Source organism: Cavia porcellus, unplaced genomic scaffold, assembly GCF_034190915.1.
Source record: "Cavia porcellus strain 051 isolate PalLab524CR breed Dunkin Hartley unplaced genomic scaffold, mCavPor4.1 scaffold_81, whole genome shotgun sequence".
Classification (NCBI taxonomy): domain Eukaryota; kingdom Metazoa; phylum Chordata; class Mammalia; order Rodentia; family Caviidae; genus Cavia; species Cavia porcellus.
This window is the reverse complement of record NW_026947564.1, coordinates 1235158-1307246: the sequence shown is the minus strand read 5'-3', so window position 1 is coordinate 1307246 and position 72089 is coordinate 1235158.

Genomic DNA, 72089 nt, shown 5'->3' with positions numbered 1-72089 from the left:
GCCCTAACCCTAACCCTAAAGGTAAAACAAACCCAAACCATAACCCTAAACCTAAACATAACCCTAAAACTAACCATAATGTGAAGCCTAACCATAACCGTCTTCCTAACCAGTAACCCCTAACCCCAACACTAAACCTAACCTTAACCCTGAAACTAAGACTAACCTCTAACCCTAACTCTAACCATAACGATAACACTAACACTAACACTAACACTAACACTAACACTAACCCTAAACCTAATTTCGAACACTAACTCTAACCCTAAACCTCGACATAACCCTAACTCTTAACCTAGCCCTAACCCAAACCTAACCCTAACCCTAAAAGTGACCGTAAATCTAACCCTAAACCTAACCCTTACCCTAAACAGTACCCCTAAACCTAACACTAACCATAACCCTAACACTAAACCTCAACATAACACTAAACCTAATCATAACCTTAAGCCTAAAACTAATCTTAACCCAAAACCTAAATGTAACACAAAGGTAAACTATAATCCTCTTCCTAACACCTAACACCTAACCCTAACCCATACTCTAACACTAACACTAACCCTAGCTCTAACCATAAACCTAACCCTAAACCTAAGTTTTAAGCCTAACCCTAACCCTAACCCTAACCCTGATCCTAACCCTAACCCTAAACTTAACCCTACCTCTAACCCTAACCCTAACCCTAATATCTAACCCTAACCCTAATTATAACTCCAACTCTAACCCTAACCTTAACCCTAAACTTAACCCTATAATTACCTCTAACCCCAACCCTAACCCTAAACCTAATCCTAACCCTAAACCTAACCCTAAACAACCTTATCCCTAACACCTAATTCCAAACCTAACCCTAATCCTAACCATAAAACTAACCATATATCTAAAGCAAACGCTAACACTAACGCTAATCTTAAACCTAATTCTAACACTAATACTCTAACCCTAACGCTAACCTTAAAACTAACTTTAACCTTGACCGTAATACCTAACACTAATCCTAACCCTACCATAATCCTAAGCCTGATCCTAACCCTAAATGTAATTCTAACCCTAAATTCTAATGCTAAACCTATCCCTAACCCTAACCCTAACCCAAAACCTAACCCTAACCATCACCATAACCCTAACCCAAAAATCTAACCTTAATCCCTAAAGCTAACCCTAACATTAACCCTAAAACTAACCCTAACACTGACCATAATACTTAACCCTAACCCTAACCCTAAATTCTAATCATAAAACAAACCCTAACTGTAACTCTAAACTTAAACCTAACCCTAACCCTAATATCTAACCCTAAACCTAACCCTAACACTAACACTAACCCTAATCATAACCCTGAACTCTAACCCTAACTCTACCCCTGACCCAAAACCTAGCACTAATACTAACCCTAACCCTAACCCTAAACCTAACCCTAAACCTAACCCTAACACTAACCTGAACCCTGACCTATCCCTAATATCTAACCCTAACCCAAACCCTAACCTATCCCTAATATCTAACTCTAACCCTAACCCTAACCCTAAATTTAACCCTAAAAGTAACCCTAAACCCTAACACTAAACCTAACACTATCCCTAAATCTAACCCTAACCATAAACCTAACCCTAAAATAACCCTACCCTAAAATTATGTAACATCTACCCCCTAAACATAACGCTAAAACTAACCCTAAAACTAACACTAAACCTAACTCTAACCCTAAGCCTAAACCTAAACCTACTCATAACACTAACCCTAACAGTAACCCAAAGTCTAACATTAACCCCCTCCCTAACACCTAATCCCTAATCCTATCCTTAATTATAACCTTAACATTAACCTTAACCCTAACCCAAACCCTAACATTAATTCTAAACAAGACGCTAAACACTAACCATAACCTTAACCCTATCCCTAACCCTAAGCCTAACACAAAATTCAAATGATAACACTAACCCTATACCTAACCCTAAGTCTAACACTAACCTCTAAACCTAGCACTAACCCTAACCCACACAGTAACCCTAACCCTAAACCTAAACCTAAACCTAAACCTGACCCAAACCGTAACACTAACACTAACACTAACACTAACACTAACACTAATCTAAACACTATCCCTAAACCTAACACTAAGCTTAAACCGAACCCTAACACTAAACCTGACCCTAACCCTAACCCAAACCCTATCTCTAACACCTAAGCCCTAACCCTAACGCTATCTTAAAACTAACACTAAACCTAACCTTAACCCTAACACTAACCCTAACCTTAACCCTAAACCTAATCATAACTCTAAGCCTAACCATAACCAAAGCCTAACCATAACCCTCTTCCTAACAGTTAACCCCTAACCCTAACCTTAAACATAATGCTAAGTTTAACTCTAACACTAACCCTACCACTAACCTTAACACTAAACCTAAATATAACCCGAAACTCTAACCCTAAGCCAAACCATTACACTAAAACTAACCCTAAACTCTAACTGTAGCCCTAACCCTAACTCTAACCTTTAACTCTAACCCTAACCCTAACACTAACCCTAACCGTATCCCTATATCTAACGCTAACTTCTAACACTAACCCTAATCCTAACCCTAACAATAAAGCTAATACCTAACCCATAACCCTAACCCTAAACCTAATCGTAAACCTAACCCTAACCTAACCCAAAACCTATTGTGTAATTCTAACCCTAACCCTAACCCTAAACCTAACCCTAACCCTAAACCTAAGCCTAAGCCTAACACTAACCCTAATCAAAACCATAATCCTATCCTTAACACCTAACACCTAAACTTAACACTAACCCAAACCCTCACCATAAATTCTAATCCTAAACCTAACCCTAAAACTAACCCTAACCCTAAACCTAACCCTAACCCATAACTCTATCCCTAACACCGAACCCCTAAACCTAAACCTAACCCAAAACCTAACACTAAATCTAACGCAAACCCTAACCCTATATATAAACCTAACCCTAACCCTAACCCAATCCCTATCTCTAACACATAACCCCTAACCCTAACCCTAACTCTAAAACTACCACTAAACCTAACCCTAATGCTAAAACAAACCCTAACCTTAACCTTAAACCTAATCATAACCCTAACCCTAACTGTAACACAAAGCCTAACCATAATCTTCTCACTAACAGTTAACCCCTAACCATAACCTTAATCATAACACTAACCCTAATGCTAAACCTAGCTATAACCCTAAACTCTAATCCTAAGCCAAACACTTGCATTAAAAATAACCCTAAACTCTAACCGTAACCCTAACCCTAACAATAACCTTTAACTTTAACCCCAACCCTAACCCTAACCGTAACCCTAAACCTAACGCTAACCTCTAACATTAACCCTAACCCTATTATCTAATTCTAATTCTAACCCTAACCCTAAATCTAACCCTAATCCTTAACCTAACCCTAACCTTAACCCTAACCCTGAGCCTAACCCTAACCCTAAACAAAACCATAACCCTATCCTTAACACCTAACACCTAAACCTAACACTAACCTAAACACTAACCCTAAATTCTAATCCTAAACCTAATGCTAACCCTAACCCTAACCATAACCATAACCCTAAACATAACCATAACCCTATCCCTAATACCTAACCCCTAAACCTAAACCTAACCCTAACCCTAACACTAAATCTAATGCAAACACCAAACGTAACGCTAACCCTAACCCTAACCTAATTGTAATTCTAACCTTAACCATAAACCTAAGCCTCAGCATAACCCTAACCCTAACTCTAACCCTAACCCTAACGCTAAACCTGTCATGGTTTATGTTTGTGTCCCCCACGCCTCATGAGTTTGCATTGTTCATTTGTGATGGTTCATGGTATAGTGCCTGGATTGATGGTGTCAGTGCTCTATCCACATAGGGGTGGAGCCAGGATGTGATGTAATGGCAGGAAGAAGTTATGTCTTTCTCTTTGCAGGTTCAAGCTCACTGATGCCGGCTGCCATGAACTGCAGCCCAGTCATGCCTGCCTGTCTTGGAGCCAACTGAGTGTGGACTGAAACCTCCAAAAACTGTAAGAAATAAACCTTTCCTTTCCCAACTTTGGGCTTCAGGTATTTTCTCTCAGCGATGAATAAAAAGTAACTAAGACAAACCCTAACCCTAATCCTAACACTAACACTAACCTCCAAAACTAACCCTAACACTAACGGTAATCCTAACCCTAATCCTAACCACTAATCCCAATCCTAATGCTTACCATATCCCTAACCCTAACCCTAAACCTAAACCTAACACAGAACCTAACCATCACCTCTAAGCCTAACCTTAACCCTAACCCTGACCATAACCCTAACAGTAACCCTAAACTGAATGCTAACCTCTAATGATCACCCTGAACCTAACAATAACCCTAACCCTAACCCTAAAACTAACACTAAACTCTAATCGTACCACTAACCCTAATCATAACACTAACACAAACAATAACATCTAACCTTAACCTTAACCCTAAACCTAACCATAACCATAAACATAACCCGAACCCTAAACCTGACATTAATCACTTACCTTAACACTAACCCGACCCCTTAAACGAAACCTAACAATGACTGTAATACCTAAACCTAACCCCAGCCCTAACCCTAGCATAACCATAACCATAACATTAGCCATAAGCCCAACCCTAACACTAACCCTAACCCTAACCCATACATGTAACCCTAAAACTAACCCTGACCCAAACACTAACACTAACTCTAACCCTAAACCTATCCATAACCCTAACTCTTAATGTAACACAAAACATACCTTCTAACCATAGCCCTACCCTTAACCCTAAACCTCAAGCGGACCTTAAGTCTATCCGTATCACTAACCGTAACCCTAAACATAACCCTAAGCATAACCCTAACACATAACTCTATACCTAACATCTAACCCCTAAACCTAACCCTAACCAAACACCTAACACTAAATCTAACGCAAACCCTAACCCTAAAACTAAACCTAACCCTAACCCTAACCATAATCCAAAGCCCAACACTAAACCTAGCCCTAACTCTAACCCTAACCCTAACTCTAACATGGATCATAACCCTAACTCTAACCCTAACACTAACTTCTAAAACTAACCCAAACCCTAACTGTAACCCTACATGTAAAACTTACCACTAACCTAATACTAACCCTTGCCCTATCCCTAACGCTAACCCTAAACCTAACCCTAACACTGAACCTAACCTTTAACCATAACCATAACCATAATCATAACCATAACCTATAACCTAAGCCTAGCCCTAATACTAACTCTACACACTAAACCAAACGCTAACCTCTAATCATAACCCTAACCCTAACACTAAACCCAACACTAAAATCTAACCGTAACACTAACCCTAACACTAACACTAACCTCTAAGCCTAGCACTAATCTTAACCCTAACCCTAACCCTAACCCTAACACTAAACTTAACTTCTAACTCTAACACTAACCCTAACCCTAAACCTAAACATAACCATAACCCTAACACTAACCCTAAACACTAATCCTAAACCTAACACTATCCCTAACCCTAACCCTAACCATAACCATAACCATAACCATAACCCTATCCCTAACACCTAACCCCTAAACCTAACCTTAACCCTAATCCTAGATTCTAATCCAAACCCTAACCCTAACCCTAACCCTAACCCTCACCCTAATGTAACCCTAACATTAAAACTAACCACAAACATAACCCTATCCCTAACTCCTAACCGATAAACCTACACCTAACACTAAACCTAACCCTAAATCTACCGCAAACCCTAAATGTAACCCTAACCCTAACACTCACCTAATTGTAACCCTAAAATTAACCATAACGCCAAGCCTAACACTAACCCTAACTCCAACCCTAACCCTAACCATAAGAATAACCCTAACCCTAACCCTAACAATAATACTTACCGCTAAACCTAACACTAATATTAACCGTAATCCTAACCCTCAACGTAACCTCTAACCCTAATCCTAACCCTTACCCTATCCCTAACTCTAACCCTAACCCTAAACCTAACACTGAACATAAGCTTTAACCCTAAGCCTAACCCTAACACTAACCATCATCTCTAAGCCTAACCCTAAACCTAACCCTAACACTATCCCTAAACCGAATGCTAACCTCTAACCCTAAACCTAACACTAACCCTAAACCTAACCCTAAACTCTAACCATAACACTAACCCTAATCCAAACACTAAACTCTAACACCAACACTAACCCTAACCCTAACTCTAACTGTAACATTAAACCTATCTTCTATGCCTAACACTAACCCTAATCCTAACCCTAGGCCTAACACTGTCGCTAACACCTAATCCCTAACCCTAACCCTAACTTTAAAACTAACCTTAACCTAACCGAAACACTAACCCTAACACTAACCGTAATCATAATCATAAAACTGATCATAAACCTAAACATAACCATAACCCTCTCCCTAACACCTAACCCCTAACGCTAACCCTAAACCTAGCCCTAACCATAACCTTAAACTTAACACTAACACGAACCCTAACCTATCCCTAATATCTAGCCCTAACCCTAACCCAAACTGTAACCCGAACACTAAACTATTCTTAATATCTAACCCTAACCCTAACCCGAACACTAACACTACACCCTAACAGTAACCCTAACCCTGACCGTAAACCTAACCCTAACCCTAACCTTATCCCTAACATCTAAGCCCTAACCGTAACGCTAAACCTAACCCTAAAACTAACACTAAACCTAACGCTAACCCTAACCCTAACACTAAGCCTAACTCTAAACCTAATCATAACACTAAACCTAATGGTAACCCCAAGTCTAACATTAACACCCTCCCTAAGACCTAACCCTAACCTTAATTATAACCTTAACACTAACCCTAACCCTAACCCTAACCCTAACCCTAACCCTAACATTAATTCTAAACTGAACACTAAACTCTAACCATTAATTCTAAACCTAACAATAACCCTAACCCTAAATTTAACCCTAAACTCTAACCATAACACTAACCCTATCCCTAACCCTAAGCCTAACACTAAACTCTAACCCTAGCACTAACCCTAACACTAACCTCAACCCTGACAGTTACACTAACCCTAAACCTAAACCTAAACCTAACCCTAATGCTAACCTTAACCATAACACTAACACTAACCCTAACCCTAACACTATCCCTAACCCTAATACTAAGCCTAAACCAAACACTAACACTAACCCTAACCCTAACCCTGACCCTAACACTCACCCTAAACCTAAACCTAACCCTAACCCTAACCCAAACCCTAAACCTAACCCTAACCCGAAGCCTAACCTTAACCCTCTCCCTAACACCTAACCCTAACCCCAACCATAACACTAACCCTAACCCTAACCATAATCATAACCATAACCCTAACCCTACCCCTAACCCTAACTTCTAATCCTAACCCGAACCATAACCATAACCATAACCATAACCATAACCATAACCCTAAAACTATCATTAATCCCTTACTCTCACTTTAACCCTACCCCTTAAAAAAATCCTAAGCCTGAATGTAATGCCTGACCCTAACCCTAACCCGAACCCTAACCCTAACCCTAACTCTAAAACTAAATCTAAACCTAACCCTAACCTTAATCCTAAGCTTAAAACTAATCATAAACCTAAACCTAACGTAACCAGAAGCCTAACCATAACCCTCTCCCTAACACCTAAGCCCTAACGCTAACCCTAAACCTGGCCCTAACCCTAACCCTAATCCTACACTGAACTCTAACCTATCCCTAATATCTAACCCTAACCCTAACACTAACCCTAACACTAACCATAAACCATAACACTAAAACTAACACTATCCCTAAGCCTAACTCTAACCGTAAACCTAACCCTAAACTAACCCTAACCCTAACCCTATCCCTAACATGTAACGCCTAACTGTAATGCTAAACCTAACCCTAAAACTAACACTAAAACTAACGCTAATCGTAAACCTAACACTAAGCCTAACCCTAAACCTAATCATAACACTAACACTAACAGTAACCCAAAGTCTAACATAAACCCCCTCCCTAACACCTAACCCTAACCTTAATTATAAACTTAACACTAAACCTAAACCTAACCCCAACCCTAACATTAATTCTAAAACTAAACCTAACCATAACCCTAAATTCTAACCCTAAACCTAACCCTAACACTTACACTAACACTAACCCTAAACTCTAACCGTAACCCTAAAAATAACACTAACCTTTAACTCTAATACTAACCGTAATCCCAAACATAACTCTACCCCTAAACCTAAACATAATGCTAACTTATAACCATAACGCTAATATTAACCCTAACCCTAATGCTAACAATTAATGCCTAATCCTAACCCTAAACCTAACCCTAACCCTAACCCTTGCCGTAAACCTAACCCTAACACTAACCTTAAACTCAAATCCTAACCGTAACCCTAACCCTAACACTAACCCTAACCCTAACCATAACCCTAACACTAACCTGAACACTAACGCTAACCCTAACATCTAAACATAACCCTAACCTTAACCGTAACCCTAACCTTAAAACTAACCACTTAGCCTAATCCTAAACCTTACCCTATACCTAACCCTAACCCTAACACTAACCCTAACCCTGAACATAAGTTTTAACCCTATCTCTACAGCTAAAACTAAGCATAACCTCTAAGCCTAATACTAACACTAACCTAACCATAACTCTAACCCTAAACCAAATGCTAACCTCTAACCATAACACTAACAATAACCCTATTCCTAACCCTAACCCTAACCATAACCATAACCCTAATCAAAACCATAACCCTATCCTTAACACCTAACACCTAAACCTAACCTAACCCTAAATTCTAATCCTAAACCTAACCCTAACCCTAACCATAACCATAACCATAATGATAACCCTAACCATAACCCTATCCTTAATACCTAACCCCTAAACCTAACCCTAACCCTAACACTAAAACTAATGCAAACACCAAATGTAACAATAACCCTAAACCTATCCCTAACCTAATTGTAACAATAACCCTAACCATAACCCTAAGCCTAACCCTAAACCTAACCCTAACTCTAACCCTGACCCTAACACTAACCCTATCCCTAATCCTAACACTAACACTAACCTCGAAACCTAACCCTAACAGTAACCGTAATCCTAACCCTAAACCTAACCACTAACCCTAATCCTAACCCTTAACATATCCCTAAGCCTAACCCTAACACGAAACCTAACACAGAACCTAACCATCACCTCTAAGCCTAACCCTAACCCTATCCATAACAGTAACCCTAAACCGAATGCTAACCTCTAATGATCACCCTAAACCTACCAATAACCCTAAACCTAACCCTAACAATAAAATTAACACTAAAATCTTATTGTACCACTAACCGTAATACTAACACTAACACAAACAATAAACTCTAACTTTAACCGTAACCCTAACCCTAGCCCTAACCATAACCATAAACCAAACCCTATACCTAACATTAATCCCTTACCCTAACGCTAACCCGACCCCTTTAACGAACCTTGAAACTGACTGTAATACCTAAACCTAACCGCAGCCCTAACCCTAGCATAACCCTAACCCTAACACTGCCATAAGCCTAACCCTAACACTAACCCATACATATAACGCTAAACCTAACCGTGACACAAACACTAACCCTAAACTCTAACACAAACCCTAACCCTAAACCTATCACTAACCCTAATACTTAATGTACACTAAACATACATTCTAACCCTACCCCTACCCTAACAATAAACCTCAACCTAACCCTAACCCTAACCATATCACTAACCGTAACCCTAACACTAGCCCTAAACTTTAAGCCTAAACATAACCCTAACCCTAACCCTAATCCTAACCTAACACTAAATCTAATGCAAACCCTAACCCTAAACCTAATCCTAACCCTAAGCCTAACCATAACCCTAAGCCTAACCCTAACCCTAGCCCTAACTTTAACCCTAACCCTAACCCTAACACGAATAATAACCCTAACACTAACCATAACAATAACTTCTAAAACTAACCCCAACCCTAACCGTAACCCTACCTGTAAAACTTGCCACTAACCCTAATACTAACCCTTGCCCTATCGCTAACCCTAACCCTAAACATAACCCTAACACAGAACCTAAGCTTTAACCCTAACCCTAAACATAACCTCTAAACCTAAGCCTAACCCTAATACTAACTCTAACCCTAAACCAAATGCTGACCTCTAATCATGACCCTAACCCTAATCCTCACACTAACCCTAACATTGAACCTAACACTAAAATATAACCGTAAAACTAACCCTAACACTAACCCTAACCCTAACACTAACCTCTAAGCCTAGCACTAATCCTAACCCTAACCCTTACCCTAACACTAAACTTAACTTCTAACCCTAACACTAACCCTAATCCTAAATCTAAACCTAACCATAACCCTAACACTATCCCTAAACCCTGACCCTAAACCTAACACTATCCCTAACCCTAACCCTAACCATAAACATAACCATATCCCTAACACCTAACCCCTAAACCTAACCCTTATCTTAGATTCTAATCTTAACCCTAACCATAACCATAAACCTAACCATAACCATAACCCTATCCCTAACTCCTAAACGATAAACCTACCCCTAATCCTAAAACTAACCCTAAATCTAGTGCAAACCCTAAACGTAACCCTAACCCTAACACTAGCTCTCACCTAATTGTAAACCTAAACTTAAAAATAACCCCAAGCCTAACACTAAACCTAACCCTCACCCTAACTCTAACCCGAACCCTAATCATAAGACTAACCCTAACCCTAACACTAACACTAATATCTAAACCTAACCCTAATACTAACCATAATCCTAACCCTAAACCTAACCACTAACCATAATACTAACCCTTACCCTATCCCTAAATCTAACTCTAACACTAAACCTAACACTGAACTTAAGCTTTAACCCTAAGTCTAACCCTAACATATCCCTAAACCGAATGCTAACCTCTAACCATAAAGCTAAACCTAACCCTAACCCTAAACCTAACCCTAAACTCTAAGTGTAACACTAACCCTAACCAAAACCCTAACACAAACTTTAAACTCTAACACCAGCACTAACCCTAAACCTAACTCTAACTGTAACATAAACCTATCTTCAAAGCCTAACACTAACCCAAACCCTAACCCTAAACCTAACCATAACCCTAAGCCTAATGCTAAACCCTAACCCTAACCTTAACACTATCCCTAAAAGTAATTCTAACCCTAAACCTAACCCTAACCCTATCCCTACCTAAATCCTAACCCTAAACCTAACTGTAAAACTAACCCTAAATCTAACCCTAACCAAACCCTAAATCTAATCATAACACTAATCCTAACCCTAACCCAAAGCCTAACACTAGCCCTCTCCCTAACACCTAACCCTTATCCCTAACCCTAATAATAACGCTAACCCTAACCCTGCCCTAAACCTAATGCTAAACCTATCACTAACCTTAACCCTAAAACTAACCATAACCACAAACTCTAACCCTAAACCTAACACTAACCCTAACCCTTACACTAACACTAACCATAAACTCTAACTGTAACCCAAACCCTAACACTAAATTTAACTCTTACCATAACCCTAACCATAATCCAAACCATAACCATAACACTAAACCAAAAGCTAACCTCTAACCATAACCCTAACCCTAACACTACCCCTAACCCGAACCCTCACCCTAAACTCTAACCATAACCCTAACCCGAAGGCGAACCCTAACACTAATCCTAACCTCTAACCCTAATACTAAACCTAACCTTAAACCTAAACCTAAACCTAACTCTAAACCTAACTCTAACCCTAACACTAAGCCTAACCCTTATACTAACCCTAACACTAACCTCTAATCCAAACCCTAACCCTAACCGAAACCCTAAACCTAAACCTAATGACTAACTCTAATCCTAACCCTTACCCTATCCCTAACCCTAACTCTAAGCCTAACCCTAATCCTAAGCTTTAACCGTAACCCTAACCCGAACAATAAGCTCTAAACCGAAGCCTAAGCCTAACCCTAACCCCAAACTCTATCACAAAAACTAATGCTAACGCCTAACTCTAACCCTAACGTTAACCCTAACACTAAAACTAACCCTAACTCAAACCATAAAACTAACCGTAAGCTGAAGCCTAACCTTAACCCTCTCCCTAACACCTCACCCTTAACACCAACCCTAACACTAACCCTAACCCTAACCGCAACCATAACCATAACCCTAAGCCTAGCCCTAACTCTAACTTCTAATCCTAACTGAACCCTAACCCTAACCATAACCATAACCATAACCCTAAATCTAACATTAATCCTTTACCCTCACCTTAACCCTACCCCTTAAAAATACAATAAGGCTGACTGTAATACCTGACCCTAACCCTAACCCTAACACTAACCCTGTCACTAACAGCTAATCCCTAACGCTAACCCTAAACCTAACCCTAACTCTAAAACTAACCCTAAAACTAACCCTAACATTAACAGTAATCCTAAGCCTAAAACTAATCATAAACCTAAACCTAACCGTAACCAGAAGCCTAACCCTAAACCTCTCCCTAACACCTAAACCCTAACTCTAAGCCTAAAATTAGCCCTAAACCTAATCCTAGCCCTAACCTGAACTCTAACCTATCTCTAATATCTAACCCTAAACCTAACCCTAATCCTAACACTAATCCTAAACCCTAACACTAAACCTAAAACTATTCCTAACTCTAACCCAATCTGAAACCTAACCTTAACCTAACCCTATCCCTAACATCTAACCCCTAACTGTAACGCTAAACCTAACCCTAAACTAACACTAAACCTAACGCTAACACTAACCCTAACACTAAGCCTAACCCTAAACCTAATCATAACACTAACACTAACAGTAACACAAATTCTAACATAAACACGCTCACTAACACCTAACCCCTAACCCTAAACTTAATTATAACCTTAACACTAAACCTAAACCTAACCCCTACACTATCATTAATTCTAAACCTAAACCTAACCATAACCCTAAACTCTAACCCTAAACCTAACCCTAACCATAACACTAATATTTACACTAACACTAACCATAAACTCTAACCGTAACCCTAACCCTAACACTAATCTTTAATTCTAACACTAACCGTAACCCCAACGCTATCCCTAACCCTAAACCTAAACCTAATGCTAACATCTAACCATAACCCTAATATTAATCCTAACCCTAACGCTAACAACTAACACCTAACCCTAAACGTAAACCTAATCCTAAACCTAACCCTTACCATAAACCTAACCCTAACACTAACCCTAAATTCTAATCCTAACCGTAACCCTAAGCCTAACACTAACCCTAACCCTAACCATAATCCTAACACAAACCCTAACATTAACCCTAACACTAACATCTAAACCTAACCCTAATCTTAAAAATAACCACTAACCCCAATCCTAAACCTTACCCTATACCTAACCCTAAACCTAACACTAACCCTAACCCTGAACCTAAGTTTTAACCCTATCCCTAAACCTAACACTAAGCATAACCTCTAAGCCTAACACTAACACTAACCTAACTCTAACTCTAACCCTAAACCAAATGCTAACCTCTAACCATAACCCTAACAATAACCTTAACTCTAACCCTAACCCTAACCATAAACCTAAACCTAAACTCTAACCGTAACACTAATCCTAAACCTAACCCTAACACTAACCTCTAACACTAGCATTAACTCTAAACCTAACCCTAAACTTAATAGTAACCCTAACCCTAAACCTAAACTTACCCTAACAGTAACCCTAACACTAACACTGACACTAAACCATAACACTAACGCTAACATTATACCTAAACTTAATCCAAACTCTAAACTGAACCCTAACCCCAACACTAACCCTAACCCTATCGCTAACGCCTAACCCCTAAACCTAACCCTACCCCTAACTCTAAAACTAACACTAACCCTAACGCTAACCCTAACACTAACATTAACCCTAAACCTAATCATAACCCTAACCCTAACTGTAACCCAAAGCCTAACCATAATCCTCTTCCTAAAACCTAACCCCAACCCTAACCTTAATCATAACCCTAGCACTAAGTGTAAACCTAAACCTAACATTAATCCTAACCCTAAAACTAACCATAACCCTGAACTCTAAGAATAAACCTAACCCTAACCTTAACCCTAACACTTACACTAACACTAACCCTAAACTCTAACTGTAACCATAAACCTAACCCTAAACTTTAACTCTAACCCTAACCATAACCCTAACCATAACCGTAACCCTAACCCTAACCCTAACACTAACTCTAACCCTAAACCTAATGCTAACATGAAACCATAATCCTAACGATAACGACAACATCTAAACCCTAAACCTAATCCTAAACGTAACCCTAACCGTAAACCTAAACCTAACCCTAAATTCTAATCCCAACACTAAACGTAACCCTAACAGAAACCCTAATATAACCCTAACACTAACCCTAACATTAACCCTTACCCTAAATTCTAATCAAAACCCTAACCCTAACCCTAACCCTAAAACTAACCCTAAACCTAACCCTAACCGAAATCCTAAACATAACCATAACCATATCCTTAACACCCAACACCTAAACCAAACCCTCACCGTAACCCTAAATATAAACCAAACACTAAATGTAACCCTAACCCTAACGCTAACCTATTTGTAACCCTAACCATAACCATAACCCTAAGGCAAATGCTAACACTAACCCCTAACCATAACCCTCACCATTACCCCTAACCCTAAAACTAACCCTAAGCCCTAACCCTAACCCTAACACTAACCCTAACCCTAACCTCTGAAACTAAACCTAAACCTAAACCTAACCTTAACCCTAACCAAAACCCTAACCCTAAGCCTAACATTAACCCTAAGTTCTAATCCTAAGCCTAACCCTAATCCTAACCCTAAACATAAACCTAAACGTAACACTAAACTCTACCCTAAACCTAATGCTAACCCTCACAATAAACATAACCCTAAACTCTAACACTAACCCTACCTTAACCCTAACACTACCCTCTAATTTTAAACCTAACACTAACCCTAACCAGAGCTTTAACCCTAACCATAACCATAAAAATAACCATAACTCTAACACTAATCCAAACGCTAACCTCTAATCATAACCCTAACACTAACCCTAACACTAACCATAAAATTAACCCTAACACTAACCCTTACCTTAAACCCAAACCTAAGCTTTAAACCTAATCCTAAGCCAAACCTAACGCTAACCTCTAACCATAAGCCTAACTGTAACCCTAAACCTAACCCTAGACCTAAACCTAAACATAACAATAACCCTAAGTCTAAGCCTATCCTTAACATCTAACCCTAACCCTAACCCTAAACCTAACTCTAAACCTAAACAGAACCTAATCATAACCCTAACCCTAACCAAAACCCGAAGCCTAGCCATAACCCTAACCCTAAACCCTAACACTAAACCCACAACTATCCTTAATCTTAACAGTAATGGTAAACCTAACCCTAACCCAAACCCTAACCTTAACCATATCCCTAACACCTAACCCCTAACCCTTATGGTAAACCTAACGCTAAAACTAACACTAAACATAAACCTAACCCTAATTCTAAACCTAACACAAACCCTAAGCGTAAAGGTAACCATAACCCTAAAACTAACCACTAACCCTAATCGTAACCGTTACCCTATCCCTAACCCAAAACATAACACTAACCTAACACTGAACCTAAGCTTCAACCCTAATCCGAACAGTAACCCTAACCATAACTTCTAATCCTAACCCTAACCTTAACCGTAACACTAACCCCAACCCTAAACCAAATGCTAACCTCTAAACAAAAGCCTAACTCTAACTCTAACACTTACCCTAAACCTAGAGCTAAACCTAACCCTAACACGAACCCTAACACTAACATAAACCCTAACCCTAACCCTAATACTATCTGTAACCCTAACCCTGACCCTAAACCGAACCCTAAACTTAACCCTAACACTAACACTAAACCTAACCCTAACTCTAAAATTAACCCTAAACCTAACCCTAACCCTAACCCTAACCCTACACCTAACACAAAGCCTAACTCTAACCCTCTCCCTAAAACCTAACCACTAAACCTAACCTTAATCATAACCCAAAGACTAAGCATAACCCTAAACCTAACCCTTACCTTAAGCCTAAAACTAATCCTAAAACTATCCCCAACCCTAACACTAAACCTAACAGTATACCTAACTTCTAACCCTAACCCTAAACCTAACCCTAAACTTCAACATAACCCTAACCCTAATGATAACACAAACCCTAACCCTAAACCTAACTTAAACGCTAACCCTAAACATAACCATAACAATAACCGTAACCCTAACCCTAATGTGAACCCGAACCCAAAACACTATCCCTAACACCTAACCCCTAAACCTAACCCTAACTGGAACACTAACATTAAATCTAACGCAAACCCTAACCCTAAACCTAACACTAACCCTAACCCTAACCTAATTGTAACCCTAAACTTAACCCTAAACTAATTGTAACCATAACCATAACCATAAACATAAGCCTAACCCTAACACTAACCCTAACTCTAACCCTATCTTTAACCCTAACGCTAACTCTAACCCTAACCCTATAACTAACACTAACACTAACCTCTAAACCTAACCCAAACACTAACCGTAACCCTAATCATAAAACAAACCACTAACCCTAATTCTAAACCTTACCCTATCCCTATCCATAACCCTAACCCAAACGTAACCCTGAACCTAAGCTTTAACATTAACCCTAACCCTAACCCTAACACAGTCCTAACCATAACCTCTAAACCTAATGCTAACCCTAACCCTAACTCTAACCCTTAACCAAACGCTAACCTCTAACCATAACCCTAACCCTAACCCAAACCCTAACCCTGACATTAACCCAAACACTAACCCTAACCCTAATCCAAACCGAGTGCTAACCTATAATCATAAGCCTAAACCTAACCCTAACACTAACACTAAACTCTAACCGTAACCCTAACACTAGCCCTAATCCTATCCATAACATATAACCCTAACCCTAACCCTAACCCTAACCTATTCGTAACCCAAACCATAACCGTAACCCAAAACCTAACTGTAACTCTAACCCTAACCCTAAGGATAACACTAACCCTAAACACTAAACTTAAATCTAACAAATCCGTAATCCTAACCCTAATCGTAAACCTAACACTAACCCTACCATTAACCACTAACCCTTAACCCGTACGCTAAACCAAACCCTAAAACTAACACTAAAACTAACCCTAACCCCAACCCTGACCCTAAGCCTAACCCTAAACCTAATTGTAACCCTAAACCTAACGGTAACCCGAAGCCTAACCTTAACCCTCACCCTAACAACTAACCCCTAACCCTAACCCTAACCCTAACCCTAACCCTAACCATAAACATTACCAAAACACTAACCCTAACAGTAAAACCTAAACCTAAACCTAACCCTAACTCTAACCCTAACCCCAAACCTAACCCTAAACCTCAACTTAACCCTAACCCTAACGATAACATTAACACTAAACCTAACGCAAACCCTAATCCTAAAAGCTAACCCTAAACATAACCCTAACCCTAGACCTAACCTAACCATAACCATAACTCTAACCCTAACCCATTACCCTATCCATAACACCTCACTGCTATATTTAACCATAACTCTAACCCTAATACTAACAGTAAATCTAATGTAAACAATAGCCCTAACCCTAACACTAACCTAATGGTAACCCTAACCCTAACAATAACCCTAAGCATAAGCTTTGCAGTAACCCTAACTCTAACCTTAACACTAACCCTCACACTAACCCTAACTCTAACTCTAACACTAACCTCTAAACCTAACCCTAACCCTAACTGTAACCCTAAACCTAAACTTAACCACTAACCCTAATCCTAACCATTATCCTATCCCTAACCCTAACTCTAACACTAACACTAACCCTTAACCTAAGCTTTAACCCTAACCCTAAACATAACCTGTAAGCCTAAACCTAACTCTAACCCTAACCCTAACTCTAACCCTAAATAAACGCTAACCTCTAAGCATAACCCTAACACTAACCCTAACTCTAACACTAACCCTAACCCTAAAACTAAACATAACACTAAACCTAGCCTTAACCATAACTCTAACCATAACCATGACCCTATCCCTAACACCTAACCCCTAAACCTAAACCTAACCCTAACCCTAACTCTTACCATAAATCTAACACAAACACTAAACGTAATGCTAACACTAACCCGAACCCTAACCTAATTGTAACCCTTACCCTAACTTTAAGCCTAACCCTAACACTAACCTTAACCCTAACCCTAACTCTAAACTTAACCCTAACATTATCATTAAATCGAACCCTAATCCTAACACTAACACTAACCTCTAAACCTAACCCTAACAATAACAGTACTCCTAAACCTAAACATAACCACTAACACTAATCCTAACCCTTACCCGATCCCTAACCCTAACATTAACCCTAAACCTAATACTGAACCTAAGCTTTACCACTAAGGCTAAACCTAACCCTAAACATTACCTCTAAGCCTAACCCCAACCGTAACCCTAACCCTAAACCTAACTCTAACACTAAACCGAATGCTAAACACTAACCATAACCCTAACCCTAAAACTAACACTAACTCTAACCCTAACCCTAAAACTAACACTAAACTCTAACCGTAAGACTAACCCTAACAATAATACTAACCTCTAACTCTAACCCTAACCCTAACACTAACCTCAACCATACCACTTAAACAAACACTAACCCTGACTGTAATACGTAACCCTAACTTTAGGATAACCCTAACCCTAATGCTAAGCATAAGCCTAAACCTAACACTAACACTAACTCTAACCCATACCTGTAATACTAACCCTAAACCTCACCCTAACTAAAACACTAACCCAAAACTCTAACACTAACACTAACCCTAAACCCAAATCTATCCCTAAACATAAGCCTTAACCTAAGACAAAACATAACTTCTAACCCTAATCCTAAACCTAAACCTCAGCCTAAAGCTAAGCCTAACCATATCACAAACCGTAACCCTAACCCTAACCCTAAATTGTAAACTTAAACATAACCGTAACCCTAAACTTAATCCTAACCCTAACCATAACTGTAAGCCTAACCCTAACCCTAACCCTAACCCTAACTCTAACCCTAACCTAAACACTAACTCTAACCATAGACCTAGCACTAACACTAACTTCTAATTCTAACCCTAACAATAACCATAACCCTAAGCCAAACCCTAACCCTAAAAATAAAATCTAACCGTAACACTAACCCTAACACTAACCCTAACCCTAACACTAACCTCTAAGCCTAGCACTAATCCTAACCCTAACCGTAACCCTAACCCTAACCCTAACCATAACCATAACCATAACCCTAAGCCTAAAACTAACCCTAAACCTAACTGTACCCCTAACCCTAACACTAACCTTAACCCTAGCCCTAACACTAACAATAACCTCTAAATCTAACCCTAATCCTAACCATAACCCTAACCCTAAAATTAACCACTAAACCTAATCCTAACCCTTGCCCTATCCCTAACCCTAACCCTAACCCTGAACCTAAGCTTTAACCTTAACACTAACCATAACCATAATCATAACCTCTAAGCCTAACCCTAACCCTAACTCTAACCCTAAACCAAATGGTAAACTCTAACCATAAACCTAACCCTAACCCTAATCCTAACACTAAACCTAACCCTAAAATCTAAACGTAACACTAACCCTAACCCTAACACTAACACTAACCTCTAAACCTAATAATAACCCTGAACCTAACAGTAACCCTAACCCTAAACCTAACCATAACCCTAAACTCTAAACCTAAACCTACCCCTAAATCTAAACTTAAACCTTACCATAATACTAACCCTAACCATAATCTTAACCCTAACCCAAACCTAATCATAACCCTAACCCTAACCATTAACCTAACACTAAACATAAACTTAACCCTAAATTCTAATCCTAACCCTAACCATAAACCTAACCCTAAACATAAACTTAACCCTAAATTCTAATCCTAACCCTAACACTAAACCTAAACTTAATCCTAACCCTAACCCTAACCCTAACCATAACCATAACCTTAACCATATCCCTAACACCTAACCCCTAAACCTAAACCTAAACCTAACACCAATTTAAATCCTAACCCTAACCCTTACCCTAACCCTAAACCTAACTGTAGCCCTAACCCTAACCCTAACACCTAACCCCTAAGCCTAACCCTAACCCTAACCATAACACTAAATCTAATGCAAACCCTAAACCTAACCCTAACCCTCACCCTAAACCTAACCTAATTGTAACCCTAACCCTAACCATAGCCCTAAGCCTAAGCCTAAACCTAACCCTAACCCTAATTCTAACCCTAACCCTAACCCTAACACTAACACTAACCCTAACACTAACACTAACCTCTAAACCTAACCCTAATACTAACCGTAATCCTAACCCTAAACTTAACCACTAAACCTAATCCTAACACTTACCCTATCCCTAAACCTAAGCCTAAACCTAAACCTAACACTGAACCTAAGCTTTACCTCTAAGCCTAACCATAACCCTAACCCTAGCAATAAACCGAATGCTAACCTCTAAACATAACCCTAAACCTAAACCTTACCCTAACACTAACCCAAACACTAATCCTAACTCTAAACTCTAACCATAACACTAATGCTAACCCACACCATAACACTAACCCTAACCTCTAAACCTAGCACTAACCCAAACCTTAACCCCAAACTTAACACTAAACCTAACTTCTAAGCCTAACACTAACCCTAAACTTGAAAGAAACACTAATGCTAACCCTAAGCCTAATCCTAAACCCTAATCCTAACCCTAAAACTATGCCTAACACTAACCCAACACCTAACCCTAACCCTAACCCTAACCATATCCCTAACACCTAACCCCTAACCCTAACCCAAACTCTAAAAGTAACCCTAAATCTAACCCTAACACTAACCCTAAACCTAATCGGAACCCTAACCCTAACCCTGACACAAAGCTTAACACTAAACCTCTCACTAACACCTAAACCCTAAAGCTAACCCTAATCACAACGCTAAACCTAACACTAACCCTAAACCTAACCCTAACCCTAACACGAATCTTAACCCTAAACCTAACCTTAACCCCAAACTCTAACCCTAAAACAAACCCGAACCCTAACCCTAACCCATACCCTAACACTAAGCCTAATCTCCAACCGTAACCCTAACACTAACACTAATATTTAACTCTTGCCCTAACCCTAACCCTAACACTAAACTTAACGCTAACATCTAACCATAACCCAAACTGTAACCCTAAACCTAACCCTAACCCTCACCCTAAACTCTAACCATAACCCTAACCCTAAGGCGAACCCTAACACTAATCCTAACTTCTAACCCTAACTACAACCCTAACCCTAACCTAAACCTGACTCTAAACCTTACCCTAACACTAACTCTAACCCTGACACTAACCCTAACACTAAACTCTAAAGCCAACCCTAATTCTAACCGTAACCCTAACCCTAAACCTAAGGACTAACCCTAATCCTTACCCTTATCCTATCCCTAACCCTAATTCTAACCCTAAACCTAAACCTAAGTTTAACCCTAAGACTAACCTTAACCCTAAGCATCAGTTCTAAGCCAAAGCCTAACCCTAACCCTAACACCAAACTGTATGACTAAACCTAAAGCTAACCTCTAACCATAACCGTAACGCTAACCTCTAAGCCTATCCTTAACACTAACCCTAACCCTAAATGCTAACCGTAACACTAACCCTAACCCTAAACCTAACCCTAACATCTAACCCTAACCCTAACTCTAACCATAACCCTAAACCTAACCCTAACAATAAACCAACTGATAACCGTAACCCTAACCCTAAACCTAGATCAAGCCCTATCCCTATCCCTAATGCAAACACTAATGCTAAACTCTAACCATAAACCTAACACTATCCTTAACCCTAACCCGAACCTTAAACCTAACCCTAACCCTAGCCCTAAGCCTATCACTAACAACTAAACCCTAAACCTAACGCTAAACCTAACCCTTAAATTAACACTAAACCTAACCCTAACACTAACCCTAACCCTAAGCCTAACTCTAAAACCATTTGTAACTGTAAGACTAACCATAACCTGAAGCCTAACCTTAACCCTCTCCCTAACACCTAACCCCTAAAATTAACCTTAAACCTAACCATAACCCTAACCCTACCCTAAACCTAAATTCTAATCCTAACCTAACACTAACAATAACCATAACCATAAACCTAATCCTAAAACTAACATTAATACCTTACCCTCACCCTAACCCTACCCCTTAAAATAATCCTAAGCCTGACAGTAATACCTAACCCTAACACTAACCCTAACATTAACCATGTGGCTAACACCTAACACCTAAGCCTAAACCTAACCCTAACTCTGAAACTAAACCTTAACCTAAACCTAACCGTAACCCTAACTAAGCCTAAACCTAATCGTAAACATAAAACTAACCATAAACGGAAGCCTAACCCTGACCCTCTCCCTAACACCTAAACCCTAACGCTAACCCTAAACCTAGCCCTAAACCTAACCCTCACCCTAAACCTCACCATAACACTAACCCTAACCCTAACCTATACCTAATACCTACCCCTAACCCTAACCCTAACCCTAACCCTAACACTAACACTAACCTTAAACCCTAACACTAAACCTAACACTATCCATAACCTTAACCCTAACAGTAATTCTAACCCTAACACTAACCCTAACCCGAACCCTAACACATAACCCCTAACCATAACGCTAAACCTAACCCTAAAACTAACACTAACCCTAACCCTAAGCCTAACCATAAACCTAATCGTAACACTAACTCTAACCATAACCCGAAGTCTAACCTTAACCCTCTCCCTAATACCTACCCCATAACCCTAACCCTAACACTAACCCTAACCCTAAACATAATGTTATCCCTAACTCTACCCCTAACCCTAACTTCTAATTCTAACACTAACCCCAACCCTAACCCTAACGCTAACCCTAACCCTAACCCTAACCCTAACCCTGACACTACTCCTAACCCTAACTTCTAATCCTAACCCTAACCATTACCATAACCCTAACCCTGAATCTAACATTATTCCCTTACCCTCACCAAAACCCTACCACTTAAAATAACCCTAAGCCTGTTATACATAACCCTAACAATCACCCTAACACTAACCATGTCGCTAACACCTAACTCCTAAGCCTAACCCTAACCCTCATTCTAAAACTAACTCTAAACCTAATCCTAATCCTAACCCTAACTGTAACTCTAAGCCTGAACCTAATGGTAACCCTAAACCAAACTGTAACTGGAAGCCTAACCCTAACCCTCTCCTTAAAACCTAACCCTTAACGCTAACACTAAACCTATACCTAAACCTAACCATAAACCTAACCCTAAACCTAACTCTAACCTATCCCTCATACCTACCCCAACACTAACCCTAAGCCTAACCCTAGGCCTAACCATATCCCTAACACCTATCCCCTAACTGTAATGCTACAACTAACAATAATCCTAACCCTAACCCTAACCATAACCCTATGCCTAACCCTAAACCTAATTGTAACACTAACCCTAACCATAACCTGAAGTTTAACCTTAACCCTCTCCTAACACCTAACACCTAACCCTAATGCTAACACTAACCCTAACCCTAAATGTAACCATATCCTTAGCCCTACCCCTATCCCTAACATCTAATCCTAACTCTAAACCTAAACCTAACCCTAACCATAACCCAAAACCCAAACCTAACATTAAGCCCTTACCCTAACCCTTACCCTACCCCTTAAACTAATCCTAAGCCTGATGGTAATACCTAACATTAACCCAAAATCTAAACCTACCATAACGCTAACCACAACCCTAACATTAACCCAAAGCCTAACCCTCACCCGTAAACCTATCCCTAACCCTTACCTCTAAAACGAACCCTAACACTAAACCTATCCCTAAACCTAACGCTAAAACTAACACTAAACCTAACTTCTAACACAAACCCTAATCCTAACCCGAAACCTCAACCTAACCCTAATTCTAACCATAACACTAAACCTAAAACTAACCCTAAACCTAAACCTAATCCATAACCCTATCCCTAAAACCTAACCCCTATATCTAACCCTAACCTCTAACCCTAACACTAAATCTAATGCAAACCCTAACGCTAGCCCTAACCCTAACCCTAATCTTAATGCAAACCTAATTTAACCCTAACAGAAACCATAACCCTAAGAATAACCCTAACCATAACCCTAACTCTAACCCTAAGCCTGACATTCACACTCACACTCATGCTAACCCTAACGTTAACACTAACCTCTAAACCTAACCCTAACCCTAACCATAACCCTAACACTAAAACTAACCACTAATCCAAATCCTAACACTTATCCTATCCCTAACTGTAACCGTAACACTAACTCTAACACTGAACCTAAGCTTTAACCCTAACTCTAACTCTAACCTTAACGATAACCTCTAAGCCTAACACTAACCCTAACACTAACCAAAATTCTAACTCTAAACCAAACACTAACCTCTAACAATAACCCTAACACTAACCCTAACACTAAACTTAAACCTAACCCTAAACTCTAACTGTAACCCTAACCCTAACACTAACGCTAACCATGAACCTAAGCTTTAAACGTAACCCTAACCATAACCTCTAAGACTAACCCAAAACCTAAGCCTAGCCCTAACCCTAACTCTAACCCTAAACCAAACCCTAACACTAAATATAAACCTAACCCTAACACTAACCCTAAACCTAACTCTAAGCCTAACTTCTAACACTAACACTCACCCTAACCCTAACCCTAAACCTAACCCTAACCCTAAACATAATGTTATCCCTAACCCTAACCCTAACCTATCCCTAATACCTACCCCTACCCCTAACCCTAACAATAACACTAACACTAAACATAAACCCTAACCCTAAACCTAACACTATCCATAACCTTAACCCGAACCTAACACTATCCCTAACCCTAAACCTAACACTAAACTGAACCCTAAACCTAACCCTAACCCTAACCTCAACCCTAACCCTAACACAAACCCTAACCCTAACCATAACCATAACCATAACCATAACCCTATCCCTAACATCTAACCCCTAAACGTAACCCTAACCGTAAATCTAAGGCAAACGCTAAACCTAACCCTAACACTAACCATAACCCAGCCTAATTGTAACCTTAACACTAACCATAACCCTAAGTCAAAACATAAACCTTACCCTAACTCAAAAGGTAAGGCTAACCCTAACACTAACCGTAATCCTAATCCTAATACTAACACTAACCATAATCCTAAACCTTATCATATCCCTAACCCTAAATCGAACCCTAAACCTAACCCTGAACCTAAGCTTTAACCCTAGGCCTAAACCTAACCCTAACCATCACATCTAAGCCTAACCTTAAGCATAACCCTAATGCTCACCCTAAACCGAATTTAAACCTTTAACCATAATCCTAACCCTAAATTTAACCATAACTCTAAACTTAACATTAAACCTAATCCTAAACTCTCACCGTAACACTAACCATAACCCTAACCCTAACACTAATACTAACCTATACCCCTAACCCTAACCCTAACAATAAACCTAATCATAACCAAAACCCTAAAACTTACATTAATCCCTTACCCTAACCCCAACCTTACCCCTTAAACTAACCCTAACCTTGACTGTAATAACTAACCCTAACCCTAAGCCTGACCCTAGCATAACCCTAACCCTAACCCTAACTCTAACCCTAACCCTAACCCTTACCTCTAACCCTAAGCCCAACCCTAATGCTAAATCTATCCCTAACCCTAACCCTATATCTAACACTAAACATAACTTCTCACCCTACCACTACACTAAGCCTAAGCCTAAACCTCAACCTAAACCATAACACTAATCCTAAACCTAACACTAACACTAAACTATACCCCTAACCCTAACCCTAACAATAACACTAATCATAACCCTAACCCTAACCCTAAACCTTACATTAATCCCTTACCCTAAGCCAACCTTACCTCTTAAACTAACCCTAACCCTGACTGTAATAACTAACCCTAAACCTAAGCCTGACCCTAGCATAACCCTAACCCTAGCCCTAACAATAACCCTAACCATAACACTAACCCTTACCTCTAATCCTAAGCCTAACCCTAAAGCTAAATCTATCCCTAACCCTAACCCTATACCTAACACTAAGCCTAACATCTAACCCTAACACTAAACCTAACCCTAAGCCTAAACCTCAACCTAAACCTAACCTTGACCGTAACACTAATCCTAACCCTTACCCTAACCCTAACCCTAAAGGCTAACCCTAACCCTAACACTAACACTAACCCTAATCCTAATCGTAAACCTAACCCTAACCCTAAACCTAACCTATCCCTAACACCTAAGCCCTAACCCTAACGCTAAACCTAACCCTAAAACTAACACTCAACATAAACCTAACCCTAAACCTAACCCTAAGCCTAACCCTAAACCTAATTGTAACCCTAAACCTAACAGTAACCGAAGCCTAACCTTAACCTTCTCTCTAACATCTAACACATAACCCTAACACTAACACTAACCTAAACCTAAATCTAACCCTAACCCTAACACTAAACCTAACTATAACCCTAGCACTAACCCTAACACTAAACCAACTTCTAACCCTAACACTAAACGTAATCCTAAACCAAACCCTAACACTAACCCTAACCATAACACCAACCCTAAGCCCTAACACTAAACCTAACACTATACTTAAACTTAACCCTAAAAGTAAACCTAACCCTAAACCTAACCCTATCCCTAACACCTAACCCGAAACCTAATGCTAAACCTAACCCTAAAACTAACACTAAACCTAACCCTAACACTAAGCCAAAACCTAAGCCTAACCCTAAAGCTAATCATAACCCTAAACCTAACTGTAACCTGAAGTCTAACCTTAACCCTCTCCCTAACACCTAAATCCTAAACCTAACCCTAACTATCACCATAACCATAAAGCTACCCCTATCCTTAACTTCAAATCCTAACCTAACCCTAACAATAACCCTAACCATAAACCTAACACTAAACCTAACATAAATCCTTTTACCCTAATCCTAACCCTACCACTTTAACTAACCCTAAGCCTGATTGTAATACATAACACTAATCCTAAACCTAACACTAATTCTAATCCTAACCCTAACCCTAAACCTAACACTCACCTAATCGTAACTCTAACCCTAACCATAACACTAATCCCAATACTAACCCTTACACTATCCCTAGACATTAAACTAATCCTAAAACTAACACTGAAACTAAGCTTTACCCCTAAGCCTAATCCTAACTGGAATCATCACCTCTAAGCCTAACAATAACAATTAACCCTAACCCCAAACCTAATCATAACCGTAACCTTAAACTTAAACTTAAAACCAAACTCTAAATGTAACACTAACAGTAACCCTAACCCTAACACTAACCTCTAAACCTAACACTAACCCTAAAACTAGCCCTAACCCTAATTGTAACCCTAAACCTAACTGTAACCAGAAGCCTAACCTTAACCCTCTCCCTAACACCTAAATCCTAACCCTAACCCTAAAACTAAACCTAACCCTAACCCTAACCATAACCATAAACCTACCGCTATCCCTAACTTCAAATCCTAACATAACCCTAATAATAACCCTAACCATAACGCTAACCCTAAACCTAAAATTAATCCTTTTACCCTAACCAAAACCCTACCCCTTCAACTAACCCTAAGCCTGATTGTAATACCTAACACTAACCCTAAACCTAACACTAACCCTAACCCTAAACCTGTCGCTAACAATTAACCCCTAACACTAAACCTAACCCTAACTCTAAAACTAACCCTAAACCTAAACCTAACCCTAATCCTAACGGTGACTCTAAGCCTAAACCTAATCGTAACCCTAAACCTAACCATAAACGGAAGCCTAACACTGACTCTCTCCCTAACTGTTAACCCCTAACACTAACCCTAAACCTAACCCTTACCCTAACCCTAACTCTAATCCTAACACTATCCCTAACCTATCCCTAACATCTAATCCTAACCCTAACCCTAACACTAACACTAACCTTAACCCTAACCCTAAACATAACCCTAACCTAATCATAAATCTAACCCTAACCATAACACTAACCCTAATCTTAACCCGTACCTAACCCTAAACCTAACCCTCACCTAATCATAACTCTAACCCTAACAATAACACTAACCCTAATCTTAACCCTTACCCTATCCCTAACCCTAAACTTAATCCTAAAACTAACCCTGAACCTAAGCTTTACCCCTAAGCCTAACCCTAACAGCAATAATCACCTCTAAGCATAACCCGAAATATAACCCTAACCCCAAACTTAATCATAACCCTAACCCTAACCTTAAACCTAAACCTAAACTCTAAATGTAACACTAACACTAACCCTAACCCTAACACTAACCTCTAAACCTAACCCTAACCCTAACCATAAAACTAACCCTAAACTTAACATTAATCCCTTAGCCTAACCCTAAATCTACCCCTTAAACTAACCTTAACCCTGGCTGTAATACCTAACCCTAACCCTAGCATAACCCTAACCCTAACCCTAACCCTGACCTTAAACCGAATAGTAGCCCTAACCCTAACTGTAACCCAAAGCCTAACCCTAACCCTCTCCCTAACACCTAACCACTAAACCTAACCTTAATCATAACCCTAAGACTAAGCGTAACCCTAATCCTAACCCTAACCCTAAGCCTAACCCTAATCCTAAAACTATCCCTAACCCTAAGATTAAACCTAACAGTATACCTAACTTCTAACCGTAACCCTAACCCTAACCCTACTTCAACCTAACCCTAACCCTAATGATAACACAAACCCTAACCCTAAACCTAACCTTAAAAGCTAACCCTAAACATAACCCTAACAATAACCGTAAACCTAACCCTAACGTGAACCCGAAGCCAAAACCCTATCTCTGACACCTAACCCCTAAACCTAACCCTAACCTGAACATTAACATTAAATCTAATGCAAACCCTAACACTAAACCTAATCCTAACACTAACCCTAACCTAATTGTCACTCTAAACCTAACCCTAAACTAATTGTAACCGTAACCATAACCATAACCATAAGCCTAACCCTAACACTAACCCTAAATCTAACCCTAACTCTAACCCTATCATTAACCCTAACACTAACCCTAACCCTAACCCTAACCCTAACCCTAACACTAACACTAACACTAACCTCTAAACCTAACCCAAAAGCTAACCGTAACCCTAACTGAAAACAAACCACTAACCCTAATTCTAAACCTTACCCTATCCCTAATCCTAACCCTAAACCAACCCTAACCCTGAACCTAAGCTTTAACATTAAGCCTAACCCTAACCCTAACCCAGTGCTAACCATAACCTCTAAAACTAACGCTAACCCTAACTCTAACTCTAACACTTAACCAAACACTAAACTCTAACCATAACCCTAAACCTAACCCAAACCCTAACCCTAAATTAACCCGAACACTAACCCTACCCCTAAAACAAACCTAGCGCTAACCTCTAATCATAAGCCTAACCCTAACCCTAACACTAAACTCTAACCGTAACCCTAACACTAACCCTAAACCTATCCCTCACTTTTAACCCTAACCCCAAACCTAACCTAATTGTAAACCAAACTCTAACCATAACCCGAAACCTAACTGTTACTCAAACCCTAACCCTAATCATAACACTATCCCTAAAACCCAACCTTAAACCTAACACTATCCGTAATCCTAAACCTTATCGTAAACCTAACCCTAATGCTAATCCTACCACTAACACCTAAACCTTAACCCTTACACTAAACCAAACCCTAAAACTAACACTAAACCTTACCCTAACCCCAATCTTGACCCTAAGTCTAACCCTAAACCTTATTGTAACCCTAACCATAATCATAACCCGAAGCCTAAACTTAACCTTCTCCCTAACAACTCACCCCTAACCCTAACCCTAAACGTAACCATAACCCTAATCTACCACTAACCCTAACTTCAAATCCTAATGCTAAAACAAACCCTAACCCTAACCCTAACCCCAAACCTAACCCTAAACCTCAACTTAAACCTAACCCTAACCATAACACTAACACTAACCCTAACTCTAACCCTAATTCTAAAAGCTAACCCTAACCTTAAGCCTAACCCTAGACCTAACCCTAACCGTAATCATAACTCTAACCCTAACCCATAACCCTATCCCTAACACCTCATCGCTAGACCTAACCATAACTCTAACCCTAACCCTAACAGTAAATCTAACACAAACACTAGCCCTTACCCTAACACTAACCTAATTGTAAACCTAACCCTAACCATAACCCTAAGCATAAGGTTAGCCCTTATTCTAATCATAACCATAACCATATCCCTAACACCTAACCCCTAAACCTAAATCTAATGCAAACCCTAAACCTAACCCTAACCCTCACCCAAACCCTAACCTAATTGTAACCTTAACCATAACCATAACCCTAAGCTTAAACCTAACCCTAACTAAATTCTAACCCTAATCCTAACCCTAACACTAACCCTAAACCTAACACTAACACTAACCTCTAAACCTAACCCTAATACTAACCGTAATCCTAACCCTAAACTTAACCACTAAACGTAATCCTAACACTTACCTTATCCCTAAACCTAAGCCTAAACTTAAACCTAACACTGAACCTAAGCATTAACTCTAAGCCTAATCATGACCCTAACACTAACACTAAACCGAATGCTAACCTCTAAACATAACCCTAAACCTAAACCTTAACCCAATACTAACCCTAACAGTAATTCTAACTCTAAACTCTAATAATAACACTAACCCTAACCCAAACCGTAACACTAACACTAACCTCTAAACCTAGCACTAACCCAAACCCTAACCCCAAACTTAACAATAAACCTAACTTCTAAGCCTAATACTAACCCTAACCCTAAACTTAAAAGAAACCCTAACCCTAACTGTAACCATAATCCTAAAACCTAACCCTACCACTAACACTATGCCTAACACTAACCCAACCCCTAACCCTAACCCTAACCCTAACCCTATCCATAACACCTAACCCTTAACCCTAACCCTAACTCTAAAACTAACCCTAAATCTAACCCTCACCCTAACCCTAAACCTAATCGTAAATAACCCTAACCCTAACACAAAGCTTAACCCTAACCCTCTCCCTAACACCTAAACCCTAAAGCTAACCCTAATCACAACGCTAACCCTAAACCTAAACTCTAAACATAACCCTAACCCTAACACTAATATTTAACTCTTACCCTAACCCTAACCCTAAATGTAACCTTAAAACTAAACAACACTAACATCTAACCATAACCCAAATTGAAACCCTAAACCTAACCCTAATCCTCACCTGAAACTCTAACCGTAACCCTAACCCTAAGACGAACCATAACACTAATCATAACTTCTAACCCTAAATACAACCCTAACCCTAAACCTAAACCTAACTCTAAACCTAACCCTAACACTAACCCTAACCCTGACACTAATCCTAACACTAAACTCTAAACCCAATCCTAACCCTAACCGTTAACTAAACCCAACCCTAACCCTAACTCTATACGTAAGGACTAACCCTAATCCTAAACCTTATCCTATCCCTAACCCTAACTCTAACCCTAAAACTAAACCTAAATCTAAGCTTTAAAACTAAGTCTAACCTTAACCCTAACCATAAGTTCTAAGCCAAAGAAAAGACTAACCCTAACACCAAACTCTATGACTAAACCTAACGCTAACCTCTAAACATAACCCTAACCCTAACCCTAAACGCTAACCATAACACTAACCCTAACCCTAAACCTAACACTAACATCTAACCCTAACCCTAACACTAACCCTAAACCTAACCCTAAAACTAAACCAACCTCTAACCCTAACCCTAACCCTAACGCTAAACCTAAATCAAGCCCTAACCCTATCCCTAACCCTAAAACTAATGCTAAACTCTAACCATAAACCTAACACTATCCTTAACCCAAACCCGAACCTTAAACCTAAACCTAACCCTAACCCTAAGCCTATTCCTAACAACTAAACCCTAAACCTAACGCTAAACCTAACCCTTAAACTAACACTAAACCTAACCCTAACACTAAACCTAACCCTAAGCCTAACCCTAAAGCTATTTGTAACTGTAACCCTAACCATAACCCGAAGCCTAAACTTAACATTCACCCTAACACCTAACCCCTAAAACTAACCCTAAACATAACCATAACCATAAGCCTAACCCTACCCTAACCCTAAATACCAATCCTAACACTAACCCTAACCATAACCATAAACCTAACCCAAAAACTAACATTAATACCTTACCCTCACCCTAACCCTACCCCTTAAAATAAGCCTAAGCCTGACTGTAATACCTAGCCCTAACACTAACCCTAACATTAACCACGTGGCTAGCACCTACCACCTAAGCCTAACACTAACTCTAACTCTAAAACTAACTCTTAACCTAACCATAACCCTAACCATAACCCTAAGCCTAAACCTAATCATAAGCATAAACCTAACCGTAAATGGAAGCCTAACCCTGACCCTCTCCCTAACATCTAAACCCTAACGCTAACCCTAAACCTAGCCCTAACCCTAACCCTCACCCTAACCCTAACTCTAACCTATCCCTAATACCTACCTCTACACCTAACCCTAACACTAACACTAAAGCTAAACCCTAACCCTATACCTAACACAATCCATAACCCTAACCCTAACCGTAATTCTTACCCTAACACTAACCCTAAACATAACCCGAACCCTAACACCTAACCCCTAACCATAACAATACACCTAACCCTAAAACTACCACTAAACCTAACACTAACCTTAACCCTAAGCCTAACCATAAACCTAACCGTAACACTAACCCTAACCATAACCCGAAGTCTAATTTTAATACTTTCCCTAATACCTACCCCCTAACCCTTACCCTAACACTAACCCTAACCCTAAACAGAGGCTTATCCCTAACTCTACCCCTAACTCTAACTTCCAATTCTAAAATTAACCCTAACCCCAACCCTAACCCTAACGCTAAACCTAACCCTAACCCTAACCTGAAACCCTAACCCTAACCCTAACCGTGACACTACCCCTAACCCTAACTTGTAATCCTAACCCTAACTATTACCATAACCCTATCCCTGAACCTAATATTAATCCCTTACCCACACCCTTACCCTACCCCTTAAAATAACCCTAAGCCTGTTATAACTAACCCTAACACTCACACTAACACTAACCATGTCACTAACACCTAACCCCTAAGCCTAACCCTAACCCTCACTCTAAAACTAACCCTAAACATAAACGTAACCCTAACCCTAACCGTAATCCTAAGCCTAAACCTAACCATAACGCTAAACCAAACCGTAACCAGAAGCCTAACTCTAAACCTCTCCTTAAAACCTAACCCCTAACGCTAACGCTAAACCTATACCTAAAGCTAACCATAAATCTAACACTAACCCTAACACTAATCTATCCCTCATAGCTACCCCAAAACTAACCCTAAGACTAACCCTAAGCCTAACCCTATCCCTAACAACTAACACCTAACACCTAACCGTAATGCTACAACTAACACTAATCCTAACCCTAACCCTAACCATAACCCTAAGCCTAAACCTAAATCTAATTGTAACACTAACCATAACCATAACCCGAAGTCTAACCTTAACCCTCTCCCTAACACCTAACACCTAACCCTAATGCTAACCCTAACCCTAACCCTAAATGTAACCATATCCTTAGCCCTACCTCTAACCCTAACATCTATTCCTAAGCCTAAACCCAACCCTAACCATAACCCTAAATCTAAATCTACAATTAAGCCCTTACCCTAACCCTTACCCTACCCCTTAAACTAAACCTAAGCCTGATGGTAATACCTAACACTAACCCAAAATCTAACCCTACCATAACACTAACCATAACCCAACCCTAACCCTAAGCCTAACCCTCACCCGTAAACCTAACCCAACCCTTACCTCTAAAACGAACCCTAACACTAAACCTATCCCTAAACCTAATGCTAAAACTAACACTAAACCTAATTTCTAACACAAACCCTAATCCTAACCCGAAACCTCAACCTAACCCTAACTCTAACCATAACACTTAACCTACCACAAAACCTAACCCCAACACTAACCCTAACCCTAACGCTAACCTAAATTAACCCTAACAGAAACCATAACCCTACGCCTAACCCTAACCATAACCCTAATTCTAACCCTAAGCCTAACACACACACTCACGCTAACCCTAACCTTAACGCTAACATTAAACTCTAAATCTAACCCTAACCATAACCATAACCCTAACTCTAAAACTAACCACTACTCCTGATCCTAACCCTTACCCTATCCCTAACTATAACGCTAACACTAACTCTAACACTGAACCTAAGCTTTAACACTAACTATAACCCTAACCTTAACCATAACATAAGGCTTCTAAGCCTAACATAAACCCTAATGCTAACCAAAATTCTAACCCTAAACCAAACACTAACCTCTAACAATAACCCTAACCCTAACCCTAAACTCTAACCGTAAACCTAACCCTAACACTAACGCTAACCATGAACCTAAGCTTTAACCGTAACCCTAACCATAACCTCTAAGACTAAACCAAAACCTAAGCCTAGCCCTAACCCTAACTCAAAACTTAACCTTAACCCTAATCCTAATACTAACACTAACCTCTAAACCTAACGCTAGAACTAACCGTAAAACTAACTCTAAACCTAGCCACTAAACCTAATCCTAAACCTTATCATATCCCTAACCCTAAACCTAACCCTGAAAGTGTTTTAAACCTAAGCCTAACCCTAACCCTAACCATCACCTCTAAGCCTAACCCTAACCCTAACACTAATGCTAACCCTAAACCGAATGGTAACCTTTAACCAAAATCCTAACCCTAAATCTAACCATAACCCAATCCTTAACCTTAAACCTAACCCTAAAATCTATCCATAACACTAACCCTAACCCTAACACTAACACTAACACTAACACTAACCTATACCCCTAAACCTATACCTAACACTAATAACCCTAACACTAAACCTAAACCTAAGCGTAAGCCTCAAACTAAAACTAACCTTAACCATAATATTAATCCTAATCCTATATCTAACCCTAACCCTAAAGGCTAACCCTAAACCTAACGCCAACCCTAACCCTAATGCTAACCCTAATCCTAACACTAATCCTAAACCTAACCATAAACCTAACCCTAAACCTAACCCTAACTCTAAACCTATCCCTAACACATAAGCCCTAACCCTAAGGCTAAACCTAACCCTAAATCTAACACTCAACCTAAATCTAACCCTAAACTTAACCCTAAGCCTAACCCTAAACCTAACCATAACCGAAGCTTCTTAACCCTTAACCCTCTCCCTAACATCTAACACATAATCCTAACCCTAACACTAACCCTAAACCTAAACCTAACTCTAACCCTAACACTAAACCTAACCCTAACCCTAGCACTAACCCTAACACTAAACCAACTTCTAACCCTAACACTAACCGTAATCCTAAACCTAAACCAAACCCTAACACTAACCCTAACCATAACACTAAACCTAAACACTAACACTAAATCTAACCCTATACTTAACCCTAACCCTAACTGTAAACCTAAACCTAACCGTAACGCTAACCCTATCCCTAACACCTAACCCTAAACCTAATGCTAAACCTAACCATAAAACTAACACTAAACCGAACACTAACACTAAGCCAAAACCTATGCCTAACCCTAAAGCTAATCATAACCCTAAACCTAACTGTAACCCAAGGCCTAACAACCTACTCCCTAACACCTAAATCCTAACCCTAACCCTAACCATAACCATAAACCTAGCTTATCCCTAACTTCAAATCCTAACCTAACCCTAACCATAACCCTAACCCTAACCTAACATTAATCCTTTTGCCCTACCCCTAATCCTACCCCTTCAACTAACACTAAGCCTGATTGTAATACCTAACCCTATTCCTAAACCTAACACTAACCCTAACACTAAACCTGTCGCTAACAATTAACCCCTAATACTAACCCTAACCCTAACTCTAAAATCAACCCTAAACCTAAACCTAACCATAAACCTAACCGTGACTCTAAGCCTAAAATTAAACGTAACACTAAACCTAACCATAACTGGAAGCCTAACACTAACCCTCTCCCTAACAGTTATCCCCTAACATTAAGCCTAAACCCAGCCCTAAACCTAACCCTTACCCTAACCCTAACTCTAACCCTAACTCTAACCTATCTCTAAAATCTAACACTAACCCTAACCCTAAACCTAACCTTAACCTAATCATAACTCTAAACCTAACCATAACACTAACCTAATCCTAGCCTTACACTATCCCTAACCCTAAACCTAATCCTAAACCTAACCCTGAACCTAAGCTTTACCCGTAAGCCTAACCCTAACCGTAATCATCACCTCTAAGCATAACCGTAAAAATAAACCTAATCCCAAACCTAAACATAACACTAACCCTAACCGTAAACCTAAACCTAAACTCTAACTATAAAACTAACACTAACACTAACACTAACCTAAACAGAACTCGAAACCTAACACTAACCCTACGTGTATCGCTAACACCTAAACCTAATAATAACCTTAACACTAACTCTAAAACTAACCCTAAACCTAACCCTAACCCTAAACTTAACCATAACCCTAAACCTAATCATAACCTTAATCGTAACCGTAAACCTTAAGTCTAACCCTAGCCCTCTCCCTAACACCTAACCCCTAACCCTAATCCTAATCCTAACACTAACACTGCACTCTAAAGCTAACCCTGGGACTAACCATATTCCCAAACCGAAACCTAACCACTAACCCTAATCCTAAGTCTTACCCTATCCCTAAACCTAAACTTAACCCTAAACCTAACCCTGAACCTAAGCTCTAACCCTAAGCCTAACACTAACCCAATCCCTATCACATCTAAGCCTAACCCTAACCCTTGCCCTAACTCTAACTCTAAGCCTAAACCGAATGCTAACCTCTAATCATAACCCTAACCCTAACACTAACACTAATCCTAACCCTAAACCTATGTCTAACCCTAACCCTAACCCTAACCCTAAGGCTAAAAATAACCCTAACCTCTAACACTAACCCTAATCCTAAACCTATTCCTAACCCTAACCCTAAACCTAACACTAAGCATAACTTCTAACCCTAACACTAACCTTAACACTAAACCTCATGCTAACCCTAAACCTAAACATAACCCTTACCCTATCCCTAACCCTAACACTATCGCTAACACGTAAACCTAATCCTAAAGCTAAAACTAACACTAAACCTAACCCTAACACTAACCCAAAACCTAAGTCTAACACTAAAGTTAATCGTAACCCTAAATCTAACCGTAACCGGAAGCCTAAACTTAACCCTCTCCCTAACACCTAAACCCTAACCCTAACCATAACCACAACCATAACCCTACCCCTAATCCTAACTTCTAATACTAACCCTAACCTTAAACATAACACTAACCATAAACCTAACCCTAAAACTAATGTTAATCCTGCACCCTAACCCTAATCCTTCCCATTAAAGTAACCCTAAGCCTGATTGTAATATCTAACCCTAATCCTAACCCAACCCTAACACTAACCCTAACCCTAACCCTGTCACTAAAAATTGACCCCTAACCCTAAACTTAACCTTAACTCTAAAATGAACCCTAAATCTAACCCTAACCGTAACCATAACCATAACCCTCAGCCTAAACCTAATCATAATCATAAACCTAAGTGAAACAGGAAGCCTAACACTAACCCTCTCCTTAACAATTAAACCCAAACGCTAACCCTTAACCTAGCCCGAAACCTAACCCTTACCTAACCCTTACTCTAACCTAAACCTAACCCTAATTTTTCCCTAACATCTAAACCTAACCTTAACCCTAACCCTAAACCTAACCCTAACTTAATCGTATCTCTAAACCTAACCATAACACTAACACTAATCCTAACCCTTACCCTAAACTTAAACCCAAAACCTGACCCTAAACCTAACCCTAACCCTACATCTAATGCAAACCCTAAACCTAACCCTAAACCTAGCTCTAAACCTAACACTAAACCTGACCCTAAACCTAACCCTAACACTACATCTAATGCAAACCCTAAACCTAACCCTAAACCTAGCTCTAAACCTAACACTAACCCTCACCCTAACCCTAACCCTAAAACTAAGCCAAACCCTAAAACTAACTTCTAAACCTAACCTTAACCCTAACAGTAACCCTAAACCTAAAACTAACCACTAACCCTAATCCTAAATCTTACCCTATCCATATCCCTAACCCTAAACCAGAACCTAAGCTTTCACCCTAACATTAACACTAACCCTAACCATGACCTCTAAGTCTAACCCTAACTCTAACCCTGACCCTAACTCTAACCCTAAATAAAACGCTAACCTCTAACCATAACCCTAACCCTAACCCTAACCCTAGCCCTAACCCTAAACCATAACACAAACTCTAACCATAACATTAACCCTAACCCTAACTCTAACACTAACACTAACCACAAACACTAGCACTAACACTAACACTAACCCTAACACTAACCTAAACAGAACCCTAAACCTAACCCTAAACCTACGCCTATTGCTAAAACCTAAAGCCTAAACCTAACCTTAACACTAAAACTAAAACAAACCAAACCCTAACCCTAACCAAAACCCTAAACCTAATCGTAACCCTAACTGTAACTGTAACAATTAAGCCAAACCCAAACCAAATCCCTAACACCTAACCCCTAACCCTAACTCTAACAATAACCCTAACACTAATCCTAACACTAACACTAACCTCTAAACCTAACCCTAGCACTAACCATATTCCTAGCCCTAAACATAACCACTAACCCTGATCCTAACCCTTAGCCTATTCATAACCCTAAACATAACCCTCAACCTAACCCTGACCCTAAGCTTTAACACTAAGCCTAACGCTAACCCTAACCATCACATCTAAGCCTAACCCCAACCCTAAATCTAAAGTTAAACCGAATGCTTACCTCTAACCATGGCCCTAACCCTAACCCTAACCCTAACCCTAACACTAACACTAACACTAACAATAACCCTAACCCTAACCCTAACACTAACCCTAACCCTAACCTATACTTCTAACCCTCACGGTAACCCTAACCCTAATGCTAACAGTAACCCTAACCTCTAAAACTAACCCTAACCTTAGACCTATTCCTAACACAAACGCTAAAAGTAACACTAAACCTAAATTCTAACCCTAACACTAATACTAACCCTAAACCTCAACCTAAACCAAAAACTAAAGATAACACTTACACTAACCCTAACCCTAACACTATCCCTAAAGGCTAACCCTAACCATAACCATAACACTAACCCTAACTGTAAACCTAATACTAACCCTAACCCTAACCCTATCCCTAGCACCTAACCCCTAACCATAACGCTAAACCTAACCCTAAATCTAACACTAACCCTAACCCTAAACCTAAGACTAAACCTAAACCTAATTGTAACCCTAAACCTAACCATAACCTAAACCTAACCATAACCCTAACCCTAACCATAACTTCTAAGCCTAACCCTAACCCTAACCCTTAATCTAAGCCTCAACCAAACGCTAACTTCTAACCATGAACCTAAACTTAAACCTAAACCAAACCCTAAACTCTAACAGTAACACTAACGATAACCCCAATTCTAAGGCTAAGACCACCCTCTAACCCTAGCACTAACACTAGCACTAACCCTAAACTGAAAACTAACCCTAAACTTAATCCTACCCCTAACGCTAAAACCTAACCCCTAAACCTAACCCTAACCCTTACTCTAAAACTAACCCTACCCATAACCCTAACCCTAACTCTAACAATAACACTAACCCTAACCCTCTAACCCTAGAACTAATCCTAAGCCTAACCCTAACCTAAACCTAACACTAACCCTAACCCTAATCCTAAAGCTTACCCTATACCAATTCCTAAAATTAACCTTAAACCTAACCCTAACCATAACCCTAAACTTAAACATCACATCTAAGCCTAACCCTAACCCTTACTCTAACGCTAAAACGAATGCTAACCTCTAACCATAACACTAACCCTAACACTAACCCTAACCCTAAACCTTACCTTAACCCATACCTCTAACCCTAAAAATAACACTAACGCTAACACAAACCCTAACATCTAACACTAACCCTGACCCTAAACATTTTTCTAACCCTAACCATAAACCTAACACTAAACCTAACTTCTAACCCTAACACTAACCCTAAACCTAAACCTCAACCTAAAACTAAACCTAAAGATAATACTTACCCTAACCCTAAGCCTAACCCTATCCCTAAAGGTTAAGCCTAAACCTAAACTTAACCCTAACCGGAAACCTAACCCTAACCCTGTACCTATTCTTAAGACCTAAACCTAACCGTAATGATAAACCTAACAATAAATCTAACACTAAACCTAATCCTAAGCCTAAACCTTAAACTAATTGTAACCCTAACCCTAACCCTAACCGTAACCTGAAGCCTAATCTTAACAATCTCCCTAACATCTACCCCTAACACTAATGCTAACACTAACCCTAGCCCTAACCCTAACCCTAAGCTTAACCTAACACTAACACTAACCGTAACTTTAACCCTAACCCTCACACTAAACTTACTTCTAACCCTAACACTAACCTTAACCCTAAACCTAAACCCAACCCTAACCCTAACACTAATAGTGACCCTAAACTCTAACACTAAACCTAACACTATACTCAACCCTAACCCTAACTGTAAACCTAAACCTAACCCTAACCCTAACTCTAACCCTAACACCTAACCCCTAACTCTAACGCTAAATTAAACCCTAAACTAACACTAAACCTAACCCTATCCCTAACCCTAACCTTAAGCCTAACCCTAAACTTAATCGTTAACCTAACACTAACCATAACCTGAAGGCTAACCATAACCCTCTACCTAACAACTAACACCTAACCCTAAACCTAACAGTAACCTTAACCCTAAATGTAACAATAACTCTAACCCTACACCTAACCCTAACTTCTAATCATAACCCTAACCCTAACCCTAAAAATAACCCTACCCGTAAACCTAACATTAATCCTTTACCCATACCCTAACTGTACTCCTTAAACAAACACTAAACCTGACTGTAAAACCTAACCCTAACCCTAAACCTAACCCATACCTCTAACCCTAACCCTAAACCTAAACTTAACACTAACCTTAACTTCTAACACTCACCGTAACCCTAAACCTAACCGTTAACCTAACACTAAATTTAACTTCTAACTCTAACCCTAACCCTAAACCTCAACCTAAACCTAACCCAAACCATAACACTAAGCCTAACCCTAACCCTAACCCTAACCCTAAACACTAATCCTAACCATAACCCTAACCCTAACCCTAAACCTAAGATTAAACCTAACCCTAACCCATAACCGTATCCCTAACACCTAACCCCTAAACTTAACTTCTAATCCTAACCCAAAGGCTAACCCTAATCCTAACCCTAACTCTAACCCTAACACTAAACCTAACATTAATCCCTTACCCTAACCTTAATGCTACTCCTTAAACTAACCCTAACCCTGACTGTAAAACCTAACATTAACCCTAACACTAACACTACATCTAATACAAATCCTAAACCTAACCCTAACCCTAAGCCTAACTCTAACCCTAACCCTAAACCTAACACTAAAACAAGCACAAACCCTAACCCTAAAACTAACTTCTAAACCTAACCCTAACAATAAAACTAACTTCTAAACCTAACCCTAAAACTAACCACTATTCCTAAACCTAACATTTACCATATCCCTAACCCTAACCCTTATCCTAACCCTAACCCTGAAGTTAAGCTTTCACTCTATCCCTAACACTAACCTTAACCTCTAAGCCTAACCCTAACCCTAAACCTAACCCTAAATCACACGCTAACCTCTAACCATAAACCCAAACCTAACCCTAAACAAACCCTAAACTCTAACCGTAACAATAATCATAACAATAATTCTAAGGCTAAGACTAACCTCTAACCATAGCACTAAAACTAAAACTAACCCTAACACTAACACTAACACTAAAACTAACCCTACTCCTATCGCTAAAACCTAACCCCTAAACCTAACCCTAACCCTAACTCTAAAACTAACCCTAACCATAAACCTAACACTAACCCTAACACTTACCCTAACCCTAACCCTAACCCTCTAACCCTAGCACTAACCCTAACCCTATACCTAACACTAACCCTATCCCTAAAGCTAAACCTAACCCTAAACCTAACCCTAACCCTTAAACCTTACTCTAACCCTAACACTATCCCTAAACCTAACCCTAACCGTTAACCGAACCCTAAATCTAACCCTAAAACTAACACCTAACACCTAACACCTAACCCTAACCCTAACTCTAAAACTAACCCTAAAACTAACCCTAACCCTAACACTAACCCAAACCCTAACCCTAAACCTAATGTTAACCCTAAACCTAACAATAACCCAAAGCCTAAAGGTAACACTCTCCCTAACTCCTAACCCCTAACCCTAAACTTAATCATAACCCTAAACCTAAACCTAATCCTAACCCTAACCCTAACACTTACATAACACTAACCCTAAACTCTAACAATAACACTAACCCTAACCCGATCCTTTAACTCTAACCCTAACCCTAACTTAAAACCTAAACGTAATGCTAACATCTAAGGATAAACCTAACCCTAACCCTAAATCTAACCCTAACCCTAAACCCTTACTCTGACCCTAACACTATACCTAACCCTAACCCTAACCCTAAATAGAACCCTAAACCTAACACTATTGCTAACACCTAACTCCTAACACTAACCCTAACTCTAAAACTAACCCTAAAACTAAGCCTAACCCTAACACTAACCCAAACCCTAACCCTAAACCTAATGGTAACCCTAAAACTAACAATAACCCAAAGCCAAACATTCTCCCTAACTCCTAACCCTTAACCCTAATCTTAACCATAACCCTAAACCTAAACCTAAACCTAACCCTAACCCTAAACCTAACACTTATATAACACTAACCCTAAACTCTAACCATAACACTAACCCTAACCCGAACCTTTAACTCTAACCCTAACCCTAAATCTAATGTTAACATCTAAGGATAACCCTAACCCTAACCCTAACCCTAACCCTAACTCTAACTCTAACACTAACACCTAATACCTAAACCTAAACCTAAACTTAATCCTAACCCTAACCCTAACCGTAAACCTAACCATACCCTAAATTCTAATCCTATTGTAACACTAACCCAAAACCTAACTCTAACACTCACACTAACTTTAACCCTAACAAAAACCATAACCCTATTCCTAACACCTAACCCCTAAAACAAACCCTAAAACTAACCCTAATCCTAACCCTAAATTCTAATCCTAACGTTAACCCTAACCCTAATAACTCTAACACTAAAACTAACCCTAGCCCTAACCCTAACCATAACCCTAACCAAAACCATAACCCTATCCCTAACAACTAAACCCTAAACCTAAATCTAACCCTAACCCTAACACTAAATCTAAGGCAAACACTAAACGCAACCCTAACCTTAATCCTAACCCTAACCTAATTGTAACACTAACACTAACCATAACCCTAAGCCTAAACATCACCCTAAACCTAACACTAACAAAAACCCTAATGCTAATCCTAACACTAACACTAACCTCTAAACCTAACCCTAACACTAAGTGTAACCCTATCCCCATACCTAACCACTAACACTAACCCTAACCTAAAACTCTAACCGTAACAATAATCCTAACCCTAATCCTAGCACTAACTTCTAACCCTAACCCTAACCCTAAACCTAACTCTAAACGTAACTTCTAACCCTAACCTTAACCCTAACCCTAAACATAAAACTCAACATAACCCTAAACCTAGCCATAACATTAACCGTAACCCTAACCCTAACCCTAAGTCCTAACCATAACCATAACGCTAAGCCTAAACCTAACACTAACCCATAAGCCTATCTCTAACACCTAACCCCTAAACCTAACCCTAACCCTAACACTAAATCTAACGCAAACCCTATCCCTAACCATAACCCTAACACTAACCCTAACCTAATTGTAACCCTACCCTAACCATAAACCTAAGCATAACCCTAAGTGTAACCCTAAACCTAACCCTAACTCTAACCCTAACCCTAAGCTTAACACAAACCCTAACCCTAACCCTAAACCTAACAATAAATCTAACGCAAACCCTAACCCTAACCCAAACCCTAACAGTAACCTAATTGTAACCCTAACCCTAACAATAACCCTAAGCCTAAACCTAACCCTAAACCTAACTCTAAGACTAACCCAAACCCTCACACTAACCCAAACCCTAACCCTAAACCCTAAACCTAACCACTAACACTAAACCTAACCCTGAACCTAGGCTTTAACCCTAAGACTAACCCTAACACTGAGCATCACCTCTAAGCCTAACCCTAACTCTAACCTTAACACTAACTCTAACCCTAAACCGAATGCTAACCTCTAACCATAACCCTAACCCTAACAGTAACCCTAACCCTATACATAACCATAAAACTAACAATAAACTCTAACCGTAATACTAACCCTAACACTAACACTAACCTCTAACACTAACCCTAACACTAACCCTTACCCTAACCCTAACCCTAACCATAACCCTAACCCTAAACCTAACATTGATCCCTTACCCTAACCCTAACCCTTAAAATAACACTAGCCCTCACTGTAATACCTAACCCTAACTCTAACACTAACCCTAGCATAACCCTATCCGTAACGATAACCCTAACACTAACCCTAACCCTAACCCTAAACCATACCTCTAACCCTAAACCTAACCCAAACCCTAAACCTAACACTAAACCTAAACTTTAACACTAACCCTAACCTTAAACCTATACTTAATCCTAACCTGCAACCTAACACTAAACATAACTTCTAACCCTAACCCTAACCCTAAACCTCAAAGTGACCCTAACACTGACCATAACACGCACCATAACCCTAACCCTAAACCTAAAAGCTAACCCTAACCATAAAGCTAACCATAAACCTAACACTAACTCATAACTCTATCCCTAACACCTAACACCTAAACCTAATCCTAAACTTAACCCTAACACTAAATCTAATGGAAATGCTAACCCTAATCCTAACCCTAACCCTAACCTAATGGTAACCCTAACCCTAATCATAACCCTAAGTCTAACACTAAAACTAACCCTAACTCTAACCCTAAACCTATTCCTAACACTAACCCTACCACTAACCTCTAAAACTAACCCTAACCGTAACACTAACCATAAAATTAACCACTAACTCTAATCCTAACCCTTACCCTATACCGAACCTTATCCATAACAATAACCCTAACCATGAACTTAAGTTTTAACCCTAACCATATCCCTACCACTGAGAAAAAACTCTAAGCCTAACCCTAACTCTAACCCTAAACCTAACCTTAAAACTAACATTAACCCTAACCCTAACTGTAACACTAACCCAAACCCTAACCCTAAACCTAACCATAAATCTAACTATAACCCGAACACTAACACTAACCCTAAAACTAACCCTAACCCTAAACGTAAACTTAACTCTAACCCTAACCCTATCCCTAACAATAAACCGAACCGTAACTGTAACACTAACCCTAACCATCACGCTAACCCTAACCCTAACCCTAACCCTAACACTAACACTAACACTAACCCTAACCGAATCCTAACTATAAAACTAATCCTAACCCTAACCCTAACACTAACACTAACACTAACACTAACACTAACACTAACCCTAATCCTAACTATAACACTAATCCTAACCCTAACCCTAACCCTAACTCTAACACTAAACCTAACACTAACTGTAACACTAACACTAGTCCTAACTAACCCTAAATCTAAACTTAACCCTAACACTAACCCTAAACTTAACCCTAAACCTAACACACAACTCTAACCCTAAGGCTAAATGTAACCCTAACAGAAATCATAAAACCTAACCCTAACCTAACACTATCACTAACACAAATGCTAACACTAAACATAAACCTAAACCTAACCCTAACCCTAACCCTAACACTAACAATAACCCTAACCCTAATCGTAACTATAACACTAATTCTAACCCTAAACCTAACCCTAAGCCTAACCCTAATCCTAACTCTAACACTAAACCTAACACTGTCTATTACACTAACACTAGGCCTAACTCTAACCCTAAATCTAAACTTAACCCTAACACTAACCCTAAACTTAACCCTAAACCTAACACACAACTCTAACCCTAAGGCTAAATGTAACCCTAACAGAAATCATAAAACCTAAACCTAACCTAACACTATCACTAACACTAATCCTAACACTAACCATAAACCTAACCCTAACCCTAACCCTAAACTTCAACCCTAACCTTAACACTAACACTAAGCTTAACTTGTAACCCTAACCCTAACCCTACAACTAAACCTAAACCTAAACCTAACCCTAACCCTAACCCTAACGACAAACCATATTCCTAACCCTAATGCTAACCCTAACCCTAACCCTAAATCTAACTATAAACGGAACACTAACACTAACCCTAAACCTAACCCTAAACCTAACACTGTCTAAACCTAACTGTGACCCTAATCTTAACCCTAACCCTGACACTAACCTCTAACGATAACCTTAATTCTAACCCTAAACCTAAACCTAACACTAATCCTAACCCTAAACCTAACTATAACCTTAACCTCTAACCCTAACCCTAACCCTATCACTAAACTTAACTTCTAACCTTAACTATAACCCTAACCCTAAACCTCAACCTAACACTAAACCTAACCATAATGACAAACCCTAATCCTAATCCTAACACTAACCCTAACCCTTAACCTAATGCTAACCTAAACCTAGCCATAACCCTATCCCTAAACCTATCCCTAACACCTAAACCCCAACCCTAATCCTTACCCTAACCCAAAAACTTACGCTAAAACTAAACCTAATCCTAAAACTAACCATAGACCTTACACTAACCCTACCCTAATCGTAATCCTAAACCTAACCGTAATCCGAAGCCTAACCCTAAACCTATCACTAACACCTAAACTCTAAACTTAACCCTAACCATAATCCTAACCCTAATTGTGTCAGTAAACCTAACACTAACCCTAACCCTAACCCTAACCCTAAACCTAACTCTAACCCTAACCCTAACCCTAACGCAAACCCTAACCCTAACCCTAACTGTAACTCTAATCCGAAAAGTAACACTAACCCTAAACCTAACCCTAACTGTAACCCTAACTGTAACTCTAACCATAACAATAAAGCTAACACTAACCCTAACCCTAAATGTAACACTAACCCTAACCCTCACCGTAACCCTAACCCTAACCCTAACTCTAACACACAGCTGTAAACCTAAGGCTAATCCTAACCCTAACCGTAACCATAAAACCTAACCCTAACCCAACACTATCACTAATCTTAACGCTAACCCTAACCCTTAACATAATCCTAAACATAACACTACCCCTAACCCTAACCCTAAGCTTCAACGCTAACCCTAACACTAACCCTAAAACTAAACTCTAAACCTAACCCTAACCCTAACCTTAACCTCTAAACCTAACCCTAACCCTAACCCTAACCCTAAACCTAAACCTAAACCTAAACCTAACCATAACCCTAACGACAAACCATAATCCTAACCTTAACACGTACCGTAACCCTAACCCTAACCCTAACCTAAACCTAACCGTAACACTAGCCCAAACCCTATCCCTAACACCTAACAACGAAACACTAAACCTAACACTAACCCTAACTCTAAACCTAACGCTAACTCTAATACTAATCCTAAAACTATCCCTAACCCTAAACCTAAAACTAACCCTAACCCTAACCCTAACCCTAACACTAACACTAAACCTAACTGTAACACTAACCCTAAACCTGACCCTAACCCTAACTATAACCCTAACCCTAATACTAAACCTAACACTCAACTCTAACCCTAACCCTAAACCTAACCCTAACTGTAACCCTGAAAACTAACCCTAACCCAACACTATCACTAACCATAACTTTAACCCAAACACTAACCCTAACCATAACTCTAAACCTAAACTTAAACCTAACCCTAACACTAAGCCTAACACTAACCCTAACCCGAAGCCTAACCCTAACACTAAAGTCTCACCCTAACCCAAAGCCTAACAATAACCGTAACCCTTACCTAAACCTATAATCTAACCCTAATCCAAACCGTTACCCTATCCCTAAACATAACTCTAACACTAAATCTAACATTAATCCCTAACCCTACCCCTTAAACTAACCCTAACCCTGACTGCAATACCTAACCCTAACCCTAACCCTCGCATAACCCTAACCGTAATCCTAACTGTAAACCTAAACCTAACACTAACCCTAAGCCTAAACCTATCCCTAGAACTAACCATAAGCCTAACACTTAACATAACTTCTAAGACTAAACCTAACCCTAAACCTGAAACTCAACATAACCCTAACCCTAACCTTAACACTAACCATAACCTTTAAATTAACCCTAAAAGCTAACCTTAACCATCACCCTAACCCTAAAACTAACCCTAACCCATAACCCTATCCCTAAGACCTAACCCCTGAACCAAATACTAACCTTAACACTAACACTAAATATAACGCAAACCCTAACCTTAGACCTAAACCTAACCCTGATGCTAACCCTAACGCTAACCCTAAGGTTCAACCCTAACCCTAACACTAAACTCTAACCCTAACCCTAAACCTAAAATTAACCTCTAAACCTAACCCTAACCCTAAACCTAAACCTAAACATAACCCTAACGACAAACCATAATCCTAACCCTAACCCTAACCCTAACCCTAACCTAAACCTAACTGTAACACTAACCCTAACCCTATCCCTAAAACCTAACACCTAACCCCTAACCCTAACCCTAACCCTAACTCTAAACCTAACACTAACTCTAATCCTAATCCTAAAACTATCCCTAATACTAGGCCTAAAACTACCCCTAACACTAACCCTAACACTAACACTAAAACTAACTAAAACACTAACCTAAACCTAACCCTAAACCTAACTATAACACTAACCCTAACACTAACCCTAAAACTCAACTCTAACCCTAACTCTAAACCTAACACTAACTGTAAACCTGAAAGCTTACCCGAACCCAATACTATCACTAACCCTAACCTTAACCCTAAACCTAACCCTAACCCTACCTCTGACCCTAAGCTTCAACCCTCACCCTACCCCTAACTCAAATACTAACCCTAAACTTAACTCTAACCCTAACCCTAACGCTAACCCTAACCCTAAGCCTAACACTAACCCTAACCCAAAGTCTAACCCTAACACTAAACCCTAACTCTAACTCAAATCCTACCAATAACTGTAACCGTAATCTTAAACCTATACTCTAACCCTAATCCTAAACCTTACCCTATTCCTAAACATAACTCTAACACTAAATCTAACATTAATCCGTTACCCTAACCCTAACCATAACCCTTAAACTAAACCTAACACTGTCTGTAATACCTAACCCTAACCCTAACCCTAGCATAAATCTAACCCTAACGCTAACCATAAACCTAACCCTAACACTAAACCTAAGCCTAAACCTATCCCTAACCCTAATCCTAAACCTAACACTTAACATAACTTCTAACCCTAAACCTAACCCTCAACCTCAACCTAACCCTAACCTTAACAATAACTGCAACCTTAAAACTAACCCTAAATGCTAAACCTAACTGTTACCCTAACCCTAAACCTAACCCTAACCCTAACCGGTAGCCCTATCCCTAATACCTAACCCCTAAACCTAATCCTAACCTTAACCCTAACACTAAATCTTATGCAAGCCCTAAACCTAAGCCTAACAATAACCCTAATCTTAACCCTAACCCAAATATAATTGTAACACTAACTCTAACCATAACAGTAAGCCTAAACCTAACCCTAAACCTAACTATAACCCTAAACCTAATCCTAACACTAACCCTAACACCAACACAAACACACTAATATCTAAACCAAACCCTAACCCTTACCATAACCCTAACCCTAAAACTAACTACTAACTCTAATCCTAACACTTGCCCTATCCCTAACCCTAACCCTAACCCTAACCATAATCATAACTCTAACCCTAACACTAACTCTAAACCTAACCCTAACCCTAACACTCACACTAAATATAAACCTAAACTCTAACAGTAACACTAACCCTAAATCTAACCCTAACACTAGCACTAACCTCTAACCCTAGCACTAACCCTAACACTAAAACTAACTTCTAACCCAAACACTAACCCTAACCCTAAACCTAACCCTAATACTCACCCTAACTCTAATGCTAACCCTAAACACTATCCCTAACCCTAAAACTATCCCTAACACTAAACCTAAGCGTAAACCGAACCGTAACCATAAAGTTAACCCTAACCATATCACTAACATGTAACGCCTAACAGTAATCCTAACACTAACTCTAAAACTGGCCCTAAATCTACACCTAACCCTAACCCTAGCGCTAACCCTAAACCCTAACACTAACTGTAAACCTAATCATAACCCTAATCCTAACCTTAACCCAAAGCCTAACCCTAAACCTCTCCCTAACACCTAAACCTTAACCTTAACCTTAATCATAACCCTAACACTAAGCATAAACCTAACCCTAAGCCTAACAATAATGTTAACCCTAACCCTAAACCTAACTATATCATTAAACCCTAACCCTAATCTAACCCTAACTCTAACCATAACTCTTATCCTAAAACTAACCCTAAACTCTAACGGTAACCCTAAATCTAATCTTAAGCTTTAACTCTAACCATAAAACTATCCCTAATCCTAACCTTAACACTAACCCTAACACTAACAACTAACCATAACCCTTACACTAACCCTAACCTTTAGGCTAACACCTAACCCCTAACCCTAACACTAAACCTAAACCTAATACTAAACCTAACCCTAACCATAAACCTAATCCTTACCCTATCCCTAACCCTAAATTCTTATCCTAACCCTAAGCCTAGCCCTAATCCTAACGCTAAACCTAACCCTAACCCTAACCCTAACGATAACCATAACCGTAACCCTATCCCTAACACCTATCCCCTAAACCTATCCCTAACCCTAACTGTAAATAGAACAAAAACAGTAAACGTAACCCTAACCCTAACCATACCCCTAACCTAATTTTAATCTATCCCTAAACATAACCCAAAGCCTAACATTAACCATAACCCTAACATTAAACCTAACCCTAAATCTAACCTAACCCTAACCCTAACACTAACCCTTACTCTAAAAGTAACCCTAAACTCTAACCGTAACCCTAACCCTAACCTTGAACTCTAACCCTAACCCTAACACTAAAGCTAATGCTAACCTCTAAACATAACCCTAACCCTAACTCTAACGCTAAAACCTAACCCCTAACCTTAACCCTAACCCTAAACATAATCCTAACACTAACCCTAACCCTAAGCCTAACCCTAACCTTAACCCTAAACCTAAACCTAACACTAACCATATCCCTAACCAATCACCCTATCCCTATCACCTAACACCTATCCCTAACACTAACCCTAAATCTAACCCTAAACTCCACCATAACACTAACATGAACCACAAAACCATCCCTAACATCTAACCCTAATCCTAACCCTAACCCTAAAGTAATCGTAACCCTACTCCTAACCGTAAACCGAAGCCTAACCATAACCCTAACCCTAACCTTAACACTAACTCTAAACCCTAACCCTAATCCTAACACTATCCATAACCCTAACTCTAACCTTAAACTAACTCTAACCCGAACCCTAACACCAACCATATCCCTAACACCTAATGCCTAACCCTAACACTAAACCTTACACTAAAACTAACGATAAACCTAACCCTAACCCTAAAGCTAACCCTAAGCCTAACCCCAAACCTAATCATAACCCTTATCCTAACCGTAACCCAAAGCCTAACCTTAACCCTCTTCTTAACACCTAAACCCTAACCCTAACACTAAACCTAACCTTAAACGTAACGATAACCCTAACCCCAACTTCTAATCCTAACCCTAAACATAAACCAAACTTTAACCCTAATCCTAAACCTAACCCAAACACTAAACCTCAACACAACACTAACCCTAACCATAACACTAACCCTAACCCTAACACTAACCCTAAACGCTAACCCTATCCATAACCCTAACCTTAGTTGTAACCGTAAACATAACCCTAACCCTAATCCTAACCCTAACCCTAACACCTCACCCATAAACCTAACCCTAACCATAACCCTAACCCTAAAACTAAATCTAACGCAAACCCTAACCCTAACAGTAACCTAATTGTAACCCTATCCCTAAACATAACCTTAAGCCTAAACCTAACCATAAACCTAACTATAAACCTAACCCTAACCCTCACACTAACCCGAACCCGAGCCTAACCCTAAACCTAAACATAACCACTAACCCTAATCCTTACTTTAACCCTATCCCAACCCCTAACCCTAACCCTAAACCTAACGCTGAACCTAAGCTTTAACCCTAAGACTAACCCTAACACTAACAATCAACTCTAAGTCTAACCCTAACTCTAACCCTAACACTAACTCTAACCCTCAACTGAATGCTAACCTCTAACCATAACCCTAACCCTAACACTAACCCTAACCCTAAGCCTAACCCTTAAACTAACACTAAACTCTAACCGTAATATTAACCCTAACACTAACACTAACCCTTAACCTAACCCTAAACATAACCCTAACCCTAAACCTAACATTGATTCCTTACCCTAAACCTAACCCTACCCCTTAATCTAACCCTAACCTTGACTGTAATACCTAACCCTAATTCTAACATTAACCCTAGCATTACACTAAACCTAACCCTAACTGTAACCATAACCCTAACACTAAGCCTAACCCTAACACATACCTCTAACCCTAAACGTAACCCTAAGCCTAACCCCAACACGAACCCTAAACTCTAACAGTAACCCTAAACCTAAACCTATCCCTAAATCTAACCTGAAAAGTAACACTCCACATAACTTCAAACCCTAAAAATAACCCTAAACCTAAACCTCAAAATAACCCTAAACCTGACCACAATACTAACCGTAACCCTAAACTTAACCCTAACCAAAACCCTAACCCTAAACCTAACCCTAACTCACAACCTTATAACTTACACATAACACCTAAATCTAACCCTAACCCTAACACTAAATCTAACGCAAACCCTAACACTAACCCTAACCCTAACCTAATGGTAACCCTAACCCTAGGCATAATCCTAAGCCTAACCCTAACCCTAACCCTAATTCTAATCTTAACTCTAACACTTACACTAACCCTAACCTTACCACCAACCTGTAACCTAAACCTAACCCTAATGGTAACCCAAAGCCTAAAACAAACCACTAACCCTAATCCTAAACCTTACCCTATCCCTAACCCTAACCCTAATACTACTCCTAACGCTGAAGCTAAGTTTTAACCCTAACCCTAACACCATCACTAAGCATAACCTCTAAGCCTAACAATAACCCTAACCCTAATTCTAAACATAAACCAAATGCTAACCTCTAACCATAACCCTAAACCTAACACTAAACCAAACCCTAACCCTAAAACTAACCCTAAACTCTAACCGTAACACTAACCCTAACGCTAAACTTAACCCTAACCCTAAACCTAACCCTAACACTAACCTCTAACCCTAGCACAAATCCTAACCCTTACCCTAAACCTAACATTAACCCTAAACCTAAACCTAAACCTAACCCTAACCCTAACACTAAATTTTAACCCTAACCTTAATAATATCCCTAACCCTAAACCTAACACTAAACTGAACCCTAACGCTAATCCAAACCATAACACTATTGGTAACAGCTAATCCCTAACCTTAACCATACCACTAACTCTAAAACTAACCGTAAACCTAACCCTAACCCTAACACTAACCCTAAACCTAATCATAACATTAACCCTAACCATAACCCAAAACCTAACACTCACCGTCTCCCTAAACCTAACCCCTAACCCTAATCTTAATAATATCCCTAACAATAAGCGTAACCATAACCCTAACCATAATATTAATCCTAACCCTAAATATAAACACAACCCTAAATTCTAAAGCTAAACCTAACCCTAACCCTAACAGTTACACTCACACTAACCCTAAACTCTAACCGTAATGTTAACCCTAACCCTAACCCTAACCCTATCCCTAACCCTAACCCTAACCCTAACCCTAAATCTAACACTAACTGTAACCCTAATCCTAACCCTAAGCTTGAACCCTAACCCTAACACTAACTCTAACACTAACCTCTAACCCTAACACTAACCCTAACCCTATACTTGACCTCTAACCCTAACCGTAACCCTAAACCTCAACCCTAACGCTAACACTAACCATAATGACAAAACCTAATCCAAACCCTAACAATAACCCTAACCCTTAACCCAACACTAACCTAACCCTAACCGTAACGCTAACCCTAACACTATCGCTAACACCCAATCCCTAACCCTAACCATAAACCTAACACAAAACCTAACGCTAACTCTAACCCTAACCTGAAACTAACACAAGCCTTTACACTACCCGTACCCTAATCATAACCTTAACACGAACAGTAATCCCAAGCCTACCCCTAAACCTATCACTAACACCTAAACTCTAACCCTAACCCTAACCCTAACCCTAACCCTAATTGTGATACTAACCCTAACCCTAAGCCTAACTCTAACCCTAACCCTAATGCTAAAACTAACACTAACCCTAACTGTAACACTAACATTAACCCTAATTCTAACCCTAACCCTAACTCTAACTCTAACCCGCACACTAACCCTAAACCTAACCCAAACACTAACTCTAACCCTAACCCTAACCCTAACTGTAAAACTAACACTATATCTAACCCTAACCCTAACCTTAACACTAACCCTAATCCTAAATGTAACACTAACACTACACCTAACCCAATCTCTAACCCTAACTCTAACCATAACGCTAACACTAACACTAAACTTAACACTAAATGTGACACTAACCCTAGGCCTAACCCTAAACCTAACTCTAAACTTAAAGCTAACACTAACCCTAACAATAACCCTAACACACAACTCTAACCCCAAGGTTAAATATAACCCTAACCGTAACCATAAACCCTAACTCTAAACGAACACTATCACTAATCCTTACGCTAACCCTATCCCTAAACCTAACACTAACTCTAACACTAATATCTAAACCTAAACCTATCCCTAATCCTAAACTTAACATCTAACCCTAACCTTAACCCTAACCCTAACCCCAAACCTAAACCAAAACCTAACACTAAGCCTAACGTCAAACCATTATCCTAACCTTAACACTAACCCTAACCCTAACCATAACCCTAACCCTAACCCTAACCCTAACGCTAACCTAACCCTAACCATAACACTAACACTAACCCTATCCCTAACACCTAACACCTAACCCCTAACCTAACCGTATTCCTAACTCTAAACCTAACGCTAACTCTAATCCTAATCCTACAACTATCCCTAACCCTAACCCTTACACTAACCCTAACTTAATAGTAACCCTAACCTTAACGGTAACCGAAGCCTAACCCTAACCCTATCACTAACACATAACCTCTAAACCTAACCCAAACTCTAAGCCTAACCCTAAGTGTGACTAACCCTACTGCTAACCCTAACAGTAACTCTAACCCTAACCCTAACCGTAACACTAAACCTAACCCTAACTGTAACACTAAACCTAAACCTTACCCTAACCCTAAATCTAACCCTAACCCTAACACTAACACTAATCCTAACCCTAACCCTAACCCTAAACCTAATACTAAACTCTAAACCCTAACCCTAACCCTAAAAATAACTCTAAACCTAACCCTAAAACTATCCTCTAACTCTAATCCTAACCCTAACCCTAAACCTAAACCTAACCCCAAACCTAACCCTAACCCCAACCCCAACCCTAACTCTAATCCTAACACTAACACTAACCCTAAATCTAACTGGAACACTAACACTAACTCTAAACCTAACCCGAACTCTAACCCTAACCCTAACACTAATCCTAACCCTAACAATAACCGTTTCACTCAACTCTAACACTAACCATAAACTAACACTAAACATAACCCTGAACCCTAAAACTAACCCTAGACTATCACTAACTCTAAACCTAAAAATAAACCTAACCCTAACCCTGAGCCTAAGCTTCAACCCTAACCCTAACCCTAACCCAAACCTTAACCCTAAACCTAACTCTAAACCGAACCTTAAGCCTTAAACTAACCCTAACCTGATGCCTAACCCTACTACTAAACTCTACCCCTAAACCTAAGCCTAACAATAATGTTAACCCTAAACCTAAACCTATACTCTAACCCTAATCCTAACCCTTGCCCTATCCCTAAACATAACCCTAACACTAAATCTAAGATTAATCCCTTACCCTAACCCTAACCCTGCACCTTAAACTAACCCTAACCCTGAAAGTAATACCTAACCCTAACCCTAGCATAACCCTAACCATAACCCTACAGCTAACACTGATCCTAACCCTAAACCTATCCCTAACCCTAACCTTAAACCTAACACTAAACAACGTCTAACCGTAACCCTAACTCTAAACGTAAACCTCAACCTAACCCTAACCCTAACCAAAACACTAACAGTAACACTAACCCTATCGCTAAACGCTAACCCTAACCATAACCCTAACACTAAACCTCACCGTAACCCATGACACTATGCCTAACTCCTAACCCCTAAACCTAATCCTAACTCTAAACTTAACACTAAATCTAATGCAAAACAAAATCCTAACCTTAACCCTAACCCTAACCCTAAACCTAATCATAACCCTAACCCTAAACGTAACCCAAAGCTTAAGCTAACCCTCTTCCTAACACCTAAACCATAACCCTAACCTTAATCATAACCCTAACATTAAGCGTAACCCTAACCCTAACCCTAAAGCTAACTCTAACACTAAACTTAACCATAACCCTAAACTCTAACCCTAAACCTAACGGTAATACTAACTCTTACCCTAACACTAACCCTAACACTAACCCTAAACCTAACTGTATTCTGAAGCCTAATCCTAACCATCAATATCACCTAACATTTAAACTTAACTCTAACCCTAACTCTAACCCTAAAACTAATACTAACCCTAACCCTAACTGTAACACTTACCCTAACCCTAACCCTAACTCTAATTTTAATCCGAACACTAACACTAACCCTAAACCGAACCAAAACCCTAGACCTAACTGTAACCCTAACACTAACGATAACCCTAAGTGTAACACTAACCCTAATCCTTACCCTTAAACTAACCCTAACCCTAACTCTAACCCTAAATCTAACACTAACCCAAATCTAACTGTAACACTAATCCTAAGCCTAACCCTAAACCTAACTCTAAACTGAAAACTAACACTAACTGTAACACTAACCCTAACCCTAAACCTAAACCTAAGCTTCAACGCAAAGTCTAACCCTATCTCTAGCTCTAATTCTAACACTAACCGTAACCCTAACTCTAAACTTAACTTCTAACCCTAACCCTAACACTAACACTAAACCTCAACCTAACCCTAACCACAAACCTAACCCTAACCCCAATACTATCCCTAACCGTAACCTTAAACCTAACCATAAATTCTAACTGTAACACTAACCCTAACTCTAACACTAACCATGAACCTAAGCTTTACCAATAACCATAACCCTAATGTTAACAATAAACTCTAAGCCTAACCCTAACCCTAACCCTAAATCCAACCCTAAACCAAACGCTAACCTCTAACCATAATGCTAACCCTAACCCTAACCCAAATTCTATCCCTAACCCTACACTCTAAATGTAACACTAACCCTAACCCTAACCCTAACACTAACACAAACACTAACTTCTAACCCTAAACCTAACCATAACACTAAACTCTAACCATAAACCTAACCCTGACCCTAATCGTAACCCCTACCCTAACACTAACCAAAAGCCTTAACCGTAACTCTAACCCTAACCTTTAACTTTAACCCTAAACCTAACCCTAAACCTAATGCTAACCACTAACCATATCCCTAACACTAAACTTAACCCTAATGCTAACACCTTACCCCTAACCCTAAAGCTAAGCCTAATCCTAACCCAAACCCTAAATGTAAACCTAACCCTAACACTAACCCTTACCCTAAATTTAATCCTAACCTTAGCCCTAACCCTTAGACAAACCCTAACCCTAAAGCTAACACTAACCCTGAACCTAAACCTAACCATAACCATAACCCTAACTCTAACACTAAACCTAACCTTAATGCTAACCCTAACCCTAAATTCTAACCCTAACCCTAACCCTAAAACTAAACCTAACCCAAATTCTAACCCTAAACTTAACCCTAACCATAAGCATAACCCTATCCCTAACACCTAACCCCTAAACCTAACCCTAAAACTAAAGCTAAGGCAAACGCTAAATGTAACCCTAACACTAATTCTAACCCTAACCTTAATGTAACCCTAACACTAACAATAAGCATAAGCTTAAACCTAACACTAACTCTAACCTTAACCCTAACACTAACACTAACCCTAACCCTAATCCTAATACTAACACTAAACTCTAAACCTAACCTTGGCACTAACCGTAATCCTAAAACTGAACATAGTCCTAACATTTACCCTATCCATAACCCTAAACCTAACCCTGAACCTAAGCTTTAACCCTAAGCCTAAACCTAACCCTAACCATCAACTTTAAGCCTAACCCTAACCCTAACTCTAAAACTATATCAAATGCTAACCTCTACCACAACCTGAACCCTAAACCTAACCATAACCCTAACCCTAACCATAAACCTAATGATAAACTCTAACCATAACACTAACCCTAAGCCTAACCCTCACACTAACATCTAAACCTAACCCTAACCATAACCCTAACCATAACATTAACCATAACCATAACCCTAAACCTAACATTAATCCCTTACCTTGACCCTAACACTACCCCTTGAACTAACACTAACACTGACTGTAATACCTAACTCTAACCCTAACCCTAACCCTAACCGTAGCATAACCTGAACCCTAACCCTAAGCCTAACACTAACCTTGACTTTTAACACTAACCTTAACACTAAACCTATCCCTAACCCTAACCCTAATCCTAAACCTGACCCTAACACTAACCATAACCTTATCCCTAACACCTAACTGTAACCCGAATGGTAACCCTAAACCTAAATCTAACACTATACCTAACCCTTACCCTAACCCTAAGCCTAACTCTAATCCTAACTCTAACCCTAAACCTAACACTAATCCGAACCCTAACCCAAACCCTAACACTCAACTCTAAGCCTAACCCTAAACCTAACCCTAACCGTTACCCTGAACTCTAACCCTAACCCAACACTATCACTAACCCTAAACTTAACCCTAAACCTAACTCTAACCCTAACCCTGACCCTAAGCTTCAACCCTAACCTTAACCCTAACCATAACAATAATCCTAACCCTAACCCTAACTCTAAACCTAAGCCTAAACCTAACTCTAAACAGAAGCCTAACAATAACCATAACTCTAACCCTAAAACTATCCTCTAACCCAAATCCTAACCCTTACCCTATCCCTAAACATAACCCTAACACTAAATCTCACATTAATCCCTTACACAAACCCTAACCCTACACCTTAGCCTAACCCTAACACTGACTGTAATACCTTACCCTAACCCTAACCTTAATCCTAGCATAACACTAACCCTATCCTTAAATGTAACCCTAACCCTAACACTAACCCTAACCCTAAACCTTTCCCTGACCCTAACCCTAATCCTAACACTAAACATAACTACTAAGCCTTACCATAACCCTAAACCTAAACTTCAACCTAACCCTAACCAAAATATTAACCGTAACCTTAAACCTAACCCTAAATGCTAACCTTAACCAAAACCATAACACTAAACCTAACACTAACCCATAACACTATCCCTAACACCTAACCCCTAAACCTAACCCTAACCTTAACCCTAACACTAAACATAACTCTAACCCTAACTGTAATCCTAACCCTAACCCTAACCCTAACTACTCACCCTAATCCTAACCTTGCTCTATCGCTAACCCAAACCATAACACTAACACTAACACTGAACTTAAGATTTAACACTAACCCTAACCATAACCCTAACCATAACCTCGAAGCCTGTCCCTAACCCTAACCCTAACTCTAACCCTAAACAAAACACTAACCTCTAACCATAACCCTAAACCTAACCCTAACACTAACCAAAACCATTACACTATCCCTAACACTTAACACCTAAACTTAATGCTAACATTAACCCTAACCCAAAATTGTAATCCCAATCGTAACCCTAACTCTAACCCTAACCCTAAAACTAACCCTAACCCTATCCAGAACTGTAATGCTAACCATAACCAAAACCCAATCCGTAACACCTAACCCCTAAAACTAACCCTAACCCTAACCCTAACTCTAACCCTTACCCTAACCCTAACTCTAACCCTAACCCTAACCTTAACCCAGACTCTAACCTAATTGTAACCCTAATCCTAACCATAACCCTAAGCCTATCCTTTACACTAACCCCTAAACATAACCATAACCCTTACCCCTAACCCTAACACTAATCCTAAGGACTAACCCTAACCCTAACACTAACCCTAAGGACAAACCCTAACCCTAACACTAACCCTAACACTAACCTCTAACCATTACCCTAACCATAACTCTTACACTAACCCTATAATCCTAAGCCTAACACAAACCCTAACACTAACCCTAAACATAAGCTTAACCCTAACTATAAGCATAACATCTAACCCTAACCCTAACCCTAAACCTAATCCTAAACCAAATCCTAAACTTAACCCTAACCCTAAGCCTAACACTAACCCTAACTTCTAATCCTAAGCCTAACCCTAAACCTAATACTAAACATAAACCTTAACCTAACACTAAACTCTAACCCTACACCTAACCCTAACCCTCAAACTAACCCTTACCCTAAACTCTAACATATCCGTAAACTTAACCCTAACACTACCCTTTAACTCTAACACTAACACTAAACCTAACCCTAAAACTAACCCTAACCTCTAACCCTATATATAAGCCATTAACCCTAATCCTAACTCTAACCCTAACCCCTAATGCCAAAAACTAATCTTAACCCTAACTCTAACTCTAATCCAAACACTCACTCAAAACCTAACTCCAATCCTAACCCTAACCCTAACACTGTCTAAATCTAAACCTGAACCTAAACCTAACCCTAACACTATCCCTAACTCTGACACTAAACTCTAAACATAACCTTAATTCTAACACTAAACCTAAACTTAACGTTAATCCTAACACTAACCCTAACCCTAAACCTAACCATAACCCTAAACTCTAACCCCAACCCTAACCCTAAACCTAAACCTAACTCTAACCCTAACCCTAACTCTAACTCTAACACTAAACCTGAACCTAAGCCTAACCATAACTACAAACCCTAATCCTAACCCTAACTCTAACCCTTAACCAAAGGTAACCTAAATCTAACCGTAACCCTAACCCTAACCCTATGACTAACACCTAATCCCTAACCCTAACCTTAACCCTAACCTGAAACCTAAAGCTAACTCTAAACCTAATCCTAAAACTAACCCTAGCCATTACACTGACACTACCCTAATCATAACCCTAACACTAACCATAATCCGAAGCCTAAACCTAACCCTATCACTAACACCTAAACTCTAAACCTAACCCTAACCCTAACACTAACCCTAACTCTAAACCTAAATGTGACACTTAGCCTAACCCTAACCTTAACTCTAACCCAAAAACTAACCCTAACACTAAACCTAACCCTAAATGTAATACTAACCCTAACCTTAACCCTAACTCTAACTCTAACCCGAAGACAACACTAACACTAAACCTAAACTTAAACCTAATCCTAACCCTAACCCTAACTGTAACACTAACACTAACCCTAACACTAACCCTAAACCTAATCTTAACTGTAACACTAACCCTAACCCTAACCCTAGCCCTAACCCTAACTCTAATCCTAACCCTAACACTAACACTAAACCTAACCTTAACTATAACACTAACCCTAACACTAACCCTAACACACAACTCTAACCCTAAGGCTAAACTTAACCCTAAATGTAACCACAAACCCTAACCCAACACTATCACTAAACCTAATGCTAGCTCTAACCCTAAACCTAACTCTAACCCAAACCCTAATGCTAACCCTAAGCTTCAAACCTAACCCTAACACTAACACTAACACTAACACTAACCTCTAACCCTAACCCTAACCCTAAACCTATATTTAACTTCTAACCCTAACCCTAAACCTAACCCTAAACCTAAACCTAACCCTAAAACTAACCCTAATGATAAACCATAATCCTATCCCTAACACTAAACCTAACCCTAACCTTAACCCTAACCTAAACCTAAATGTAACACTAACATTAACCCTGTCCCTAACACCTAACACATAAACCCTAACCCTAAACCTAACCCAAAGTGTAAATTTAACACTAACTCTAATCCTAATTCTAAAATTATCCCTAAGCCTAACCCTTACACTAACCCTAACCTAATCATAACCTTAAAGCTAACCATAACTGAAGCCTAACATTAACCCTATTACTAAACCATAACTTATAATCCTAAACCTGACCCTAAGCCTAAACCTAACTGTGACACTAACCCTAATCCTAACCCTAAAGCCTAAATGTAAATCTAACACTAACCCTAAACCTAACATTAACCCTAACCCTTACCCTAACCCTAACTCTAACCCTAACACTAACACTAACACAAACACTAACACTAACACTAACACTAACACTAACACTAACCCTAACACTAAGCTCTAACCCTAACAATAAATCTACACCTAACCCTAAACCTATCCTCTAAAACTAATCCTAACCCTAACCCTAAAACTAATCCTAACCCTAATCCTAACCCTAAACTAACCCTAATTCAAACCCTAACAATAACCCTATCTCTAACACTAAACCTAACTGTAACACTAACCCTAACCCTATACATAACTCCTAACACGTAACTCCTAACCTTAAACGTAACCCTAACTCTAAATTTAACGTTACCTCTAATCCTAAATGTAAAACTATCCCTAATCGTAACCCGTACACTAATCCTAACCTAATAGTAATGTTAAAGCTAACCATAACCGAAACCTAACCCTAACCCAATCACTAAAACATAACCTCTAACCCTAACCCTAACCTTAAGCCTAAACCTAACTGTGAAACTAACCCTAAACCTAACCATAAATCTAACCCTAACCCTAACCCTAACCCTAACACTAACAGTCACACTAACGCTAACACTTAACCTAACACTAACTCTAACCCTAACCCTAACCGTAACACTAACATTACCACTAACCCTAACCAATACACTAAACTCTAAACCTAACACTAACCCTAACAATAACTCTAAACCTTACCATAAATCTATCCTCTAAACCTAATTTTAACCCTAATCCTAACCTTAAACCTAATTCTAACTCTAACCCTAAAACTAATCCTACTTCTAACCCTAAACCTAACCCTTACTCACACCCTAGCCCTAAACCTAACATTAACACTAAACCTAACTGTAACACTAACCCTAACCCTAACCCTAACTCTAACCCTAAACCTAACACTAATCCTAACCCTAACACAATCCCTAACACTCAACTCTAAGCCTAAGCCTAAACCTAAACCTAACCCTAACTGTAAACCTGAACCCTAACCCTAACCCAACACTATCAGTAACCCTAAACGTAACCCTAAACCTAACCCTCACGCTAACCCTGACCCTAAGCTTCAACCCTAACCCTAACACTAACCCTAACCCTAAGCCTAAGCCTAAGCCTAAACCTAACCCTAAACTGAAGCCTAACAATAACCGTAACCCTAACCCTAAACCTATCCTCTAACCATAATCCCAACCCTTACCCTATCCCTAAACAAACCCTAACACTAAATCTAACATTAATCCCTTACCCGAACCGTAACAGTACCCCTTTAACAAACTGTAACACTGACTGTAATACCTAACGCTAACCCTAACCTTAACTCTAGCATAACACTAACCCTAACCCTAAATGTAACCCTAACCCTAACACTAACCTAAACTTAAACCTTTCCTTAACCCTAACCCTAACCCTAACACCTAAACCCTAAAATTAACAATAACCCTAACCGTAACATTAACCTAACCCTAAACCTAAGCCTAACCCTAAATTCGAATCCTAATCCTAACCCTAACACAAACCCTAACACTAAAACTAATCCTAACCCTAATCCTAACCCTAATCAAAAACTATCACTAATTCTAACGATAAGCCTAACCCTAAACCTAACTCTAACCCTAACTCTAAACCTAACCCTAATCTTCAACCCTAACCCTAACACTAACACTAACCTCTTAACCTAACCCTAACCCTAACCCTATCCCTAACACGTAACACCTAACCCCTAACCCTAACCCTAACCCTAAGCCTAATCCTAACTGTGAAACTAACCCTAACCCTAAGGCTAACCCTAATCGTAAATCTAACCCTAACACTAACCTTAACCCTAAGTGTCACAATAACCCTAACCCTTACCCTAATCCTAACTCTAACCCTAAACCTAACAATAACACTAACACTAACACTAACACTAACACTAACACTAACACTAACACTAACACTAACATTAACGCTAACCCTAACACTAAACTCTAACCCTAATACTAACCCTAAAAATAATTCTAAACCTAACCTTAAACCTATCCTCTAAACCTAATCCTAAACTTAATCATAACACTAAACCTAATCCTAACACTAACCCTAAACCTAACCCTACTTCTAACCCTAACCCTAACCCTAACCCCAACCATAACTCAAAACCTAACCCTAAGCCTAACACTAACACTAAACCTAACCCTAAACCTAACCCTAATCCTAACCCTAACCCTATAGCTAACACTAACCCTAACCTTAAACCTAACACTAAACTGTAACTGTAACCCTAACCCTAACTCTATCACTAACCATGAACCTAAGCTTTACCCCTAACCATAAACTCTAAGCCTAACACAAACCCTAACCCTAAATCTAACTCTAAACCAAACACTAACCTCTAACCATAACACTAACCATAGCCGTAAGCCTAATCCTAAACCTAACCCTACATTCTAACCATAACACTAACACTAACCCTAGCCCTAACACTAACAATAACCTCTAACCCTAAACATAACCATAACTCAAAACTCTAACCTTAAACCTAACCCTCACCATAATCCTAACCCTTACCCTAATACTAACCCAAAGCCCTAACCCTAACACTAACCTCTAATTTTAACCCTAACCCTAATCCTAACCCTAAACCTAATGCTAACCCATAACCATATCCCTAACATTAAACCTAACACTAATGATAACACCTAACCCCTAAAACTAATCCTAACCCTAACCTTAAATGTAAACTTAACCCTAACACTAACTCTTACCCTAAAATCTAATCCTAACCCTAACCTAACCCTAACACTAAACCTAACCCAAAACCTAACCCTAACCCTGACGCTAATTCTAAACCTAACTTAACCCTAAACCTAACCAATACCATAACCCTAACTGTACACTAAACCTAACTCTAAAGCTAACCCTAACCCTAAATTCTAATCCTAACCCTAACCCTAACCTTAAAACTAACCGTAACCCAAATCCTAACACTAAACCTAACCTTAACCATAAGCAAAACCCTAGCCCTAACACCTAACCCCTAAACCTAACCCTAAACCTAAATCTAACGCAAACGCTAAATGTAACCCTAACACTAACCTTAAACCTAACCTAATGGTATCCCTAACACTAAAAATAACCCTAAGCGTAAAACTAACACTAACTCTAACCTTAAGCCTAACACTAACACTAACCCTAACACTAATCCTAATACTAACACTAACCTCTAAACCTAACCTTGCACTAACCATAATCCTAAAACTAAACTTAATCCTAACACTTACCCTATCTATAACCCTAAACCTAACCCTAAACCTAATCATGAACCAAGCTTTAACCCTAAGCCTAAACCTAACCCTAACCATCACCTCTAACCCTAACCCTAACCGTAACTCTAAACCTATATCGAATGCTAACCTCTAACCACAACCCGAACCCAAAACCTAACCATAACCCTAACCCTAACTATAAAACTAACTATAAACTCTAACCATAACACTAACCCTATGCCTAAACCTAACACTAACACTAACCTCTAAGCCTAACCCTAACCCTAACAATAACAATAACCCTAACAATAACCCTAACCCTAAACCTAACATTAATCCCTTACCCTGACCCTAACACTACCCCTTAAACTAACACTAACCCTGACTGTAATACATAAACCTAACCATAACCCTAACCATAACCTTAGCATAACCCTAACCCTATACCTAACCCTAACAATAACCCTGACCTCTAACACAAAATCTAACCCTAAACCTATCCCTAACCATAACCGTAAACCTAACACTAAACCTAACTTCTAATCCTAACACTAGCCCTAAAACTAAACCTCAACCTAACACTAACCCTGACCATAACACTAACCCTAACCCTAACCCTAATCCTAACCCTAACCATAACCCTAACCCTCACCCTAATGGTAAACCTAACCCTAACACTAACCCTAAACCTAACCCTAACCCTATCTCTAACATTGAACCCCTAACCCTAATGCTAAACCTAAACCTAAATCTAACAATAAACCTAACCCTAACCTTAAGCCTGACCCTAACCTAATCGTAACTCTAACCCTAACCGTAACCTGAAGCCTAACCTTAAACCTCTCTCTAACATCTTACCCCAACCCTAACACTAACACTAACCCGAACCCTAACCCTTACCTTACACTAAACTTAACCCTGACTGTAATACCTAACCCTAACCCTAACACTATCATAACCCTAACCCTAACCCTAACTCAAAACCTAACTCTAACCATAACATTTAACTCTAACCCTAACTGTACCCCTAACACTAACCATAACCCTAAACCTAAACCTAACGCTAACATCTAACCATAACCCTTAACCTAACCCTAACCCTAACCCTAAACCTAATCCTAATGAATAACCCTATCCCAAACACCTAACACGTAAACCTAACCCTAACCCTAACACTAACACAAAATCTATTGCAAACCCTAACCCTAATTTTAACCCTAACCTTAAGCCTACTCCTAACCTAATTGTAACCCTAAACCTAAACATAACCCAAAGCCTAAACCTAACCCTAAACCTAACCCTAACCCTAACCCTAACAGTAACCCTTACCCTAAGCCTAACACTAACCTCGAAATCTAAACCTAACCCAAACCTAACACTAGCCCAAAACTAACGACTAACCCTAACCCTAACCCTTAGCCTATCCATAACACTACCCTAACACTAACCCTAAACCTGAACCAAAATTTTAATCCTAACCCTAAACGTAACCATAACATCTAAGCCTAACCCTAACCCTAACCCTAAACCTAACCCTAAACTCAAACCATAACACTAACCTAACCCTAAACCTGACCATAGCACTAATTCCTAACCCGAGCACTAACCCTAACCCTAAACCTAAACCTAACACTAATGCTAACCCTAAAAGTAAACCTAACCCTACCTCTAAGCCTAACCCTAACAGCAAACCCTAAATCTAACCCTAACAATATACCTAAAACTAACCCTAACCCTAATCCTAAACTGAACCCTAACCATAAACCTAACTCTAACGCTAACCCTAAATTCTAATCCTAAACCGAACCCTAATGCTAAAACTAACCCTAATCCTAACCTTAACCCTAAACCTAATCCTAACCATAAGCATAACCCTATCCCTACACTTAACCCCTAAACTAAAACCTAAGCCTAAATCTAATGCAAATGCTAAACGTAACCCTAACACTAACCCTAAACCTAACCTAATGGTAACCCTAACACTAACAATAACCCTAAGCGTAAACCTAACACTAACTCTAACCTTAACCCTAACACTAACACTAACACTAACCCTAATCCTAATACTAACGCTAACCTCTAAACCTAAACCTTGCACTAACCGTAATCCTAAAACTAAACCTAATCCTAACACTTACCCTATCCATAACCCTAAACCTAACACTGAACCTAAGCTTTAATCCTAAGTCTAAACCAAACCATAATGATCAACTCTAATCCTAATGCTAACCATAAATCTAAACCTATATCGAATGCTAACTTCTAAACACAACCCGAACCCTAAACCTAGCCATAACCCTAACCCTAACTGTAAAACTAAGGATAAACTCTAACCATAACACTAACCCTAAGCCTAAACCTAACACTAACACTAACCTCTAAACCTAACCCTAACCCTAACAATAACCATAACCCTAACAATAACCCTAACCCTAAACATAACATTAATCCCTTACCCTGACCGTAACACTACACCTTAAACTAACGCTAACCCTGACTATAATACATAACCCTAACCATAACCATAACCCTAACCCTAACCCTAGCATAACCCTAAACCTATATCTAACCCTAACACAAACCCTGACCTCTAACATGAAACCTAACCCTAAACCTATCCCTAACCCTAACCCTAAGCCTAATACTAAACCTAACTTCTAACTCTAACACTAACCCTAAAACTAAACCTCAACCTAAAACTAACCCTGACCATAACACTAACCCTAACACTAACCCTAACACAAAACGCTAACCCTAACCCTAACCCTAACCCTAATGGTAAACCTTATCCTAACACTAACCCTAAAGCTAACCCTAACCCTATCCCTATCCCAAACACCAAACTCCTAACACTAATGCTAAACTTAAACCTAAATCTAACACTAAACCTAACCCTAACCCGAACCTTAACTCTAACCCTAAAGGTAAACCTTACCCTAACACTAACACTAACACTAACCCTAACACTAACCCTATCCATAACACCAAACCCCTAACCTTAATGCTAAACCTAAACCTAAATCTAACACTAAACCTAACACTAAACCTAACCATAACCATAACCCTAAACCTAAGCCTAACCGTAAACCTAATCCTAACCCTAACACTAACCGTAACCTGAAGCCTAACCTTAAACCTATCTCTAACATCTTGCCCCTTACACTAATCCTAATACTAACCCTAACTCTAACCCTAACCCTAACCGTTAACTAACCTTATCCCTGACTGTAATAGCTAACCCTAACCCTAACCCTAACCCTAACACTATCATAACCCTAAACCTAACTCTAACCCAAACACTAACCCTAACACTTACATTTAACTCTAACCCTAACTGTAACCCTAACACTAACCCTAACTATAAACCTAAACCTAATGCTAATATCTAACCCTAACCCTAACCCTAACACTAATCCATAACCCTATCCCTAACACCTAAAATGTAAACCTAACCCTACCCATAACACTAACACTAAATATAATGCAAACCCTAACCCTAATCCCAACCCTAAACTTAAGCCTAGCCCTAACCTAATTTTAACCCTAAACCTAACCATAACCATAACCCTAAGCCTAAACATAACACTAACACTAAGCTCTAAACCTAACCCTAACACTAACCATAACCATAACCCTAACCATAACCCTAAGGCTAAACCTAACATTAATCCCTTGCTCTGACCGTAACACTACCCCTTAAACTAACACTAACCCTGACTGTAATACATAACCCTAACCATAACCCTAACCCTAACCCTAGCATAACCCTAACCCTATATTTAATCCTAACACAAAACCTGACCTCTAACATGAAACCTAACTCAAAACCTATCCCTAACCCTAACCCTAAGCCTAACACTAAACCTAAATTCTAACCCTAACACTAGCCCTAAAACTAAACCTCAACCTAAAACTAACCCTGACCATAACACTAAACCTAACCCTAACCCTAACACAAAACGCTAACCCTAACTCTAACCCTAACTCCTAACCCTAACCCTAACCCTAACCCTAACCCTAACAGTAAACCTTATCCTAACACTAACCCTAAACCTAACCCTAACACTATACCTATCCCAAACACCAAACCCCTAACCCTAATGCTAAACCTAAACCTAAATCTAACACTAAACCTAACCCTAACCCGAACCCTAACCCTAACCCTAACCCTAACAGTAAACCTTACCCTAACCCTAAACCTAAACCTAACCCTAACCCTATCCATAACACCAAACCCCTAACCTGAACGCTAAATCTAAACCTTAATCTAACACTAAACCTAAAACTAACCCTAACCGTAATGCTAAGCCTAAGCCTAACCGTAAACCTAATCGTAACCCTAACATTTACCATAACATGAAGCCTAACCTTAAACCTCTCTCTAACATCTTACCCCTAACACTAACCCTAACTCTAACCCTAACCCTAACCCTTAAACTAACCTTATCCTGACTGTAGTACCTAACCCTAACCCTAACATTTAACTCTAAGCCTAACTGTAACCCTAACACTAACCCTAACCATAAACCTAAACTTAATGCTAATATCTAACCCTAACCCTAACACTAATCCATAACCCTATCACTAACACCTAACATGTAAACATAACCCTAACCCTAACACTAACACTAAATATAACGCAAAACCTAACCCTAATTCCAACACTAACCTTAAGTCTAGCCCTAACCTAATTGTAACCCTAAACCTAACCATAACCCTAAGCCTAAACCTAAGCCTAAACCAAACCCTAACCCTAACCCTAACCCTAACGGTAACCATTACCCTAAGCCTAACACTAACCTCTAAATCTAACCCTAACACTAACACTAAGCCAAAGACTAATGACTAACCGTAATCCTAACCCTTAGCCTATCCATAACACTAACCCTAACCCTGAACCTAAGTTTTAATCCTAACCCTAACCGTAACCATAAGCTCTAAGCCTAACCCTAACCCTAACTCTAACCCTGAATCAAATGCTAACCTCTAATCATAACCCTAACACTAACCCTGATCCTAAACCTAAACCTAACACTAAACTCAAACCATAACACTAAACCTAACCCTAAACCTGACCCTAACACTAATTTCTACCCGAGCACTAACCCTAACAATAAACCTAAACCTAACACTAACCTTAACCCTAAAAAGAAACCTAACCCTAACCCTAAGCCTAACCCTAACACCAAACCCTAAACATAAACCTAACAATATCCCTAACCCTAAGCCTAACCGTAACACCAAACCCTAAACATAAACCTAACAATACCCCTAACCCTAACCCTAAACCGAGCCCTAATCATAAACCTAACTCTAACGCTAACCCTAAAATCTAAATCTAAACCTAAACCTAACACTAACTCTAAAACTAACCCTAACCCTAAGCCTAACCCTAACCCTAACCTTAAACCTAACCCTAAAAAAAACCATTACACTATCCGTAACAACTAACACCTAAACCTAACCCTAATATTAACCCTAACCC